This window comes from Ipomoea triloba, chromosome 3 (genome assembly GCF_003576645.1).
Source record: "Ipomoea triloba cultivar NCNSP0323 chromosome 3, ASM357664v1".
Lineage (NCBI taxonomy): Eukaryota > Viridiplantae > Streptophyta > Magnoliopsida > Solanales > Convolvulaceae > Ipomoea > Ipomoea triloba.
In genome coordinates, this window is record NC_044918.1 from 1,723,147 (window position 1) to 1,791,686 (window position 68,540).

The 68,540-nt window shown below is 35.1% G+C and overlaps 5 protein-coding genes across 5 annotated transcripts; 3 read left to right on the forward strand and 2 right to left on the reverse strand.

Annotated features, from left to right (window-relative positions):
* Positions 1-6,705: 6,705 nt before the first annotated feature.
* LOC116014193 (LOB domain-containing protein 36-like) lies at positions 6,706-9,484 on the reverse strand. Its single transcript, XM_031254193.1, has 3 exons — positions 9,373-9,484; positions 7,450-8,561; positions 6,706-6,803 (listed from the first exon to the last, which is right to left on the reverse strand). Exon 2 carries the CDS (start codon positions 8,495-8,497, stop codon positions 7,508-7,510), a length of 990 nt encoding a protein of 329 aa, XP_031110053.1. The 5' UTR covers positions 8,498-8,561; positions 9,373-9,484; the 3' UTR covers positions 6,706-6,803; positions 7,450-7,507.
* Positions 9,485-24,354: 14,870 nt separating this feature from the next.
* On the forward strand, positions 24,355-28,214 carry LOC116013953 (mitogen-activated protein kinase kinase kinase 5-like). Its single transcript, XM_031253922.1, has 10 exons — positions 24,355-25,024; positions 25,187-25,621; positions 25,856-25,943; positions 26,018-26,080; positions 26,158-26,321; positions 26,422-26,497; positions 26,619-26,678; positions 26,815-26,940; positions 27,108-27,317; positions 27,621-28,214. Exons 1-10 carry the CDS (start codon positions 24,522-24,524, stop codon positions 27,687-27,689), a joined length of 1,794 nt encoding a protein of 597 aa, XP_031109782.1. The 5' UTR covers positions 24,355-24,521; the 3' UTR covers positions 27,690-28,214.
* A 5,015-nt stretch (positions 28,215-33,229) lies between these two features.
* Positions 33,230-36,575, forward strand: LOC116014114 (peptidyl-prolyl cis-trans isomerase CYP40-like). Its single transcript, XM_031254113.1, has 9 exons — positions 33,230-33,400; positions 33,906-34,406; positions 34,644-34,731; positions 34,803-34,855; positions 34,971-35,075; positions 35,580-35,655; positions 35,731-35,768; positions 35,907-35,979; positions 36,435-36,575. The coding sequence occupies exons 1-8, from the start codon at positions 33,230-33,232 to the stop codon at positions 35,958-35,960; spliced, it is 1,086 nt and encodes a 361-aa protein (XP_031109973.1). The 3' UTR covers positions 35,961-35,979; positions 36,435-36,575.
* A 106-nt stretch (positions 36,576-36,681) lies between these two features.
* On the reverse strand, positions 36,682-38,625 carry LOC116014448 (patatin-like protein 2). Its single transcript, XM_031254508.1, has 6 exons — positions 38,497-38,625; positions 38,008-38,406; positions 37,754-37,925; positions 37,506-37,667; positions 37,117-37,419; positions 36,682-37,042 (listed from the first exon to the last, which is right to left on the reverse strand). Exons 2-6 carry the CDS (start codon positions 38,373-38,375, stop codon positions 36,818-36,820), a joined length of 1,230 nt encoding a protein of 409 aa, XP_031110368.1. The 5' UTR covers positions 38,376-38,406; positions 38,497-38,625; the 3' UTR covers positions 36,682-36,817.
* A 1,420-nt stretch (positions 38,626-40,045) lies between these two features.
* LOC116013886 lies at positions 40,046-52,477 on the forward strand. The gene is made up of 24 exons (XM_031253847.1): positions 40,046-40,417; positions 40,511-40,620; positions 40,894-41,059; positions 41,746-41,846; positions 41,955-42,027; positions 42,146-42,281; positions 42,466-42,626; positions 42,908-43,032; positions 43,107-43,206; positions 43,602-43,698; positions 44,044-44,095; positions 44,371-44,472; positions 44,558-44,704; positions 44,799-44,961; positions 45,094-45,327; positions 45,422-45,576; positions 47,720-47,848; positions 47,956-48,073; positions 48,215-48,410; positions 48,539-48,650; positions 48,758-48,912; positions 49,262-50,681; positions 51,306-51,500; positions 51,639-52,477. The coding sequence occupies exons 1-24, from the start codon at positions 40,285-40,287 to the stop codon at positions 52,107-52,109; spliced, it is 4,851 nt and encodes a 1,616-aa protein (XP_031109707.1). The 5' UTR covers positions 40,046-40,284; the 3' UTR covers positions 52,110-52,477.
* The last annotated feature ends 16,063 nt before the right edge of the window (positions 52,478-68,540 follow it).

The window sequence follows — 68,540 nt, forward strand, 5'->3', positions numbered from 1 at the left end:
GAAGATCCATTCCAAATTCAAGCAAAAATTCAGGCTGCTCATTGCTGAAAGAGTGCAAAATTGCAAAAACCCAGGAAAAATTAACCAAACAAGTATTGGCATACTGGTGGAGGTGGCAGCAGAGCAACAAGCAACAAAAATGGAAATAGTCGAATTTCATTACCCATCTAAATGCCAATGCTGATCTAAGCAGCGTGCCAAGACTTCCTGGATCCTGCATCAACATTCCCATGATTATATAAACTGAATATGGAATTCTAGAAAGATCATACTGAAACACAATCTATAGATATATATTGATGCTATCTTATTCTAAGTGTTCCAGAACATATAAAAAGGTTTTCAATTCTAACTTCACTGACACAACTAACAGAATGAACATAATTATTTGGGGACCTTTTTAGTTGGCTTCAGTGACCAAAACTGCATATGACAGCCAGCATCAAGACTGCACTAATGGAATTGTGTAACTATTTCACATGAAAGAAAATTTCCAAGCACTTCCAGTATGAAAATAGAACAATCTGAATACCATCAAGAACTATAATTCGATTCATAGATGGGAACCAGCCAGCAACTAAAATAATCTCTAAAGTCATCACCAACACCATGAAAAGTTGAGGGAATCGTGAATAGAGCACAATGAAAATTGGATTTGAGGGAATCCTGTAGTAGTGTATTATTTATCAAAAAAAATCAAGAATCAAGAACATTATAAAAAGTGGAGTTTGATACATAAAGCTACAGCTACCCCCATCTTTAATTCTTTTACCATTGCTCTTTTCTTCTTTTTCTTGTTCAAGCCTCCAAAATGCTTAGCTATTAAATTGGTAGACTAGACAAAATAAATTTGTATATATGATCATGAGGAGTTTGTTTTTTATTTCTCAAGAATTTGTATGTAGACCAAAATCAAATTTGTGCCAGACCATCCCATGACTTAGTGGTGAAAACAAGCAAGCAAACCCACATAAAGTATTAAGTTTCTTTAATGAGAGTAAAGGTATTAGATAATAGTTCAATAAAGAATTTCCTTTGAAAGCATAATAATGGCTGCAAAATTGATTACATAGAGATGTGTTGTATTCATACAACAATTATAGACAAAGATCTAATATAATCAAATGTAACTGCACCAAACTTACCTCACAAAAGTAAATTCCGATTTCAGCCACAGGGGCTAGGGAAATCTCACAGATTATGTAAGCATGAAATAAACTTGCGCAAAAGCCCCAAGTCCGTAATATATGAAGAAACACTGCAACAATTTTCAGCTTATGGATTGAAGCATTCCGCTCGAATATACAGCAAAAATATAAAAACCAAAGGAATCAGACAAATACATTCAACTGATTGCACAAAACAACAACAAATATCGGAGCTTATAGGCCAAGAGCGGCGGAGATGCAGGGAATATCACCGCCGTGAACGATTATAAGAACATAGGAGAGAAAAGCACAGACGGAGAAACGCAAACCTCGCCGGAGTACGACTTAAACCCCAAAAGCTCCTGTGAAGGCCGGGGTACCGGAGGACCACCCAAAGAGGACGAACACGCCATCTTCAGAGCAGCATAGCGGCATAGCAGCTTGATGTAGAAGAGGGCCCGGTGGCGACGAGAAAGAGAACGAACAAATATGCGGCTGAGAGAGAAGTAAGGAGAAGAACGCGCCATTTGAGAGAAAGAGAGAAGAAGAAAAATTGGGTATGGCGCCACTTAGTGAAATTTTGGGGCGAAATTTTGGGTATGGCGCCATTTGTTTTTTTTTTTGTAAAATATATACATACATACATAATGTATAAATAAACAAATATATATATATATATATATATATATATATATATATATATATATATTTATTTATTTATTTATTTATAATTTTTATCAATAAATATTTAATTTCAAATTTCAAGTATTTATAAATGTGTATTTTCTATAATTTTTATCAAGAAATTTGTTATTTTAATTATATACTAAATACTAATATGATCCATTACAGTATTTTTTTTTAATTTATAATTGCTATAAAAATATTATAACTTCAACCCTTAAAACTTTAATTCTAATTTAACAAAAGTTCATATTATATCCCTCACAATCTATTAAATACGTTCGAGAAAAAGTTTGCAGTGATAATACATTTCTCTAGCATATTTAATAAATTATGGGTAATATAGTATAAACTTTTGTTAAGTTAAAATGATGAATGTTTGGTCAATGACCTTGTGGTTCAGTGGCACCAAGTTCAAGCCTTATGATAGGTACTACATTGTAAAAACAGTACACAATGATATACAACACATTACGCCAGTTTGATAGAAATAGGCAAACAGCGGACGTCAGAAAAACCACAAGCTAAGAATAAAGGTTTTAAGGAGTTGAAATAATAAAAAAGATTTCATGTATCTATATGGGAAAGGCAACCGGTCTTATTTTTCATAACAGGAATGGTGAGATGGCTACTACGCTATGCTAATTTGGTTGCATTGTTTATATAGAACATCACAACATGTCAACATACCATTAGTAAACTCTATGCATCGTGATCGGTTGAAGAAATGCAAGTTGAAATTGAAGAAAAAAAAACGTATGACTAAAATAATCAAGGATAAAAAGATAAATCGCGTGGCATTCATACCAATGAACCACAACAATAACAACAACAACCAAAAAGAGAGGGAGAGAGAGAGATTTCCGACTACCTTTACTCTGACCACTATTCAAGAGTCGTCAGAAATTCCAACCACCAAGTAAATGTGGTAAAAAGATCAGTTTGAACAATTTTAATTGTCGGATAAAAAACACTTTCTAAATAGTACTTAGAAATACTGACCACTTAGTAAAAGTGGTTGGAATTTCTAACCACTGTAACCCTCCGTCGAGAAGAAATGAAAAAAAAAGGTTACTTTTTCTGACCAATATTTTAGGTGGCCGAAAAAATGCTAATTTCCAGCAGTGAGGCACCAAAAAAAAAAAATTTTAAAACCGTTATCGTAGAAGTGTTGTATATTTAAAGTGTGTTTAAAGACACACAAACAACAACGAATAAATAAAATTATTGTATTTAAGAAAAATACTAAAAAGTTGTACAAATACAAAGTTTAAAAAAAAAACTATTGTCTTTGAAGTATATTGTATATGCAACGTGTGTTTAAATACAACACGCCAAAGGAATTGCAACGGAATATTGTACGTCGCAAACTTTCCCGCCAAAAAAAAATTTCCCGCTAAGACATTTTTGTTGGACTTTTCAACAACATCTCAATTGCGTCGTACGTTTGTCGCAATATCGTCATAAATACCGTCGCAATAGCTCTAAATCCAATGTTTTATTAGCTTAAATACCTATATATATATATATATATATATATATATATATATTACTTTCTTTCTTTATACATTTATACATTTTGGATTAATTAATAATAATAGAAATTAAAATATATTAAAATTATTATTTATGCATGTCGCAAGTTCGTCGAAATGTTTGTCGTAATTACTCATCTACAAAATTTACTAAACTACATAATTCTTGCGTCGAAACAATTGCGACGAAACTAGTATGTCGCAAAGCTACCAATGAAAAATAATTTCTCACCAAAGTAATTACGACGGAATATTGTATGTCGCAAGTTTTCCCGCCAAAAATATATTTCCCGCCAAGACATTTTTGTTGGACTTTTCAACAACATCTCAATTGCGTCATACGTTTGTCGCAATATCGTCATAAATATCGTCGCAATAGCTCTAAATCTAATATTTTACAAGAGCGATATGCTTGTCGCAAGTTTGTCGTTATTTCTGTCGCAAAAAGTCATTTATTGCGACGGATTTGTCCATCGCAATGTTTGTCCGTCGCTATAAGGGTAGTTTTCTAGTAGTGACGGAATAGGCAGGGAATGGCATAGCATTCCCAGTAATAGCCTATTCCGTTGTTTGGTAGACATTTGTATTCCCAGGAACAATGTTCCTGGGAATGAGCTATTACCCCACCTGGTATTAGCCTATTACTGGCTTATCAGGAATAGAAATTTTATTTTATTTTCATTTTTACCCTTTTTGGTAACAAGATTTTCCTGACAATTTATTAAAAAGATTATTATCATTATTAAAATAAATAAATAAATCAGATATGCTCATCTAGCCTAATTATGTAGTAAAACTTGATAATTAATACAGTAGATTTTTTTCATCGTACTATACTACATTATTATTCAAAATATAATGATATGGATTGAAATTCAATGAATTTAAATAATTCTTGATTCTCAATCTATATTTCTATTGTAAATAAGATTGATTTATTTTGTCTTATTTTTTTGTTTATTCTTTTAAATTTTTTACCTTGTAAGTCTAATGGTTCATAGAATCTCCCTTCAATAATATGTGTGTAGAAATAATTATTCTTTTTTTATTCAAGAACACAAAATAGTACGATGAAAGACAATACAATATCTGAAATTCATGGTAAGCAGCTTACAACACAGAAACACTGCATCTTCCTTAGAAAGACAATACAAAATCTAAAATTCAGGGTGCTGCTGCTGGATTGTTATTATGCCAACTTCAACTTGTTACTTCAATTGACCTTCCTGATGAAGGTGTATTTTCTTTCTGATGAAGCATACAAATCTTTCTTTTCTTTTAATGCAGCAAGATCAAGTGCGTAATAGGAACACCTTTTCTTCTTTGAAAAGAGTTATGTGTTAAACAAAAAATAACCCAGGGAAGGGAAAACCGGCCTCAGGTACAATATATATAATGTCAAATAGATAAGGAGTTTATCTGCTGAACATTGAATATCAAAGTTTTTGAAGACATTCGCTCTAAAGAATGTGATTGCTTCATCAATTATATCCGTGCTATCTGCATGAACAATATAATATAAGCAGTTCTCACCATCTCAAGAACAAAAAAAAACATTGGAAGAGAGAAATCTTAGATTTTATAGTAATATTAGGACTCTTGAATATCTAATTATTTGTTGCAGGAAGACTCCTTGAAATAAGGAGAGACACACATCTCAAACCAACTTCTTGAATACTTAATAATTTTTTCTTCTGAATATTATTAAATGCTCTTTAAATTTGTTTGTTATTTATATGAATATTTTTTTTACATAATTTGTAGATCATTTTTTAATATTGTAATTTCTATAGAATAATATTATATAAAAATATTATGTATTAGTAGTAGTAGTAGTAATAATAATAATAATAATAATAATAATAATAATAATAATAATAATAATAATAATAATAATTTTGTACAAGGGCATTTATGTCTTTTAAATATATATTCCATTTCTATTCCTTCCGCGAACCAAACGATGGAATACAATTCCCAAGTCTATTCCTTCCGCGAACCAAAAGCTGGAATATAATTCATATTCTATTCCTTACCTATTCCATTCCTTATGGAATAGTATTCCTATTCCCTTAAAATTCATTCCGTGAACTAAACGTGCTGTAATAACAAGAGCCCTTATATTCATACCATGTGTAATAAAGGAGAGGAGACGCATGAAAGAAAAAAAATGTTACTTGAAAAAATAAAATAAAATTGATATAAGGTCTGGATCAAGTGATAGACAAGAGAGAGGGAAAATGCTGTTTGTGTTTATTGTTGTAGTTGACTGAGCAGTGACTAAGCATAGGTTTTGCCGATCCGAGACGTTAAAATACTATGCTGCATGCACACAGAAACCGGATACTATATCAGCCACTGTATATACATTCTTCCATTTTGTCTCTTTCTCAAAGATCAATCAATATCAAACCCAAAGGAGAAAGGACTGACTGCCATGGAACACTGTGGTCCTCCACCACCCACTCATTATGGCAAAAACAGTGCACCCAATCTTATTAGCTACTCCACGTACTAGCAACGTTAGTATATATATACTTCTTCAAGGTGTAGAGTAAATCTCTAATGCATGCATTGCAAATAACTTTGACCCAAAACCCAAATCCATTTCCTTCTTCCACCATGAAAGAGGGTCACGTGAGTATGACAAGGTTCTTAGATTTCAGTAAAAGGGATTTTAAATAGTCATCAACAGCACATGCTGAACAAAAGCCAACCTTGAAAAATCAATGAGCCCCGCTGTAATTGTTTCTCCTTTTTCTTTTTTTTTTTGCTTCTCTCTCTCTCTCTTTTAAAGGATACCATAATTAAAAATGTTATATTTGACAACACATAAATTTTTCCTTTTATACCAACTATAATGATTTTCTTTCTTTTTTTTTTTTTTGGGAGGGGGACAATTGTTATACCATGAACCAGGATTTATATTGTATTGTAAACTCGATACAAAAATTTTGTACCTTCAATTAACACATGTTGTATTTACAGTTACAAGTACAGAAACTGTCAACTGCATATACAATGTGTCAATTACAAATACATGGTCTATAATGGAAAGTAAATCCTGGTCCAGGGTATAATTTGTCGGGGAGGGGGATAAAGCCTTATCGTTATAGCGTAAGGAGCATCACATCCAGGAAAGAGAGACTATTGATGTATCACTCAAAGTAACAATAAGAGGAAAATGAAAGCTAGGCAGATATATTGGGAAGCTAAAATGAAGGTTGGAATAAAAGTATATACTATGATAACGGCATATAGAAGCAAGCTTTAGAATGTAAACAAAATATGTATCACTAACTTCGAGATCAATGCATCTCCTACATTCAAAATGTAGCTAGCTCCCCAAGATACAATTTTTTCTCCATATAGCAGAATCATGCGGTTCAATCAATTTCTCTCTCATTTACTTTACGCTTGTGTATGGCATAAATGGCTGCATTTAACAAACAAAAAAATATATACATAAGAACACTCACTTAAATATTTTAAAGTTTTTATTTAATAACTAATATATTCAAGACCAACATTAATCACTAATCACTAAAACTAAAATATAACTACAATTGAACTTAGTTAGCAGAAGTTTTGGGTTTTTTCTAAATTAGGTTTTCTATACTCCTACAAAGTACAGAAAGATAAAAATTCTAGTTGTTTCATGCAGACACAGCCATCAACTCCAAAATGAAAGAATTACCAGTTAATTGCTTTTAATTATCTTCTTTTGATGACTATATATTCTCTGGTATTTCTTCAACTTTTACCCCTTGGTAACATTTTTAAGGCATTTAATTCCTGTAAGTGAAGGCCTAGGGAAAATAGGTACGTTATGATTACTGAATGTGACATATCTGGGCAGTGAAAAGACAATAATTCTCTTTAACCACCCTGCTGTACTGTAGAACATAGAGTAAATTCTTGCTTTTTTCCACTGCCATGAAAAGGAATCAGTTTTTTCACCATTTCATCCTAAAGATCAGACATGCATAGGCTAAATCGACAGAAATAAATGCGAGCTACCAGCACAGAGAAGACATTAATTAAACTGAATGGAACTCGACCCAGGCTAGAGAGAGATTTACCTAGACTGGAATTCGGGAAAGAATAAAGCACGGAGGGGATGATAGCTTTGACAAGACATTAGCATAACGGGCCAACGCTCCTACCACCCCCCTCATCGCTTTTGGCTCTCTGTTGTTGTTGCTGAGGGGTCTCTGGTTGGGGAGGGGGTTGCTGTTGTTGAATCTGTAACTGCTGCGGTTGTTGTTGTTGTTGGAGTAAGAGTTGTGGCTGAAGCTGAATTTGGTGGTGGTCGTGGTGGTGGTGATGGTGAGGATGGCAATGCTCCGGTTGGGACGGTTGTTGGATTGGATAAGGATTGTCGTAGGCTCCTAAAGCCAACGACGGTGTTATAGCAGCCGGTGCAGCATTCATTTGATGGAATCCGGTAGCGGTAACGGGCCCGGGCCCGCCCCCGCCGGATTCAAATCCATTAAACCTCATGAGATCGAATTGCTGGGGATTTTGGTGTTGCTGCTCGTAACTCCCGATCAAATCTGCCTCCCCAATCATTAACTGATGAGACTCGATTAATTGCTGCTGCTGCTGCGGATGAGGATGAGGATGAATTTGCTGATGATCGCGGATTATCAACTGATTACTATGAGGAATCCCCGTCGGTAATCCCATCATCATCGGCTGCATATTATACTGCATCACACCTGAAGAAGACGGATGATTCGGATGCTGCATAAACCCTGCCTGCTGAATAAAAGGCGCGAGAGCAGCATTTGGACCAATGTAATTCGCCAATTCCCTCTTCGCAGTGTTCAAATCGCGCTGAACCTGTTTAAGCCTCTGTTGAAGAAGGGAAATAAGCCCTACGCAACCATACACAGGATCTCGAAGCCGGTACTCCGCCTCATATGCGAGTGAATTCACGGCATCTTCGCGCTGAGACGCATTCAGTTCGTTGAGCAGTTTCGAGACATTACTAGCGCCGAACACCTTGTGGATATTCGCAAATTTCTGCGGCTGATCCGGAGGGAAATAAGGCGCAAACACACACTCCTGAGTACACTTCCGCCGCTGCAACTTGCACGCCGCGCACGGAGAGCTTGACGATGACATTTCTTTAATTTCTTCCTATAAACTTCACCAATCAATCCAGTTCAACGGAACGAGCCTAGAAACCCTAAAAATTGACAGAAAGCTTAGACGTCAAATCTAAGAGAGAGAACTTGCTTTAGCAGATACATATATACAGTAAAAAACTCATTAACATATTTAAACATATTAAATTAAACTATATATGCCATTCAGCGAAGCAACGAATTCCGATTTCAGAGAAACAGCTTGCAATTAAATGGCTTAGCATATCGAAGCAAACATGGTAAGTCAATAACATTATTTCACATTAAAAAAGTGATTTTATATCACGAAAAGTCAGATGAAGAATATAATCAAAATAATACTCTATGCAAACTAATCCCCAGTACTTCATCAATTATTTTTCCAAAAAAAAAAAAATGAAATGGCAAGAAAAACCTCTTGAATGTAGAGACAAACTACTCTCCTATTACAGAAAAAATTCACTGTAATGACGGAGAGATTGAGTCAAAACAAAACCCAACTCTTTGATATATTGACAACTAAAAAATGCTTTCAATTTCATTTTTGTTTCTACTGTATTCCTATCATGCTTCCCCCTCATCTGTTTACATATACACAGAATCCGTCCCTCTCCAAACTTCATCAAGTCCCCTCATCTGTTTACATATACACAGAATCCATCCCTCTCCAAACTTTATCAACTTGATGAGCAAGAAACTCTACTCTTTCTAGGTCGATCTTTCTAGATCCATATCTTCTCCACAAAAATAAACAACAAAAAAAGAATAAATCAACATTTACTTTTTCTCACGAACCTCTTTTCTTGTTTAAAAAACTGAAAATATAAAAAACAAAACCCCAAAAAAAAGAAACTAAGATAATGAAAACCTCACCAGTTAATATTTGAGAACAGTGCAAATCACGTATCAACCTTTATCTCTCTCCACACAACTCATCATCTGCTGCAGCGCTAAAAGCAAGATGAATTCAAGCCGGAAAAACTAAGACGCACAAGGAACGCACAAGAGATACACGAAACAATAGTAGAAGAAGAAGAAATCTACGACGCCGGCGGCGGCGGCGGCGAGTGGTTGATGTACGACGGACGTACGCGTCGTTTGACCTTTGCGCATAGGGTAGAGTGGAGGTCTAGGGTTTGAGTGCAGGAGCGCTCGATCCGATCTTCAGGTGTAGCGATCCCAACAGAAGCAGAAAGAGAAGGGAAAAAGAAATACGCTTATATTTTATAGTCTCCTTTTCAGCGATTACAGAGAGAGAAAAGGCAGAGAGAGAGAGAGAGATTGAGAGCGTGCAGCGAAAATTTGAAAATGTGGAAAAAATCGGGAAATGGGTAACAGAAAATGATAAAAAGGTGGGGATGATTACCATGGTAGTGCCGAAGTGAGTCTACGTCATTATATAAATAGGAGACGATGGCCGAGTTTTGAGCGTGCTGACTCAGTGACACGCTTGACTATTCTTAGCCGTTGGATGAGGATAGAGAAAATGGGAGAGTGAGTTTTGACCAAATCTCCACGCCCCATACTGGGAGAGTGAGCAACACCTGATAATTCTTACTCCGGAGAGACTGGTCTCAGTTACTACTTTGTCCCTGTACTCATCTCTCAAATTCCTAAATTACCCTCTTCTAACAAACTACTCGCATCATTGTAGTATTACCAATATACCCTCTGTATAACCGTTTTAAAGGATTTTTTAAAATCTTTTTATTCAATTTCTTGTCGCTGAAAATTACACAAGAAAATTGTTTTAGGAGATCTTGTGTAAATGGATCTCCACTATAACGTAATTTTATGGAAGTTAGGGCTCCATATTATCACAATTAAATATGGAGTTGTTGTTTTTCTTTTTCCTTTTTTTTAATGTTTTTATTTTTAAAAATTTAAATAGTTATTAATTTAATTTTATTAAAATAATATTTTTAATTCCAATACTTTAAAAAAACTCTAACTCCAATACCTAATTTTTTTTGTGTAATTAAAATTATTAAAATTTGTAACCTTTTTAGAATTTCAAAGTTATTTACCGTACAAATAGCAACACCCAATTCAATATGTCAATGCAGGTAACAAGAGTGGTGTGAAGCACTTGAGTTAAATAGTGAAGTTAGATAAGTCAACTAAATTATACCAAACATAATTTTTACACATCTATCAATCAAATTTGAGAGCTAACGGATATTAATTACCAATTATAATATATTTATTTATTTCGCCTTTATATTGACTTTCCATTTTATTCCTTTTCTTTTCTTAATTATAATGTAATCTTCTTTCCATATTTTGATGCTAAAAAATCTTATTAAATAATTGAGAAATTAATTACTTTAATTTGGTCATCTAGGTGTTAATAAAAAATTTATTACAGTGTTAAAGTGTATAATAAAAAACATAATGTTCAATAAAAAAAATATACTTTTTTCCTTTCTACAAGTTGCTGGAAAATATATAGCATTTAATGCTATATGGATTAAAAAAATTGAATCTTTTAATATCATTTTACACAATTAATTTAATTAATAGAATGGTCTTATATATCTTGATAAAAAGAAATAAATGTTTTGAATTCTTAATCAATTTGGGACAAACTAGTGACTGAGATATTTTAATGTTGAATCAACCCCGAAAACTTTTAAATTTTTTTTAATCTACCAAAAGATTTTAATTTAATTACATTACAATAAAAATATATGAGAATGATTTGTTTATCAAGAACTTCGTATATTATAAACTTATCTTATTGAATCTGTTGTTATATGAAGATAAAGACAGCAATACAAAAGTTACTACTAATCTATAAATATCGCTACCTTCCATAACAACATACTATGTTATAAATATTCATATATTAAGATTTTAATGGTAGCATTAAAATACAAAATTAAAAAACGAAACATAAAAAAATGTTAGATTCAAAATGCAAAGGAAACTTGTGTGTGTGTGTATATGTATCACTAAATATACACAAATGTGCTTTCATGTATTCATAAATGTATCAGAATATGGTGCATTTTTGCATTTTACACTAGTTTATTTTTTAAAGAAAGAAATATTTATAAAATTAATTAAAGAAATTATCATGAAATGCTGTATGCATTTTTTGTAAGTTTATTGATAGAAACATTTACAAAATATAAAAACATTTAGAAGAACCCAATCAACGTAATCTTAATTAAACCAATCTTATTAACATGGAACCCTCACTTCACCTCGTGCAAAGATGATCCTTAGATTAAGTGTTTCGACACAAAGGGTAATAGGAGCCCTTGATGGTGTTTTTTAAAATTTTTTTAAAAAAAATCATTGGATAAAAAATTATTAATATTAAAATTTAAAATTTTAATGAATATTTTAAAGTAGTAAAGAGTATTCTAATCTACACAAACATTACTGTTCCTTCATTTATACTATGGAAAATATATCCCTCAATTATATTGCAAATAACATTTTAGGCTTACAAAATTGAATGTTTAATTTAATTGTAATTTTTATAAAAATATATGAACATTTTTTGTTTATACACACATTAGTATAATATAATATTATCTTATTGACTCCAAAAAATAATATTATCTTATTGAATCCAACTTACTACTAGAAAGAGTTATTAATATATTGAAATAGAAATAATTACTAAAATTGTTGTGAATGATAACATTATAATAATAATAAATTAAATAAATATGTAATAGAAAATATTTATTAAAAGATTATGGTAATTTGAGGTATATATAGTTTATCTTTAATAGGATGCGATAGGATGAAATGGTAAAGGGGGTTTCGCGGGCTAATCCAATTGGTACGATCAATAATTACCTTAAAATATTGGTTCATCGGTAATATGAAGGTTAAAATCCCATTAAGAACTCAGGATTCATTAAAAGAAATTGGCATATTAAAAGTGATAAAGATATTTTATATGCAAAATATATTGATAGAAATAAAAATATAAAATTGATATGATGACTAGCCATTTATCTCCTCCATCGGCTAATTTATGGAAAGAAATGGTAGCGTGAGTTTGCATTTTGCAAGCAAATGTGGCGTTATAGACTGGTGGGACCAACTTATGACGCTTGGGGCCAGTGGGAAGGGACAAAATGGAGGGAAGGGGTGAGTGGTGCATACAAATAGAGATTGTGATAGTTGTACCCTGCATTCTTTCACATGTTCAACTGTGCAATACTCTCTAATATTTAACATCAAGTCAACTTATTACAAATTTACAATGTGTTTTCTCTTCTCTTTAAAAAAAACAATAATAACAATTCAATCATATTAATACATACCAAGCACATTATGCTCAGATAACACATCTCTGACTCTGTGGCTCTCTTCGAGGAATACATTAAACGGCAACAAATTGAAATAGAAAAAGTGTATAGAACAGATATTACCTTGGATCAAACCCAAATCTAGTCCTAAAGATTGCATTTGAATTGAAGCCTTTGCTTTGTACAACCCTGAACTCATTTTTATCATAGTATACCCTAAACATGATTTGCATAGCCTTTTTCTGTCATTAATATATTTTCCTTTCTGGCCAACATTTGGCAGTAATTAAGATGGGATTTCGTGAGTAATATTATATTTACTCCCTGATTTAACAAATTTTACTGTGTGTCATTTATAAAAACACATTCAGAAAATCAGTACAGTATATTTTATGCATACAAATAATGAACTTTAGACATATAAATAAAAAAATATAGATTTATTGAATATTATAATTCTACGTAAATACCCTCCAAACTCTATTGCTCATTTGTTTTAATCTACCATTTGGTTTTGATTTTCAAAAAAAAAAAAAATTCTACGTAGGGTGTGGTGTGCTAAATAAGTCCAACTATTTTATACAAATAATAAACCTCATGTACAACATAATGAACCTTATGCATATAAATAATGAACCTTCAAGTTGTTTTCATACTAATTTGTACACATTCAAATAATGAACATAACTTACAAAAAATAACAAACCATATGAATTTTAAAAAAAATGTTACTTATGTATAGAAATAATGTACTCCATGCATGGTCCATCTAATAAGCATATATTGCATTGATTTGATGTCATGCTTTGATTGTTCTAATGAAAAAGTGAGTCACTGTTTGTAATCATTCACTTTTATTTACCTAAAATAAAATTTATACAGGTGGCGAAGAGTTATACTCAATGAGAGTACATCTATCAGTTTCCTTGGCATGAATGTGTATATAGGTGTCGCATGGTCAACATAGTTGATTCTTTGGTAGTAAATTGTGAGTAAGAACAATTGATAAGTCCTGGCTAGGTGTCGCAGTGGCTCCTTGAGCACCCGACACTGGTCCTCCCACCTAATTATTCCTTACCTTACCGTAATTTCAACCTTCCACTATTCTATCGAGTTAGGTGTAAGACATGATGGGCATTGAAAACAGGAACTAAACATGGAACAGCCAATTAGAAGAACAGAAAGAGCAGGTAGAGAGTTTGAATGGATTGACCAAAAAGGAGGTGATGACTGATGAGGGATTGTAAGATATCCCTAACCCAACCCCCCATCTCCCGCGGCACACACACTCCTACATAAAGAGAGAAACAAGTAGTAGATTACACACACAAGTCACCAGTGGGTTCATAGAATTGTCCCTGCAATTGCCACAGTGTCACAGGCAGGCCAGGCCGCGCAGTGTGTAGGTGAGCAATTGCGTGAAGGCCTCTCTCATTCCATTTAATGTATACCCTTCCAAAGCTCCCGTCACTGTCACCCGCAGGGTACAATTCTCATCCCCCTCGCCCCACTTCTTTCTTTCTTTGTTTCTCTCCTTTTTGTCTCCACCCCACCCCCCACTCTGTTCTTTTTTCCTTTTCGTACGTACCCCCCAACATCCCTGTCAACCTTAACTAGAATTCGGAGCCTCCCACTTTTCTGTCCTGCAATTTCCCCTCCCTTTTATTGGTATATATCATAGTATGCTCTTCACTTCACCGCTCCTACCACATTTCTGAATCATTAATTTTTCTTACTTGAAATACTTCTCACTTTCCCCCGCCTGCCTGCATGCAAAATTCTATTCTATTTTATACTATTCCTTTCACACTATCATAACACATCCGGATTGAACTAATTTTGAGATCAGCTTGTGTTAGACCTACACTTGTCAATTGTAAAATTATATATATATAAAATCAATCTAGTTGACTTATAATTGATTGATTTTGATGGATGCCCCGAATAGCATACCCAGTCTGGAGCGCTCCCCTATTTGCAGCCCGTCGATTGACCACCTTTACCAGTAGATGGGCCAGGTTCTATTGCCACTAGTCCAACTGATGAAAGTAATCTGGTCTCGACGTCACATCAATTTGATGGGATACTTTCATTTTTTGTTTTAGATAACATTTGTGGCGATTTTGGGTAGAAAACCTTTCTAACGTCAATTTTGTTAAGTTTCTCTTGATTTTCTTCTAGATGATCATTATTTTTGTATAAATATCTCAGGATCACATTATAAAAGGTTGAGATTTTTATAGAAGAGCAATTATTATGTCTCACGACTTTCAGCATTTTTTACTCTGTTAGTTTATTTATTTTACAGTTGTGTTGGCTCGCCGAGTAGCTGTAAAACCAACATATTCAAATTTTAAAAAAAAATCACTAAATAGCGTCAGTGTGAAATCAGGGTCAAGTGGGTATTCTCTGTTTCGTTTTGGGCAATATACTTTTCGGCTATTTGACCTTTCATAAGACCCGGGAGGTGAGGGATTGGCTGGGGAATACGAAAGACCATCACGTGCATGGATTTGACATTGTAAATGCCCAAATTATTTTTTTTTTCTTCTTAATCAATTCTACACTGCACAACACTATGCATTCTGCTGCTCATACCACCTGTAGGCTGTAGTGTTCAACATGTTTCGACTCTTTCTTGCTTCTTTAATTTTCACCCACCATTAATGCCTCTCCTCATCACCTCCCACGCACAGAAGAAAATGCAGAAATTTAAACATATTAATGGAGGGAAAGACTAGTAGGGTCTTGCTTTTATTCCGACTTTTTAACATGATGCATTATTTACAATTGTGAAATTTTTAAACACTTTGTATTCTGATCTACTTAATAACTGACTGTTGGGTTGAAATAGATTCTGGCTCTGTTTTGCACACTTAGTTAAAAGTTTGACAGTTGAAAAGCTGGCGGTTAATAAGCCCACTACTTGAAATTATAGTGTTTGGTAAAATACTAAAATTAATTGTTGATAAGTGTAAAAAGACATGAAATATAGACTGAGTTATTAGTATTTTGATTAATGAAGGGTATGTTTTAAAATAAGTTATTATTTTAAATTTTTTATGTTTTACACAACAGAGTTCATGGTTTATTTGTTGTTTAAAATAAGCTATATCAAACAAAATTGGTGTTAATTATGAATATATATACACACACACACATTAGTATTTTTTTTATATGCAATGCACAAAAATAGGTACTCAATATTAGTGCTTAATAATAATAATGATGATGATGTAAAACATTTTCATAATTTGATATTTATATTTTAACAAATAACTAACAAATAACTCTAATATATAATGTGTATATTATTATTATTATTGTTTTTTTTTAAACTATTATTATTATTGTTGAAGAAGATAATAAAATATATGGATGATGAATGTGCATGGTAATAATAGTGAAAAAGATAACGTAAGTTATGTTGGTAGGGATATATTTATTTAAAGGCAAAAACTTGTGTGAGACCGTCTCACCATGAGACGGGTCGGGTCGGGTCGGGTCAAGATGCAAATGTAGCACTTATATGCACAAATGTCATACTTATATGCTCAACTGTAATACTAATCAGGAATAAAATTTTTGTTACTTATAAGGGTAAATATAATACTTTTAAGGGAAAATACAATACTTTTACATTTCGATTTATAAGTATTACATTTCTCCACAAAAGTATTATATTTGCCCTTATAAGTGAGAGGCACTTGTCAACATTACTTATTATGAAAAATGTATTACTTTTTCTCTAATAAGTAACAAAAATTGTATTCTTGATTAGTGTTATATTTGAGCATATAAGCATGACATTTGCACATATAAGTGTGATATTTGCATGGTGCCTTGACCCGACCCGACCCGTCTCACGAATAAGGATCCGTGAGACGGTCTCACACAAGTGTGACCCTTATTTAAAATATTATTTAGTACAACTATTATAATATAATGTATTTAAAAAAATGTTATAAAAAAATTGACATAAATAAAGGGTATAACATTTAATCATATTTATTAGTTATGGAATATAATATATATATATATATATATATATATATATATATATATACCCCTCTTGCATAAATTATTAATCTCGAATAAAGAAGTCATTCAACTTCTTGGGATTGAGTTTTCAAAGCTGATGGTTTTACCATAATCCAGCCCATCACAGTCGACTGAACCAATAGAGTTCCATCAATGGTTTACTCTTTTAGACAAACTTCAAGATGATGAATTAGTTAAGTATTTTATTTGTTTTGAATGGATAGAGTTAATTAGTTACCTTAAGATGGTGCAAATTGAAGTCGATCCCATGAGTACAAAGTGCTTAGTTATATAATTATTATCTAAAAGTGTATTACGAGAATAGTTTTAATTGTGACTTGATGAATCAATTTCATTTATTTATAGTTATTCAGTTCAAATTGATAAGATTAATAGATAGATTACACTATTACATAAAATTTTATAATTATAAAAATTAATGGTCAGTCTCCATTGGATTTCAAAAAAAAATTAAAAAAATATGGGCCCTGTTTGGTAAATAATCAGTCTATCAGTCAATTTTGGCTTATTTGACCACTATTAGTTGTTTGACTTGGTTAAAAAATCAATATAAGTGTTTGGTTAATAAACCTTTTGTAACTCTAAAATGCTAAAATTCAAAAGGCTACTTATTTTAGAAATGAAATTATACCAAACAGCTATTACCTAACAACTAATTAATTTATCAAACAAATTTCTACAATCAGCTATTGTTATCAATAAATCATACCTTCTAACCTAAACAACCAGTCTAACCCGTCTAATCAGTCAACAGCCATTTACCAAACAGGGTCTATGGTCAACCTCCATTGAATTGAAAAAGCAAGATGGAGATCGGAGAGGAAGTGGCATGCAAAAGAGAGAGATGGGTAATTGTAAATAAATAAGGTCTGAGGCAAAACATGCTTTTTCCATCGCATCAAATGAAAGGCCATTAATTTTGTGCGAGCAATAAATGTAGAGCAGGGAGGGTGGCTGGCTGGCTGGCGTGCAGCAACGAAAACGAGAAGCTGCTTTCTCCGTTTGACAGAGACGAGAGATGAAGTAGGGAGGTCTTTTAACGTTGATGTGAAGTTTCGTTGAAACGTCAATCAACCACCCAGATACCACCGTATATAATTATTGGAAAATATTACATTTAATTTCAATGCTTACTCAGAATTTTTACTCTCTCTTACAAATCTTTAATATAAACACTTTTTCTCGAACTAGCGTGATGAAAATATTCTATCATTATTTGCCACACCATAGAGTAAAAGTGGATGAGAGAGTAGAATTTTAGAGTACATGTAGTAGAACTCATAATTATAAAAGGAAGATGGTCAAATAAGTCTCTATATTTTACCTGTAAATTAATTAGCCTCTAAACTTTTAAAAGTGCAATTACACCCTTTAACATGTTATATTGAGACATAAATGATATGCTATTACATGTCATTAGGTGTCCGAAATCAATTTTATCCATCTCCGATAGCAATCCAATGGCAACCGATGGTCGAACCGTTGTTGGTCGCCGTATACTAGAGAAGGCGACCAATTTGAAGGTCTATGGAGAAGGTGAATGGTTCGTCTTCTCCATGTAAGGCGACCATGGTTGCCTTTCGCCTAGGCATGTGACCAGTTGGTCGTCTTCTCTGCTAGACGGCGACCGCGATGGTGGCCATCGGATTATCGTTGGAGATGGATAAAATTGAAGGCGGAACCTTAATGACATGTAATAGCATGCCATTTATCATTTTTAGACTTCATCATTGTCTCAATATAACATGTTAAATAGTGAAATTGTTCGACCATGGATGCACGTGACAGTTGTAATGTGACGATATTTACACAAGTACATATATATATGGGACATATATACTGATGAGAGGAAGTGTGAAACGAAAAATTAATAATAAGCATGTTACTTATTAATACAAGCAAAGGCGACTAAAGGAGCTATAAACTTATAGTAACTATTAAGAATTGTTTAATATTATTCATATTATATTCAAGCATTATTATATTGTAATACCCTCCCTAAATAAGTACACTTTATAAGTATGTGCATGAGAAACCAAAAGGACACCAGCTATCTACCTCATATCTACCACCATTTCATGCATTTCTTTCTCCATCTGACCATCTCCCTAGTCATTTTCACTAAACAACAATAACAACAACTTAATTTGTACGTGTTGGGATTGGGACAAACAACAGCATTAATAAGATGATGATGATATTAGAGATCCCTATATATAATTGTCACTTACTATTATTCACTCATTGACGTGCTTAATTTGTAAATTTCTTATTAATTTAAGGCGGAATTATCGAATTCATCAATAATGTATGAATATAAATATTTTTTATACTATCAAGTAATATACATTTAATATATTTTAAATATATAAAAGATAAATATTTATTTATAATTCACAATATAATTTGTCAGGACTACGCATGCTATATGGAAACATATTGTAATGAGTAATGATGCGACGATGGTAATTAGGCCATCTACATCTGTGAATTATATTGGGATAATGTCAGATATTTTGTCAAATGGCAAGTGAGAGAAATAGAGAGAGAATTTGAGAGGTTCTTCTGCAAGAACAAAGATAATGGCAGAAAGTGGGGCCCATGGTCAGCAACCTACAGCCGCATCACGCGTGTGTGATAGGCAAGTAGTGCGCCTAGCGGGCGCGCCTGACTTCTTTTATTTTTTATTTTTAAATCTTATTTGTTTTATATTTTTTTCCTCCCACTCTATTTTCTATTTCCTAATCACACTTACAAAAACTCCTAAAATACAGTGAAATATTTTCATTGATAAAGATGCTCTTATACATTGATACGGATGGCCTTGATGATGTCTTGGATCTGTCATTCTGTCAACTCAAGCAAACATCGTAGATTGAATTTAACGTTCGGTCCTAATCAATTTGAACACTATGATAAGCCCAACAATACGAAGCTCTCAAATTAGTGTATTAAAAGTATATTAATTTTATATTGAACATATATTATTTATAGTATATAAAATATTATACTTTCAGTACTCTAATAATGTATGTTTAGTATATTAAAAATATATATTTTTATTTATGGTCCTTATAGTTATGTGGACCATGGTCCATGTAATAATATTTGTTGTATATCTAAAATGATCAAATGTTAGATATTTAAAAAGAAATACAGTGATATTTTCATAATTCTGACGATGCATTATTTGAAAATACTTGCTACAAGTTTCGTGGGTTATATATTATCAATGATCTCATTTAATTTATAATAGTGTGTATTCATGAGTTATCTCACTGTTTTTAAAATTCAATGTCGTAAATACAAATGTACCAATATTGTTTTTATTTTCTTTAGTTAGTTTTTAACTTTTGATCATTTTACATGAATAGATGAATTTAGTCTATCCTCTACAAGCCTCTCTCTCTCTCTATATATTGGAGTTTATATACTCCACTAGTATAGATGCTGGCATGTTGCGTTAAGGGTCACTTAAGGCAGAAAAAGTATTATAGCATCATGGTTGACTAGTCGAAGATAATAATGTGGGAAGGCAAGGGTTTTTGTAGAAAAGTTATTGAAACTAGACAAAAGTGTGGTTTTCCGAATTGGCACTGAATGCTAAATGATTTTGTTTTTTCCTATTTGTTGATTGTGTTAATTGCTGACTCATAATATTACAAAAAATAATGTTTAAAACAAAACACATTTTTAATCATTCAATCATATTGTTGTAGTTATTTTTATTCTTATCTATAAGTTGTTATACCAAAAAAATTATGATTTCGACCATGAAGTAACAAAATTTTGAATCTCTGTTGCGGTTTAGGTCACATTCTATGTCCAAACACCACATATGGATGCATTCCATTAGGATTTACAGTTTTGTTGTTGAAAAGTTGAAACTCTTGAATAATGGTTATCGTTATCCTTGCCTTTCCAAAAAAATTGGGAATTGATACATCATTGGAGACAAATTATTCTATGGACCTGAATCCATCTTGAAAGATGATCTTGGATCCAAAATACACAATTTATATACTGAATATTCACAATTCAAATTGTGAATATTCAGTATGTAAATAAACACTATAATGTGGATCCGGGTCTATGGTATAACTATTGATCATTGCATGGGTCACGTGTTCATTTGCCCCTAATCCTTCAATTGATAGTGTCTCACCCGGCCCATCACATCTCCATCTAACTACAAGAATATGGGCCATAGTCCAATTCCTTCATTTGGGCCCGTACTCGCGTCACCTGAGCCCATATAAACGACCGCCGTGCCGCGTCGTCGTAGCGGCAGCGCCTCGCCGCACATCATCGGAAAAGCGCACAAGTAGAGTCTCCTCAAAAAGGCCTCTCTATTGTCTACCCAAGGCCTATCAGTCAAAAATTTTCTAACATCGTTATCTCATCAATGTTTAAAAAAAAAACACAAATATCTTAATCAAAATCAACTAATAAACAGTTAATCTAAGACCAGATCTAAGGTTCTGAGAATCCCCAACATTTTTTTAACGTCGGCGAAAAAAGAAGAGTTTCCGAAGCTTACCCGGCCAAACCTGCTGAGTTGTGAGTTTGCGATATCCCATATTCACCATTATAATTGACTCTCTGTCCCCTTTGTTTATGTCATTCCAGCTGTCTCCTAAATATTTATATTCAATTCCAATTTGCAACAAACGACAATTCTTAGTCCGAGGAGTTCGCCGTACTTGTTGCAAAAGAACCTGCGTAGATATCATATGAACATAAAAAATTAAGAAATGGGAATGAGGTTTATACAGTCTGTCAATTTCATACTAAATAAGTACATAACATAAATTGATTATTAATTTGCAAACGTGTTGTGAAGACTCATTCATCACTCAATATGTTCACTATTTACCCAAGATATTGAGTATGAGTGAAAATCATACTCAAATAAGGACTTATTGTTGGACGGAGGTCGGTAAAGGCCTAAAGGGTCAAGTTTAACAATTGATAGCTAATGATATTGCTGGGCAAAGATCAGCCAAATTTAGCACCATGTATCTTGAAAAATGTGATTGCATATAAAGTAATAAAATTGCGCGTTTGATTAAAGCTATAACTTTTGGTATAATAGTAAGTGTTTGATTATAACACTTTTCATAATTTGTCTCGTATTATATCTTTAGCTGATTCTAGTGGAGGATAGGTCGGTAGTTACTTAGCCTAAAAGTCATTCTTGTCTTATGCGATGTGATCCTTTTCGGGGTATTTGTATTTCGTTAGTCTGATCGCTTAACTCGAGAGTCCGTCCTTAGTCTTTTAACTCATTAAGTACATTTGAAAAATTCTTAAAATCATATTGTAGTTGAGACAATGATGTAAAACCTAGTTTATTATCACTGAGTATTTGACAATACACTTTGTTCCTTCCAAATCTTTGTGTACAACTGTATGAGATTCTAAAGGTTCAAACCTTCTTTGTAAGCATACAATATTTTTGCAAGAGAAAATAGAAAAGTAATTGATAGATTCATATATATTTAATTGAGTTAATTCTATTTTTAGTCATTTTTCTCAAAGCATCTATTTTGGTCCTAGTATTATTGTGGCATGATTATTTTTTGTCATTCATCAACAAAACAGTTTAAATTTCGTAAAATACAATGACATATAGGTCTTCAATTGTGAATTTTTTCAAAAGAAAATAAAAATAAAAATATGGCAGGTCAACATACTTTGTACACAAAAAAAAAAGAGATCAAAATATCGAGAAAAAGAATGACTATCAGTCTGTTTTTGTACAGTCTGTCATCTATAAATATAAGTCCAAAAATAGAATTAACTACCGAAGATTTGATCCGGTGGCCTTTTCTCATGAAGAATTACAAAGGTGTCAACTAAGCACAATGTGCTTGGCATTTAATTTCAACTTAATTTCGACTTTCATCAAAGAATTAAACTTAATGCAGATCAAGGATCATTGCAATAGAAACATAGTCAAAAAATGCAGGAATGAATGGTTTGACAAAAGTTTCCTCCATCTTTCTTCTTCAAGACTTGAATTCGCTGCCAGATAGTGACGATTTCTTTTGACTTGTTCCTTAATGAATCTTCTCTTCTTTCCACAATCTACTTAAAATAGTGAACTTATACCTTCTTTGTTCCACACCTTCTTTCTATAATAGTATACTCCACATATAATATATAACTTCAAGCTTTTATTTTCATAACTTTGAGCATTCATGAGATGACAATCTTCAAATTCTTCTTTCCAACTTTCCAAATATTGACTCAAGATTTCAAAGTAAAATCATCTTATTTTAAAATAGTTTATAATTGTCAAAAAACCCCAACTAAATAGTATAACAAAAATATTCATACCAAATTTTGTAATATCAAATTTAAGAATATATTCACTCAATAAACTCTTGCTCATACGAGTTCAACTAAGCGGGTATTGACAAAATTTGAACTTATAACCATACAGATAGGATAATCATGTTTCACTCTATTACTCCTTTCGAAACATTTTAGAAACTACCTTGCTTAGGCTAAATAGTTACATAGTACAAATCAAAATGAATAGTTGACTATAATTAGTCTATTGTAAAAATTTGGTATCACATCTTTTCATAATACAATAATGTTTTTATGGTTTTGTTGACCAGATTCACCATAAATCGGGTATAGAGGTACATGAAGGAGTAGGAAAATAGTAACATTATTAGCTCAGGGCTCTAGGCCCAAAAGAATATGTACAAAGTCCAAGATACTTGGCGTGCTGGCATGAGAGAAGACTCAGTTCAATAGACCATAAGGGATTTGATGAGCCAATGGATGATTTTTAAGGGGAGAGAAAGCACCCTATTTATATTATTGAGTGACTCACGGATGGTTGACAAATGGACAACATCGGGCATCGTTCATTCTTGGTCACGTGTCCCCCTACTTTGCTTACAGAGTATAAGTAGAACTTCCTGCCCTTTAGTACATAAGATCTGACTTGATGATATAGAATTTGCGTTGTTATACTTAATACTGTGATTTTGAACCCCAGGGTAAACCTTACCCATTAAGATGGACACTCTCTCATTAGTTTTATTACATCATATGAAAGTAAATATCAATTAATCAGTTAAATTGGGTGGCACGAAATTTAGAGGCTCAAATTTACTACACATACGTATCATGCAGTATTAAATCATACTTAAATCGACACACATAAAGTCGTCAATGTTGCATAGCAGATGAGTCATTAACTTGTACAGTTGTAACTATTACCTTTTGACTATGCCTGAATCATACGAGATAGGTGTGTATGTGTGTGTCATCATATATGTGATAATATTTTATATTTCAATAACATATATAATTTGTCTTCAACAATCAGGAAAAGCGAAAGGGGACCTTTGGAATTTCAGGACTTAATTAGCCGCCGCAAATAAATAATGAGATAGATAGCGATAGATTAGGCGTGTAGGCGTACTTAGTCTACGAAGACGAACATATAAATACGAATTTGACTTTAGGTCTCGTTAATTAGAAATGCGACCTTTGGCCTGCGATTGTGACAACTCCACTACCCTAATCATGTTCTCGCCGTCATCTTAGTCGTTGCGGATTCATCCTCCATTTTTTCCGGTGGATTTAACCGCCGCGAAAAGCATGGTATATTGATGATTGCTCATTCATAACGTAAGTACTAACCAGTAACTTTCGCTACAAATGCATACGATAAATAGCAGAAAATCTCCGGCGACGCCGTGGTGGCAGAGATCGTCGTCCTTGCCGGTGGTGAATTCCGGTGACGTGATTGTAGAGAGTGGAAGAAAAGGCGGCGGCGGCAAGTACGCCTCCTTCGGCATCTCTTTTTTGTTCCGCCGGCGGCGGCTGAGCGGCCGTGGCAGGAAGCTCCGCCACGTGACCGATCACGAAGGCGATGAGTTTGTTCCGAGTAAATATAATTCGTTGGATCATTCGCTAGCTAGGTCTTCCTCCGACGGAACACACAGTTCATCGGATCTCTCTCCAGGCAGGTCCTCCTCCTCCGGATTCCAGCCGTCTCCTCTGCCGCTCCCCCCGCCGGAAGTGCACGCTCTCCTCCGTCGAGATGCCAATTCGTCGCCGTATTTCGGTAAAGCACATCTCCCTTCGCCGACGAAGTCGCATCCTCACCATTCTCATTCTCATTCTGATTCCCACGCCGACGAAGCTCATTTACTACAGAGGTACAAATTTAAAGAAGAAAATCATGCTTAATTTCTTGGATCAATTGATTCTCATTGTTGAGCGTATCATATATAAACATAAATTGGAATTGAAATGAACACATGTTACAATTTGGTATCAGAGCTTCAATTCTCATTCTCTTTCTGGTATGGTATGTGTAGATTTTTTAACCAGGCTGCTCGAAGAACAAGAGAGAATCAAGCAAGTAACTCCAGAACCAGGAAGTCGCCGACGCGGGAGCCAAACGGCGGCACTGAGAAACTCTCCGGTCCGAGTTTAGATGCAAGCTTCTGTTACTGGTTATCACCGGAGAAGAAGACCGCATCCAGCATTGACAATTCTCCGACTCAAAGTCCTAATCGGAGCACAAGAAACGCAACTGGCTCTGCGTCGCCTTTAACAAGGCGTGGAAACAATGCTCAGGCCAACAACGTTCATCCCCTGCCACTTCCTCCCGGCGCCGCCCTTTCGCAGCCTTCCTCCCCGGCTTTCCCCATCTCTTCTAAAGCAGACCAGATGCCATTAAAAGGGCAGTGGCAAAAGGGAAAGCTCATTGGCCGTGGGACATTTGGAAGCGTTTACATAGCCTCCAACAGGTACACAATCTTCTTTTATTTATAAGAAATCTCACAGCTTAGAATGAAACCCGCCTTATAACCTTAGCCGGATCGCAATATAACTTACAGGTTCAAACAAGAAGGCCAATATACAGCTCTCAGCCCTACCTGTCTGACCAACTTGGCTGGGTTTGCCTGGCCTGCTATAATATACCTTTTGAATCAAGCTTTATACATATGTCACTGAATCCTTGATTTGTTCTTGGTTAAAAGGAAAACTGGAGCATTGTGTGCAATGAAAGAAGTTGAAATATTCCCGGATGATCCAAAATCTGCAGAATGTATAAGGCAATTAGAGCAGGTTAGTTGCATTCAATTCAATTCCTTAATGCAGGTCTTAATGGACTTAGCTAATTAATTATAGTGTTTATGCAGGAAATTAAAGTTCTTAGCAACCTTAAACACCCCAACATTGTGCAGTATTATGGCAGTGAAATAGTAAGTGATCCTGCAGAATTATATGTATATAGTTGGAAATGCATGAATGTTGTCCTTAATGAAGTGTTTACCTTCAGGTTGGTGACAGGTTTTTCATATATCTTGAATATGTTCATCCTGGTTCTATCAACAAGTTCATTCGTGATCATTGTGGAGCAATTACAGAATCTGTTGTTCGTAGCTTCACCCGTCATATTCTTTGTGGTTTGGCTTACTTGCATAGCAAAAAAACCATCCACAGGTAAAAATCAGAGGACAGAACTATGTGTGTTGTTTGAGAAGTTTTTAGTAAGAGCATTGTTTTCGGGCTGTCGAGTCTGAACGGTGACAAAATTTCGCAGGGATATCAAGGGGGCTAATCTGCTTGTTGATGCGTATGGTGTAGTCAAGCTTGCTGATTTCGGGATGGCTAAACATGTAAGTACGGAAGAAACGGTATCCAATGTGAAGATACACTCTCACAAAAATCTTGTCACTAAAATCAACTTTTCAGTGTCCTATATACTGTTTTCATATACCCTTTGTTCTTGTGGTTCAGCTTTCTGGGCAAGCAGGGCCACTTTCTTTGAAGGGAAGTCCATACTGGATGGCCCCAGAGGTGTGTATCCATCTTTTTCTTCTTTTTATATATACATTAAATTTCTCAGTTTATATTAGACTAATCTTATGCCCCAGAACCTGCCTAGGTCACATTCCCATAAGCATATTAACATCTGATCTGTTGTTACCTGCAGCTTTTGCAGTCAGTTCCAGCTAGGGATCCTAATGGTGATCATGCTTTAGGTGTTGACATATGGAGTTTGGGTTGCACTATAATCGAAATGATGGATGGGAAACCGCCATGGAGCGAGAGCGAAGGGGTAAGCGTTGTCTTTTTCACGGGTGGTATTATTAGAAACCAGTCGAACCATAACACATTAATGTTTCTGACGGGTGGCACTATTAGTCACCAGTCCGGGCATAATGCATTGGCCCTTGTCAGGACAAAGTTGCATTAACCCTTATACTGTTATTATGTATACTACAGCCTGCAGCCATGTTCAAGGCTCTGAAGGAATCTCCACCAATACCTGATTCACTCTCACCTGAAGGGAAAGATTTCTTGCGGTGCTGTTTCTGTAGAAACCCGGCAGACCGGCCGACGGCTAGCATGTTGTTAGAGCACCAGTTCGTAAAGAACTCGCACCAGCTAGATATTCCTCACTGTGTCCGCTCACCAAACAGCCTCAAACTAACTGTAAGTCATGCTCACTTTCACCAAAAGGCAAAAGAAAACTTTTTATAGTTTCGGGCTGTGACACAGTTAGAGCCTACCCATAATACCTCTTGGCCTGACCAAAAAATAAAGAAAGAAAACTTTGTATAGTTATTGTCTTGAGGTTTTTTTTTTTTTAAATAACTTTTGGTCTCACTATGAGACCATTTCCACGTTTGGTTTCTAACTGTTCATTTTTTCATGTTTAGTCCCATAGTTGTGGGATCATAAAATACGTATTTAACTCTCCTCGTCTCATTTTAAGTGTTGTGATATGATGAACAGGATAATCTGCAGATTAAGAAAGAGCATCGGTATCAGAAACATGAGAAAGGGAAACTGTTCCGTCCCTAACACATTGCCCTCAAAGGAACTGCGAGCATGACAGAACATTTCTTTGCCCACAAAATGCGAAATCTCATCTCGATCTTCGTTTTTTGACTGTAAAGGTTTACATACATGAACAGAATCTTAAGTGGAAGACTTCCAGTTCTGCAGCCACTTGAGCCTCGTGTGTGCACGATTCTTTTTCTCAGTCAGGCTGCCCAAGCTCAGCCATGCTTGGCTTGCTTAGCTTGCTGATAATTCCATTACTTCTTCATGGCTGTGCAAAAGCTACAGCTCATTTTTCGCCGTGGATCGTTTTTATTTGTCCAGACTCAACACAAACCGGGTAGAGTTGCAATAAAAGTGTAAAGGGATGACAATTTTTACGTGGGAACCGAATAGGTTAAAACCATGGAATTTCTCCTCTTCTTCTTTTTTTTTTTTTTTTTTTTTGCCCAAAAGAGTCAAATCTCCGTTGGAGTAGTGGGCAATTGTAACTTGTAAGAAATTAAATTATTTGTGAGTCAGTTATGGTAGGAACCTACCACATGTGATTGATTTTTTTTTTTTTTAAATACTATTGACTATGTTACAAGGTAGTATCTATTCATAATTACTTTCTTTAAATCTACTCAAACAAAAAGAGTTAATACGCTTTTACGATGGCTCGAATCCATGACTCCTATGTGATGAAATTTTATTATTCTGTAATTCATAAACAATTATATTTATTAAGATATTGATGGGTCTTCCTTCTCTCAATAATTAAAAACACTTATAACTTTGATGGTATTTCAATTTGTTTGTTGAATAATTCGGGTTGATTATTAATTGTATTAACACCCTAAGTTCATTGTTAGAGAACGAGCATTTTTGAAATATTTATATACGACAGAATACTGAATGATACTTTGAAAATTTAAAATCATGAAACACTAATTTAAAAATAGACTATCATGCAATGCGCATGTAGTAATTAGTGTGTATGTGTGTGTGACCCATTCACGCGCGTTCACACAATCACACCAAGTAATTTATAAGATTTTATTCGTCTCCTTCAATTATCTTACATACCCTTATTCACACATTCACATAACAACACTAAGTAATTTATAAGATTTAATTCCTCTCCATCAATTCTCTTACAAAATCCAAATCACCATCGCCGTAAAACTTCGCCCCTAGTGAAGATCTCTCTCGTAGATATATTTTGCTTTCAACCGGAGAAAGATATAGTAGTAAAAACGATTTGTTTACATAAGGAATGCTCTTATGATTTATTTGATATTTTGTTAGATTTACAAATCATTGTTTGCAATTTGTTCATAAAAAGTTAAATAGATCCTTGAATTATTTGGTATGAATGAAGACACTTGTTTTCGTCCTTGCTCAGTGAAACGTTTTTGTCTCTGAGATTGAATGAATATGAAGTTGTCTTTGTCAATCCATGCGAAGACTATCTAGATCTGTGCTAAGATTAAGGTTTTTGCCTACACTTGGACTTAGCGATTGCAAATTTCCGGTCTCCAACAGCGATCCCCAATCCCTGTCCTAACTGGGATGGGGACTGAAAAAAATGTTGGGGAACAGGGATACCACCCGACCCGACCCGACCCGACCCGAATATATATATATATATATATATATATATACACACACACACATATAAAATTTGCTTTTAGTTATTATTAAGTAATTAACAATTCTAAGTTCTAACATTTCACATTTTTTTTATTTGATTATTAAAAACTGTGCTAATTAGACACTTTGACTAGGGAGGTTGACTAGGGATGGGGAATCTAACTTGTCCCTGCCTAATTCTTGGTGAGAGTAGAAACGTAAAATTTTTATATTCCTTGGTCGGGACGGGAAGTATACTCCCCGCTCTGCCCTGCGCAATTGTCATCCTTCCTTAGACAAGTTAAGAATAGAGGGCACTTGATTGTTGCTACTGGAAAGGGTTAAAGAATTTAATTTTTTTTCTTTATTTATACTTGATCTAAAAAAAAGAAAAGGTATCTTTTTTACTCTCCATCAATTCTCTTACAAAATCCAGATCGCCATCGCCGGAATTTCGGAAAACTTTGCCACTAGTGAAGATCTCTCTCGTAGATCTATTTTGCTTTCAGTCGGAGAAAGATATAGTAGTAAAAACGATTTGTTTACATAAGGTATGTTCTTATGATTTATTTGATATTTTGTTAGATTTACAAACCATTGTTTGCAATTTGTTCATAAAAAGTTAAATATATCCTTGAATTATTTGGTATGAATGAAGACGCTTGTTTTCGTCCTTGCTCAATGAAATGTTTTTGTCTCTGAGATTGAATGAATATGAAGTTGTCTTGGTTAATCCATGTGAAAACTATCTAGATCTGTGCTACGACTAAGGTTTTTGCCTACACTTGGACCTAGGGATTGCAAATTTCCGGTCTCCAACATCGATCCCCAATCCCTGTCCTAACTAGGATGGGGATTGAAAAAAAATTTGGGGGACGGAGATACCATTTCCCAACCCGACCCGATTATATATATATATATATATATATATAATTTGCTTTTAGTTATTATTAAGTAATTAACAATTTTAACATTTTACATTTTTTTTATTATTAAAAACTATACTAATTAGACACTTTGACTAGGGAGGTTGACTAGGGTTGGGGAATTTAACTTGTCTCCGCCTAATTCTCGGTGAGAGTAGAAACGTAAAATTTTTCTATTCCCTGGCCGGGACGAGGAGTATACTCCCTGCTCCGCCCCTGTGCAATTGTCATCCTTGCTTAGACCAAGTTAAGCAAGTTAAGAATAGAGGGCACTCAATTGTTGTTACAGGAAAGGGATAAAGAATTTAATTTTTTTTCTTTATTTATATTTGATCTAAAAAAACAAAAGGTATATTTTTTCAAAAATAAGAAACTTGTAGTTATTACCTGAGGATGTACAATGGTAAACTCCACATTGTAACCTTAGCCGGCAATGGACAAGAAGGAGATAAACTAACCATGGAGGCTAATAGCTCAGCTTCCTCTTGGAGTCAAATTTATAACCTAATGGTTGCCAAGTGAATGACCTAACCAACGTTTTTAGGTTGCCCACATTGTATCTTTTGATATCCAATAATAATAATAATAATTTTATTATAAAGAGAAATGCGGACACTAATGTGAAATAAGTCTGAAATTTAATTAAAAATATTTTAAGTAAAAAAAATAATCAATTTGCGTTTTTTTAGTACTTTGTCAAAATGTTCAGTCCCTACTGAAGTACAACGAGTCAATATCACCCCTACTAAGGTTCAAACTCATAACCTCTCATTTGAAAGAGTCCGTTCGTACTATTAGACTATAAGGTCATTGATTTTTGCGAGGAGGAGAGATGAAAGGGAGGATAGTGGTTACCATGTGAATGACCTAACCAATTTGTAGGTTCGAATCCATGACCCCCAAATTGCATTAAAAAAATTAATATGAGTTTAATATCTAAAAACATAATAAGTCTCAATCAAGGTTATATCATTGATTTATGTCTCTTTTTTAGATGCTAATAAATGTGTACATTTTACTTTAAATGTTGTACACTTTAATGTTATTAGACAAAATTGTCTCTACTACATTTTTGTTATATAAAACTACCCTTACACCGTTATAACACCGTTAGTTTTAACTCCATCATTATTACTCTACACCTATATCTATCATATCTTTTTCCTATTCTTTAATTGTCATTTTATTAAATTTATTATATAATTAATTTAATGGTTGATTATATTTTAATTCAATTTTTATGAATGGTAAATCATATATGTGTGTATAAAATACATATATTATTTGTGTATATATAATTTGTATTATACATTTTAATTATTTGTATTTATTAATATTTTAATATTGGGCATAAGTTTTCGCGCATCGCGCGTACAAAATACTAGTTTATATTATAAATGTCATTGATTTTGCTCTTAGACATAAAAGTCACGAATCTGATTCTTGTTAAGATTTTTTTTTTTTTCTGAATTCATCATTCATAAAATTTAAGAACTATTACACAAATTTATCTTGTGCATACTATACTATCGAATAGAATAATAACTACTACGTCCTTTCAAAAAAAAAAAGAAGAGCAAATTGCCATTTTGGTCTACTGACTATAGGGGTCCTATTAATTTCCATCAACGACTTTCAAACGTGTTAATTGCATACCACGACTTTTCAATTTGTATCAATTTTGGTCACTCCGGCCAAATTACCGGCGAAATTTTGCCGAAAAATCATAAACCCTAAAATAATGAGGGTATTTTAGACATTTCACATCTACTTTCTTCTTCTCCGGCGAACCCTTCTTCTCCGGCAAACCCTTCTTCGCCAGCGAACCGTAAACCCTAAACACACAAACATAAATAAAAACAAAGTGTCAAATCTAAACGTACCATGATAATGATGATGAGCTCATGCTCAGAAAGTGTTTGGGGTTCATCTTTTCCGTTGCCTTCAAAGTTCAACAGAACTTCAAGAAAATCTTTCTTCCTGCTGCTTTATGCTCCCTCTGCTTCCCTTTCCTTCATTCTCTCTTTGAGACCTTGAGGATCAAGCCAGCGCAGACATGGAAACACTTTGAGACCTTGAGGATCAAGCCAGCGCAGACATGGAAACAAGTCGACGATGTTGGGGTGGCTGCCCCAGTCCATCAGCCCCATCATCGCCGTGAAAAACTCCGACCCCATTCGAGATTCCGGATCCACCAGATCGCGGGACAGAATTAGATTCCCCAGCATGTTGAACAGCGACAGGAACACGAATCTAGCGACGGCGACGGAGGATCCGCCAGCTGTCGTCTCGTTCTCGATCCAGGTCAGCAGGACGTCGGCGCATTTTCGCCCGACGGGGACCGTCTCGTTGATCCGTTTGGTGACCAGCATCTCGACGGCGAACCCTTCTTCGCCGGAGAAGAAGAAAGTAGATGTGAAATGTCTAAAATACCCTCATTATTTTAGGGTTTATGATTTTCCGACGAAATTTGGCCGGAGTGACCAAAATTGATACAAATTGAAAAGTCGTGGTATGCAATTAACACGTTTGAAAGTCGTGGATGGAAATTAATAGGACCCCTATAGTCAGTAGACCAAAATGACAATTTGAATAATAACTACTACGGACAAGTTATCATCGATATCCACAATATTTAAAAATAATAACCAATTCCTATAAGTCAAAGTTTAGTGGGGGGTAATAAGACGTAGAGGAGTCTGAATGTCTGATATTGTTTCCGTATAAAAAATTTGTTCATTTATTACCTACCTAAAATGGGCTGTCTGTAAGAGAGCAGGTTCATCCAACGGGTAGGGCGATTGCAGTTGTCGCTAAAAGATAAAATTGACGGTTGTGGTTTCCGCGAAGTGGTGCACGCGATCATAGCTCCACTACGCGCAGACCATACTGTAGCCTCAGCCGGTTTTTTCGCATTCCCGTATCGCCAGTTCGTTTCGCTGTCTCCTTCCTCTTTTGGGTTTTGGGTTTTAGCCTTCTCTGCAAACTGCAATCTGCAATCCTTTGGCACAGAGAGAGAAGATGGCGAACCCGAGGTGCTTCCTGGACATAAGCATAGACGGAGAGATGGAAGGGAGGATAGTGGTGGAGCTGTTCGCGAATGTCGTGCCGAAAACCGCCGAGAACTTCAGGGCGCTCTGTACTGGAGAGCGCGGCGTTAGCTCTGAAACTGGCGTTAAGCTCCATTACAAGGTCTGCTTCCTTCTTCTCCATACGTGCATTTGCATATGTTACGTGAATCTATCTGGTTTGGTTTGTTATATTACTGTTTCAACTGTTTGTGAGCTTTGAAGAGGCACTCCGGAACATTGATCATAGTTGGACTAAGTTTGTCGTAATACTTCGCAACGGAATGAGACGTAGTAATGAATAATAAAGGAAATTGGTGCTTGGGGGATTACTATTTACTATTTACTATTTACTATTTAGTATTTACATTTATCGAAATTATTAATCTGATTATGATAAAATATATTTACCGTTTCCGCCGTACTGTGAATCTGTGATGGATGTGGATTTCTAAGTTTTCGGATTCCGATGAAATGTATATGCCTATTGCAATAATAAAATAATGATCACGGTTGTGAGTTCTGTTGCCTATCATGGCAACATGACGATGTCTTGTTTACAATAATTCTGCTCGTATTCATATTTTAATCTGCTTTGGTGTTCTGAGTAGAGCTAATGATATTTGCAGGGAACTTGCTTTCACCGTATTGTCAGGGGATTTATGATACAAGGTGGTGATGTGGCAGCTGGAAATGGAACTGGTGGAGAATCCATTTATGGATCTAAATTTGATGATGAGAACTTTGAGATGAAGCATGAAAGAAAAGGAATGCTGTCAATGGCCAATGTTGGTCCTAATACGAATGGCTCTCAGTTTTTCATTACTATATCTCAACTGACTCATCTGAATGGAAAGAATGTGGTATTTGGAAAGGTCATCAAAGGATTAGGGTTGGTTCGGACGATTGAACGTGTACCTACAGGGGAAAATGATTATCCTGATGTCAATGTTCTTATAGAAGATTGTGGGGAAATTCCAGAAGGAGAGGACGATGGAACATGCAATTTCTTTAAAGATGGTGACACTTTTCCTGACTGGACACTTGATCTTGATGTGAAACCGGATGAGGTTTCATGGTGGATTAATGCTACAAACAGTATCAAAGCTGTTGGAAATGAACACTACAAGGTAATTTGTCAGATAGCAAATTGAACTTTTATTGTTTCCTAATTTTTTTGTTGATGACAATAAGTTATGTGCTATGAATGTGCAACTTGAGAGCACTTTGGTTGGGCCACATTGTGTTTAGTTTTCTTTAATGACAGATGTTTAAATGAACAAAATGTTCTTGTGGAAGATAGTAGCCTGCTCTTACTATTCATTAGCCTTATGATTATTTGTTATCTTTATGTTTTCCACATGTAGAAGCAAGATTACAAAATGGCTATAAGAAAGTATACCAAAGCTGTTCAGTACTTGGACTTCTGCTGGGAGAAGAACAACATTGATGATGGTAAGCTACTTGTTTTGGCTCATGACAAACTGTGCAGTCTGATTCTCAGATTACATCTTCTGATTGGACAGTGAATATAAAGATTTTGATGAAGATGAGGTCTCAGATCTTTTCAAATTGTTCTGTAAGTTATTTCACACTTCTCTTACTCTTCCTCTTGTTTGTTCAGAATATTTTACTTCTCAGAGGTCATTGATAACTGATAACAAATGAAATGATACTGAACATGCTTGTTCCAGGCCTGTAAATTGAAGTTAGGAGATTTTGAAGGAGCACTGTTGGATACTGAGTATGCCATTCGGGATGCTAAAGATGATGCAAAAGTTTTTTATCGCCAAGGACAGGTAGCTATTCTGCAGCAACACCTCTAAATGAAATTGATTTCCATCTTTGATCTATGCAATCTGGCTAGAGCTCTCTTCGTACTCAGTTCATTTATTGCCTTCCATGCAACATATGCTCTTGTATTTCTTAGTACTAATTCGCTGCACATCCATCCTGCTTATTGTAATGTTTGTTATTTCCTTGCAACTTGTGATACATCCTTTATACTCATCTGAAAATACCTAGCACTCTGGGTTCTATTGTCACAATCAAATGTTAAAACCTTGTTAACCATGAAATCTACATTGAAAGGAAGAAGCAGTCAATGCGTTTCCAATCTATATTCTTTTTAGTAGCCACAATTTCATAGTGTTTATTACTGTATATGTTATTGTTTTGTTATAGGTATTATTATTGTTATTATTAAGGGGTCCAAACCTTCATATCTTTACAACTTTAATACTGTAATGTGCTATTTCTCTGTACATGCCAAGATATTTGGATTACATATTACTAATTTTCAGGCATACATGGGACTGAATGCCATTGATAAGGCAGCTGAAAGTTTCAAGAAAGCTTTTGAATTGGATCCAAGTGATGGTGAGTGACATTTGATATAGTACGTCAATCTAGTAAGCAACGGGTTATTTTAGTTGATTTTTATGTTTATTTCAGGTGGTATAAAAAAGGAGCTTGCTGTAGCAAGGAAGAAGGTCAGTGCTTTCCAACTTGATAAAAATTGTTTAATGAAACATTTACCATATCCTTTCTTTCATTGTATTGGAAAATTATATATATCCCGGTATGTTATCTTCTGTGCATGTTTTATAATTAAATTAACTACTTTGCAGATTGCTGATAGACAAAATCAGGAGAAGAAGGCATACTCCAGAATGTTCCAGTAGCTTCCTCAACAGCAATATGGTAAGTGAATTTTTACAGGAAGCATTCTGAATCTCACTGGAAAATGAGGCTAGAGTTTGTCAGTTTGATGTTGAAAGGCGGACTGCAGGTTGCTAATAGTATTGGTTCAGTTTAATTCTTGCAAAACTGGTTCAGGTGTTCCAGTATACAATATTTGTAATTATATGAACTAGTTTTTATAATCTAATTAAATAAATATTTGGAGTAAAACTTCTTAGTTAAGTTTGTATGTAGAATAATATTTAATTATTTACCAATTCAGTTTGAATGCTGAACATAATAATACACTTGAATTTTATCACATTCTAATGCGTGCAACGTATGTGCATTTTACTAGTATTATTAAAAGAGTTTCAAGATGTTAGGATGGATGATTTTCTTAATCTCCCTCTAGCTTTTTGTTTCATTTCCAACTGATTTCATACTCATTGTTTCTTTTATTTACCTTTGTGCAGGCTTTTTCTTGCTGAATTTCACACACATTTCAGCCTGCATATGTTGAACACAGGCTTGAACTGAATTTTGTCTGAACTTGTAGAGCTACAGGCTAGTTAATTGATTACAACCCTCTTGCCTTTAGCATTTATACTCTGTTCCAATTTAGACATGCTTATATACTCTTTTGCAATTTAGACATGCTTTCTGAATTGATATCGTTACCCTGTGGGCAATTTCTTGATTGCAAATACTTGTGCACTCATGTTCGACCGTGGCATTTTCTGGAAAATTGAAGTATTGTGAAAAAATTGTGTTACACAAGTCCCTTCTAGTTTAGAGACTTAGAACTGAAGATAAAATGGTGAGATTACAGAAGTTCCGGCAAATGATATCTATCCTTTTAGTGGGTTTTTCGACTCTTCCTTTCATCTGAAAGCATCTTTGCAAAGCGGGTAAGAGCTTCTCCATTGGTTCCCTCCCCTTGAACTGCCTCATATCTCCCTGTATCCAGATTTACCCGAGAAACTGATTTCTTCAATAGATTAAGTCCTATCTGTTCAAGCATTTCCATGTTTTCTGAGGTTGCAATATCAACAAATGATGATGCCCCTGTCAGCATATCATCCTGCCAAGTTTAAAAAAAGTCAGTGTCCATGGAACATAGATGATAGACACTTTTTTGGGTGATTTTATTAGTACCTGAATCCTGAGATAATTTCTCTCAGCTTGTATGGATTGAAAGAGGGTTGAAATATGAATGTCCACCATATCAGCACCGGCAGCTCCATAGATATCTATCAATGGAGAGTTGCCATTGTAGAATACCCAACTAAGCACACCCCATGATGAGGCCTTGGCACAGTCATACTTCTCTTCGTTCTTAGCCGCCCCCGTGCCCAATGACAAAATCAGCATTCTCTTGGTGTCCAATGGCTCCATCTTCTTAAACTGAACACTTCCCGTCAAGATTTCCTTGGAGACGTGGGTTAAGGCAATCATAGTCTGTATATAGTATATATAGATGTATAAAAATAAAAAACAGGTTGCAGAAACGTTAAAAAAAATTTGATAGTATTCTAAGTTGTTACTGGATTGTTAGCTGCAACTCCCCCATCAATGAGATTATATCTCCATATATTTCCCACTTCGTCTTTGGTCTCAAAATAGTAAGGTGGCAAATAGGTTGGGGCTGCAGATGTACCCAGACACACATCTGACAACAGAGCATTCTTGCTGGCATTTGCTTTTGCCTGCACATACACAACATAAGCTGATCAACATTCATTTAGAGTGAGAAGAAAACAATTTTTTTTAGTTGGTTTGAGGATGGTCATACGTCAGTTGTAGTGAACATAACAGGCTGAAGGCGTTTGATGTCGAAAGTGGGTATGATAGTACATGTTAGCGTTTGGTTCATAGTTTTGTTTCCTAGTAATCTCTTCACCAGCCCTCTCAGGTACCTCCCGTCGTACTTGGGCCCGCCTAAATTCTTGAGGAAGTTGTTTCGGCTTAATGACACAAAACACATAAATGCAATTTGAGAATAGAATCCATGAAAGCCAATTAAGTTGGTAGCCAGAGTTTTGTAACCTGAATGCCGGGAAGATTCTTGGGCCATGTTCCCTGTAAAATGGGTTAATGTCCTTTGCAGCATACAAGGGACGGTTCTCTTTGTTAGAAGCTGTAAGCATGGCGGTCATTAACCCGCCCGTGCTTGTCCCTGCCATTACATCAAAGTAGTCTGCAATTCTCGCATCTGGTCCGTCTAGCTCCTGAAGCTTGGCTTCAAGATGGGCCAGAATGGTGGCCGGAATAATACCTCTAATACCTCCTCCGTCAATGCTCAAAATCGTAACCATATTGGCTCTTTTTTCTGCCGCCATAGCAGTCCGATGTCCCAACATCTGGGCCATTGTTAGCAACGCTACAAAACTCAACATTATTGCCCCCTTCCCCATCGTTGTTAAGTTTGCTGTGCAATTTTCCTATCTTCAAAATATAAAAATCCAAAACAAATTTATAATAAAACCCGGAATCATGCATATTGTCTCTATATCATAACCTTAGCCTTATACGTACCCGCAAAAAAATTTATTGTTTATGAATGCGAAGTAGGAAGATAGCTTCCTCGTCACCCACGACTCGGAAGGGCGGATTGTGAATCAAGTTTGACAAAAGTTGACAAACGACTAAGTTGACAGATCAAGGAAGAGCTTCCAAAATAAGGTTTGGGAAATGAGGTGTTTGACCGGATATCCTTTAACGTTTTCAATTGATGATTCACACGAATAATCGGGTCCTATTATTTTGCATGCTCCTGCGTTTTGGTTAAGGGCTGTAATTGTTTTGTATAAACATATAATTCAAACCAAGCATTTGTAAAATTATGAAAAATGTTATCTGTATCAAGTTTAAACCTAATAAAAAAATAATGATAAATTTGAATTTTAGAACGTAATAAAATAATAATAATAATAGCGTTGGTTGTTGCAAAACGACTTTTTAAAGGTTGTTTAGATGAATTGCAATTAGAGTGGTTGGAGTGACATATCTCTTTCCATCCTTCAAAACTTTTAAGTTCAGAGATAAGAGTTTATAAGTTTATTGGAGCAATTTAAGTACTCCGTATTATATTTCTAATTTCTAATTGATTTAATGGTCGAATCTTACAATTGTTATATCGTGGACCCTGGTCCGAAATGACGTCGTTTCGATGTTAGTAGACGCGGAGTCGAATGACTTCAAGAAATTTATTTCCTAAAATACACAAAATCCTTGTTTAGAATACACATAATGACTTGAGTGAATACACAAAATATTGAAACGACACAGAAATCATCATCCTAACATTCGAATACACAAAATACGTCACAACCTATGTTTAAGTACCTCTAACATGAATACACAGAATCATAGTCTACAATACACAAAATGCCTTCAAAGAATACATAGAATATGAAAACACCCAATACACAAACACATCACCTCTGTATTTAAGTACCACTAACATGAATACACATAATCTTTTTCTGGAATACAATAATGACTTGAGGGAATACACAAAATATTGACACAACTACACATAAATCATCTTCTTAATATTCGGATACACAAAACACGTCACAACTTATGTTTAAGTACTCTAACATGAATACACAGAATCGTAGTTTACAATACACATAATATCTTCAAAGAATACACAGAATATTAACACAAATACACAGATCGACCGAAACGGGAAACGTGATTGCCAAAAAAACAAACTATTAATTAAAATGACCAAAACAACGTCGTTTTGGTACGGGGTGCACAATGCATTGTGTACCCTGGTCCAGGATATAAATTGCCCGAATCTTACCGTTCTCCCGAATAGAGTCGGGAACAAGGAGACTTTGCAGCCCATAATTATGGGCCAGTCCATCAAGGAATTGGGGTGAAAAGTCCGCAAAATGAAGCCCGTTAGTTAAATACAGGCGGGCCTGAGGCCCAGAGTTGAAAGCAAACTTTCTTCTTGTTTTCATTTTAAAACTTCAGGGGCTAATTAGGTATTTCACCACGTTGTCTGCTGTCCCTTTATTTTATTTTTGTTTTATTTATTTTTTTAAAGCTCTCTTCATTTATTTTCCTGCGAATTTCGCCCCAAAATTTTTCGGTTCCATTGTCGTTGAATCATTTCTGATTTCTCCACAGGTAGATTAGTTGTTGAAGAGGTGAAGATACTACGGTAATCTTCTCAGATTTTTTGACGGACGTCTTTGAGGTTCTGAGATCTGAATTGCTACTAATTTTCGTTCCTCGAACTGGTCTTCTGGTCGTTTCTCGATTTCCATGATCTGGAACTGAGAGCTCAATTGTGGGAAGAGATCGATGGAGTGGACCACACTTCAGCATTTAGATCTCCGGCACGTCGGCCGGAGCTCAAAACCCTTGCAGCCTCACGCTGCCGCTTTCCACCCCCTTCAGGCACTCGTATCGGTCGCCGTTGGCACTTACGTCATCGGTAAATCCTGCACTTCCACGATTTTTCCTTCTCGTGAATACTGTGCTATGTTTTCATTATACTATTGTGTGATTATGCTGTTGGAATCTTCAGAATTTGATGCATACACTGGATGTAAGATCGCTGCCATAGATATTGGATCGCCGGTTGTTCGAATGGCTTATAGTCCGACTAGTGGGAATGCTGTTATTGCTATACTTGAGGTTAGTTCCTTAAGCGGCTCTGACTTCAGATTTTGTATTTTCAGAAGCCACGTATGTACAGTATGAGTTAATATTTATGATTTTTCACATGGTGCTGAATATTGAAGCTCCAAATATTGTTTTGCTTACCAAGATGAATTAGTTTTTCTGTGTTTTCTTTATCATTGTTTTTGGTGCTTCTATTCTTATTTTTGCTGGTAAAAATTGTGGACATGCTTGTTATTATTAGCTGGCATTTTGTATGTGTGTGATGGTTGCCCCTCTGCTCTGCAGGACTGTACAATTCGATCATGTGATTTTGATACTGAGCAAACCTGTGTTCTGCATTCACCTGAAAAAAGGATGGAACGCATTTCTTCTGACACTGAAGTCCATCTTGCCTTGACTCCCCTTCAACCTGTAGTATTTTTTGGTTTCCATCGCAGGATGAGTGTCACAGGTTGGTAGATTATCAAATGTGGGTTGTCTAGTCTTGATCCTTTCTGTTATTGTACTCTAGTTTTTCCTGGGTAGAACTAGACATATCTTAATTTTTGGGCAATTTGTTTCTCCTGCCATAAAGGTGAACAGAAAATCTGTATTTCATTATTATTCTTTATTATCAACTGTATCTTCAATTCATGGTGAGATTAATTTTTTTAAAATTATTTTATTTTATCTGATTTTTGTTTTGGGGCTGGTCCTCCCTCTTAATTGCTGAAGAGAGGTATTAAAAAGGAGAGGAATCAAAACTTAAAAGTGTTGTACAGAATATTATTGTGCAGTTGTTTCAGCCTCTATAAAGTTGGTGGGAATCAGGAAGTAACTTAAACCCTCTTCTGTCTATCAAGAAATAAAAAGGGGGTGAAGGCATTTACTTTCTTAGGGAATGTTGTTGAGCAGTTCCTCATCCCTCCCTCTGCTTGTGGTTGCACATCTTCTCCTTATACTAACGCTCCGATGTTTATGTAAATCAGAAAAAAAGATTATTCAACCTTGTCCTCTCTTAATATTTTTTCATTTCACTTTGAAGAAAACCTGCATTATACCTTAAGTTGCTGTCAAAAGTAAATAGCACTCAAGGTAATTTTATTGTTGAATGTGTTGTTAAATGTTCTAAAATGATTAGCATTTTGTTGGGTGAAGTTGTTGGAACTGTTGAAGGCGGGAAAGCGCCTACAAAAATAAAGACAGACTTGAAGAAACCTATTGTCAATCTGGCTTGCCATCCTCGGCTTCCTGTTTTGGTAACTAAACGACTTTGATTTTGATATACATCTATTATTGCCATATTTGACATCCTGAATTTCCTGTAACCGTCATCTGACATTCTTTAATCTTTTTCTTGATTCCAGTATGTAGCTTATGCAGAAGGTCTAATTCGAGCTTACAATATCCATACATATGCTGTGCATTACACTTTACAACGTACCACTATGAACCTTCTGCCCTTGAATATATATATATTTTTATCATTCATTGAACTGGAAAAGGATCTCACTTGATATTCTAGCTTCATGAATACATTATTTTTGTATTTTTGTAGTTGATAATACTATTAAGCTGATTGGTGCTGGTGCTTTTGCATTTCACCCAACACTGGAATGGCTATTCATTGGTGATAGGCGTGGGACACTTATTGCATGGGATGTATCCACAGAGAGGCCTATGATGATTGGAATGTAAGTAGTGTCTGTTAGTGTTTGGGAAAGTTGTGGGCTGTTTTTGACTTGTTCATAAAGTTGTAGTGGAACCGTATTTTGACTTACAATATTCATATCTATCAACTATGACAGTTAATTTCATTTCTCTAGTTGAGTTGGTTCCTGAGAATCCTGACCGTTCATTATTCCAATGCCATTCCAGCACACAGGTTGGTTCTCAGCCCATTACGTCACTTTCTTGGCTACCAGTGTTGCGATTACTTGTCACTCTGTCCAAAGATGGAAGTATCCAAGTGTGGAAAACAAGAGTGATGCTGAATCCTAACAGGCCTCCTATGCAAGCAAATTTTTTCGAACCTGCTGGTTTGTGCAATTTTTTTTTTGAAATACCTATTTAATACGTAGTATATAGTTGTAACAGTAATGATTTCAGATAACGAAGTTATCCAAGTGTAAGATTCTCATTCTTGTTTGGGAAGGAAAAATTTACAATTTCAAAAATCATTAACAATGCATGTGAAATGCCACAAGACATAAAAAACCATGCTTTTTAAAAGAAGATTTGTCCTTAATTTATTAATGGTTTTGCCTGACCTTTACTTGCAGTAATTTTCTGATTCATATTGTTATATGTTTTTTTGCAGCAATTGAATCAATTGATATCCCTCGGATTCTTTCACAGCAAGGGGGAGAAACAGTTTACCCACTTCCACGAGTTAAGGCTTTAGAAGCTCACCCGAAATTGAATCTATCCGTGTTGCTTTTTGCGGTGGGTATTAGTTTTGTTGTATAGATAGATTACTTTCAGTGACATCTAATAGATATGCTGGTGCTTCTCAACAGAATATGACTGGTGGTGACAATCAAAAAAATAAATCTGCATACACTAGAGATGGAAGGAAACAACTGTTTGCAGTTTTACAGAGTGCACGGGGATCGTCAGGTGACTGTTTAAGTCATACTTAGATATTTCAGCTCTTATATTGATGGCACCAACCTTTTTATTTTGGAGTTCCGGTTTGTATGTTTGTGAACTTTTGATGAGCTGAGAAGGGTTTAGGGTGTTTTGTTAGTTAATTGTATTATCTTTGGGAAAAGAATTGCAAAACTCTTATCAACCTTCTAGAGTTCTAGGACATTAGATCTAGTGATGCGATCTTGATATCTTTAAGCAATAAACAGTTACATAGGTCAAAAGAAAATAAATGTAGATCCTTAAATTTCTTCAGAACTATCATCTTCCTTTTTGCCTCAAGAAATGGAATTATATGGGATTCAAGTGGATTATTGTTTGGGTGTTCATGCTAACTTTTCTTATATCCATATTGTGCCATGCAGCGTCTGTATTGAAGGAGAAACTTTCAGCACTTGGTTCATCTGGAATTCTAGCTGATCATCAGCTTCAAGCAAAGCTGCAAGAGCATCATCTGAAGGGGTGAGTTGGGAATTATCTTTGTTAGTTTTGTTAGAGCTTGTGAAGATAAAAGAAAATCGATTATCAAAATTGCCATCCTTGAAGGGTTGAGTTGTTAGTTATCTTCCTGTAAATTTTTTCTTTATCCTGTAATAATTGCAGGGTTGAATTTGTAACCAAGTGCTCCAATGTGTAATGCTTTACTTAGTTAGTGGCAACAGTTTTTGGATAAAACATCTATTCCCGCTCTATTTTCTATCTACTACATGGACTACCAATCTACCATGCCTGATATTTTCATATTCATTGCAAACAAGGGTAATTATAGCATGCACTAATATTGACTATTTGTTGACTTCACATCAGGCAAAGCCAGCTTACAATATCAGACATAGCACGGAAAGCTTTTCTTTACAGTGTATGCATTTCTGGACTGACCTCTCTTTATGCTTTGCTTGAAGATTACATATGGCTAATAACAATTGCTGTTCTTTACTAGTACATTTGTTACACTCACGTTTATCATTTCATTCATACCCTCAATTAGTATGGGTAGCTGCATATATACTTGGTTGATTGTATTGAACAGATGAATTGTTGCTTGCTACCCTATATTTTGTTTTGTTGATTTTTCTCAATTTGAAATTGTTGCCTTAGCTCTATTTTTCATACTTTTTTCTTTCTTTTCCATAGCATTTTATGGAAGGTCATGCCAAGAGTGCTCCAATATCTCGATTGCCTCTTATTACTATTTTGGATACTAAACATTATTTGAGACACGTTCCTGTCTGCCAGGTATGTAGGAAGTTGATGTTATAAGCTTTTTCTTTCACATTTGACAATTGGTTAAAATTTTCTCTAATCACCATACTTCACACAGGCATTCCATCTGGAGTTAAACTTTTTTAGTAAAGAGAACCGAATTCTCCACTATCCTGTCAGAGCTTTCTATGTGGAAGGAGTGAACCTTATGGCTTATAATCTCTCTTCTGGAGCAGACACTATATATAAGAAGCTTTATACCTCGGTAATTTTGATTATCTTTGCTATGAAAAGTTCAAGGCAGTTTACTTCTACATCATCAGAGTGTCTTGAGCTCAACTTCTGCTCTGTTTCCTCAGATTCCTGGAAATGTGGAATTTCATCCAAAGAATGTTGTTTATAGCAAACTGCAGCACCTGTTTCTCATAGTTTATGAGTTCAGTGGTTCAACACATGAAGTGGTTCTTTATTGGGAAAACACAGATTCTCAACTTGCAAATAGTAAAGCCACCACAGTTAAAGGTCTTTCCTGGTTTTTGAAACTTTTCTAGTGCTGCCATATATATAATGTTGTGTCATGACTCTCAACAAATATATAAAGTTTTCTGCTATAAATTAAAGTACTGAATATCTGTTTTTCTTTCTATTCTCAAGGTCGGGATGCTGCCTTTATTGGTCGTAATGAAAATCATTTTGCAATTCTTGACGAGGATAGGACTGGGCTTTCTTTATATACATTGCCGGGAGCAGCTAAACAAGAGTCCAATGAGAAGAATGGGGCAGCAATTGATCTAGAACAGACTGCAGATACGGAGGTTGCCAAAGTTAAGGGACCACAACAGTTTATGTTTGAAAGTGAAGTTGATCGGATCTTCTCTACTCCAATAGGTAACTTCGGTAGAATATTCATGTTATTAACATCTTGTATTAACTACTGTAATGATTCTGATTCCAACTTTTTTTTTTGGGGGTGGGGGTGTAGAGTCAACTGTGATGTTTGCTTCCTATGGCATCCAGATTGGTTTGGCAAAACTTTTCCAAGGTTACCGCCTCTCAAATACAGATGGCCATCTTATACCAACGAAAACTGAAGGGAAAAAAGTTATTAAATTGAAAGTCAATGAAATTGTGCTCCAGGTAAATACTTTGCATGAGTAGAACCGAGTATTTTCTATAGTGCATCTCTTTCCATGCCATTCTTCTTTTGTAAGCATGAAAGTGCTTGTAAAACGACTTTTCACTATAATTGCAAAGGGAAGAAGAGACATGGCACTGACCTTCTATATTTAGCTCATTGAAGCATTTTTCTGTTTACTCTTATCAATTGAATTTATAAAGAGTTCAGAACTGATTTGTCAGTAAAGTAGTAGTGTGCAGTAGTGTTGTGTAGTATATTAGTGTTATAGGCAGCAGTAAAGTTAGCAGAAAAGTGCAGCAGCAAAATTAGACTTGGGCAGCAGGCCAGCAGCAATGTTAGCAGAAAAGTGCAACAGCAAAGTTAGACTTTGGCAGCAGCAAAGTTAGGCAGCAGAAAAGTGTAGTTAGGCAGCATAAAAATAGTGCAGAATTTGAGGAAGCTTGTCTTCTCTCATGTATATATAAAGATGTATCAGCTAGCTAATGTAGAGACAGAAATAGAGAACACAGAAATATAAGTCTTTTAGCTACTGCCCACACTTAAGCTTTTCTCCCCATTTTAGTTATTAACATGGTATCAGAGCCTACTGGGCATTGATCGGAACAAAGAGGCGAGCAACCGGCAGAAGTTTCGCAGCGAACGGAGCCTCCACGCGCCACCGTCGGCCGGAGCTCCGGCGACCGCTCGCCGGTGCGTGAGGCCATTTCTGGCATAAATTTGTCTCGTTCGTCTCGTTTTGATGAGCCCATTTCCTGATGGTGTCACTTGGGCGAGTCTTCATCAGCTTTAGAAGCTTCGTCTCTCTTTCTCTCCCTGTTCTTCTACGGCGAACCAGCAAACCTGGATCAGCAGTGACGAACCAGCTTGTCGAGCAGTGGTGCAGCTGGGTCATTTCCAGTGACCTTGGAATCCTCTTCTCCGGCGACCTCCTCTCCGATGCTTCATCTCTCTCTTTCATTTCCTGCGCAGCAGAACGCTCCTGGCAGCAGAGCTCCCGGCAGCAGATGCAGTAGTGGCTTTCCGGCTGCTATGGTTGTAGATGAGGAAGTAATAGGTGTTTTTGATGTTGGAAGTGTTATAAGGAGGGAGGAACTATTTGCAGTAGGTTTGTTGGGCAGCATGTTTTGGGTTTTGTGTTGTTTTTAGTTAATGTAAAAAAAAAAAAAAGGGAGGGGCAGTAGATTGTTTTGTTTGGTTTAATTTGTGGGATTATTTTAATTTGGTCTTAAGTTTAGTTTGTGTTGTTTGAGTCATGGGATCCGTCTCATATTTAGAGTCATGCTATGGAGTAAGTGAGAGGTGCGTTGTGGTGTTTAATTGGGATGGCGAAAATGGCAATCCGTCATCGGAGAAGAAAAATAGCATAAAGTTTTGGCCGAATGATAGTAGGCTTCGTGGTCGAGTTGACAATCTTGGTAGCCGAATGATAGTAGGCTTCGTGGACAATCTTGGTGGCCGAATGATAGTAGGCTTCGTGGTCGTGTTAACAATCTTGGTGGCCGAATGATAGTAGGCTTCGTGGTCGTGTTGACAATCTTGGTGACCGAATGATAGTAGGCTTCGTGGTAAACTAGAAAGACATTGACATGTTTGGTGACGAGGAGGCGTTTATTCGAGGTGTTATCACTCTACCTCATCTTACTACTGATCTACAAGTAGCTGATGTCTTTACAAAAGATTTAATACGCCAAAGACACAAGTTTCTCAATAGCAAATTGATGCTGATAGACTTACCCGCATCAATTTGAGGGGGGATGTCAGTAAAGTAGTAGTGTGCAGTAGTGTTGTGTAGTATATTAGTGTTATAGGCAGCAGTAAAGTTAGCAGAAAAGTGCAGCAGCAAAATTAGACTTGGGCAGCAGGCCAGCAGCAATGTTAGCAGAAAAGTGCAACAGCAAAGTTAGACTTTGGCAGCAGCAAAGTTAGGCAGCAGAAAAGTGTAGTTAGGCAGCATAAAAATAGTGCAGAATTTGAGGAAGCTTGTCTTCTCTCATGTATATATAAAGATGTATCAGCTAGCTAATGTAGAGACAGAAATCAGAGAACACAGAAATATAAGTCTTTTAGCTACTGCCCACACTTAAGCTTTTCTCCCCATTTTAGTTATTAACATGATTGACTTTTAAAAATTCTCTTTTGCAGGTACAATGGCAAGAAACTCTCAGAGGTTATGTTGCTGGCATATTAACTACACACAGGGTTCTTATTGTTTCGGCAGATTTAGATATTATTTCATCCAGTTCTAGAAAATTTGACAATGGGCTTCCTTCAATATCCTTGGATACACTAGTTTTCTTACCTTCATTTAATTCTTTCTTGTACTTCTTTAAGTCTTCTTTATTGCTTTACATTTATTTGGACTCTTAACTTGTGATTACTATAGATCCCTTCTATGGGTTGGCCCTACACTTCTGTTTTCTACTACTACTGCTGTAAGTGTTCTTGGCTGGGATGGAAAAGTGAGAACTATTCTTTCCATTAGCATGCCTAATGCAGGTGGATGCCCAACTTTCCCACTTTTTGCAATAAAATATAGATCAAAAGATGTTGTTCTATTATTTTTCCAATATGTCATTTGATATTACTTGTGGATGAATGTTAACTTTTTTGAGCCTTCATTGTGATCTCTTCCTGCAGTGCTGATTGGAGTTTTGAATGATCGTTTGCTGTTTGCTAACCCTACCGATATAAATCCTAGACAGAAAAAAGGAATTGAAATTAAGAATTGTCTGGTTGGTCTTCTTGAACCGCTTCTAATTGGTTTTGCGACAATGCAACAATACTTTGAGCAGAAGCTTGATCTTTCAGAAGTACTATATCAGATAACGACCAGGTTTAATTTTTCTCTCCATTGAGATACTATTAGTGGTGTGATTAATGCATCTAGTACTCTTGTAACAAAGGTCATAGATGTAAATACTTGTGGCACTTACATTTTTGTTATTTGTTATTTAAATGAAGGTTTGACAGCTTGAGGATCACTCCAAGGTCACTTGATATACTTGCCAGTGGCCCACCCGTTTGTGGTGATCTTGCTGTATCGTTATCCCAATCTGGCCCACAATTCACTCAGGTGAAGGAAATTTGATTATTTTGAGGTTTTGTCTTGGTGAAAGTGTGATTGTTTGGTTTTTCTTTTGCCATGCATTAGACTTTTGTTTATTTCTGTTTATGAGTCAGGTGTTGCGAGGGATATATGCAATCAAAGCACTGCGGTTTTCTACTGCTTTATCTGTTTTGAAGGATGAATTTTTACGATCTAGAGATTATCCACGATGCCCCTCAACGTCTCATCTGTTCCACCAATTTCGACAGTTGGGATATTCTTGTATCAAGTATGTATCATGACTAATATTCTGTTTGATAAATTTATGAGCTCTGATTAATATATTAGAGTAAATCCATTCACTGTTCGACACTTTCAAAGACTTCTGTTGAACCCTCTGACTTCATGCACTTTTCTCCCTTTCGTTTTTTTTTTTTTTTTTTTTTTAAATTTAAAATTTTTTTTTTTTTACATGTTTTATCCCATATCCTTTGCGCTGATTATTGATTTTGTTGAACAATATTCAAATTACAGCTTCCTGTTTCTCTCATGACAATGCTTGATCCGAATTTACAGTTGTGACTTCAGTTTTGAAAATTTACTTCATAGCTCTTCTATTTGCTTTGCTCCCATCACAGGTATGCTCAGTTTGATAGTGCAAAAGAAACTTTTGAAGTCATATCAGACTATGAAAGCTTGCTAGACCTATTTATATGCCACCTTAACCCTAGTGCTATGCGGCGACTCGCCCAGAAGTTGGAAGAAGAGGGTGCAGATCCAGAGCTGCGCCGATATTGTGAACGGATTTTGAGGGTACGCTCTACTGGTTGGACACAAGGTATATTTGCTAACTTTGCTGCTGAAAGTATGGTTCCCAAGGGACCTGAATGGGGTGGTGGTAATTGGGAGATTAAGACGCCAACCAACTTGAAGAGCATACCACAGTGGGAGCTGGCTGCTGAGGTGATGCCATATATGAGAACTGATGATGGTACAATTCCATCCATCGTAACTGATCATATTGGTGTTTATCTGGGCTTAATCAAAGGAAGAGGCAATATTGTTGAAGTGAGAGAAGATAGTCTGGTGAAAGCATTTAAAGCTGATGGTGCTGATACCAAGGCAAATGGGCTGCAATCATCTACAGTGGCATTAACGTCCAACCAGTCTAAAGGAGTGCCTGGGAGTGAACCTATGGGTGGTAATTTGATGGGTCTTGAGAGTCTTACTGAACAGTTTTCAGGTTCTAATGTAGTAGATGAGCAGACAAAAGCTGAGGAAGAATTCAAGAAATCACTGTATGGCACTGCTGATGGTAGCAGCAGTGATGAAGAAGAAACTTCAAAAAAGAAAAAGTTGCTCATTAAAATCAGGGACAAGCCAGTTTCTTCTGCCACGGTGGATGTAGACAAGATTAAAGAAGCCACAAAACAATTGGGCCTGCCAATGCCTAGAGCCAAGTCACTAACTGGTCCAACCCCGGATCTTGGCCTTCTTGTACCTCAACCTGCCTCTGCTATACCAGGAACTGTGACCACCTCTCCTGCTGTTTCTGCTCCTGCAGATCTATTTGGAACAGATTCACTGACACAACCTGCTCCTCCGGTTAAGGGAGTTGGAATGACAGCAGGGCCCATCCCTGAGGATTTCTTCCAGAATACTATATCATCTATTCAGGTTGCGGCTTCATTGCCTCCACCCGGGTCATTCCTTTCAAAACTTGATCAAAGTTCTCAGGCATTTGAAAGCAATAAAGTTGAACCAAACCAGGCCAGTGTGATTCCAGCTGATGTTGGTCTTCCTGGTGGAGGGGTTCCTCCCCAACCAACTCAATCAATTGCCTCAAATGAGTCATTTGGACTTCCAGACGGTGGTGTACCACCACAAGCCATTGCTCCTCAAGCGATGCATCCTACTGCCCTACAACAGTCTCAGTTTCAGACTGTCCATGTCCCAACCTCCACACAACCCCTTGATCTCAGTGCTCTTGAAACTCCAGGAGCTTCAGCACCACCTCCTGCACGTCCGGCTTCTCCAAAAGCTGTGCGTCCTGGACAGGTGAAAATTATTTTACAGTTTTCATGTGTTATATAGGTTAGATTTTATTCCCCTGCATGATATGAGAGCTTTATACTCTGGGAGCTAGTAAGAATTATATTGAAATATATGGCTTACAAGTTGGGTCATGAACTCATGATAGATTTATGTGCTCTTCTGCAGTCGTGCAACTTTTTTTTTTTTTTTTTTAATTTTTTTTTCAACTCCTTGGTTATAGCTTATAAAATATTATGCAGTCTCTCTACAGATATTACTGCTTTCTATGTTTGTGTCTTATGTGATGGTGTGCCATTATTTGAAAAGCAACCAATAACATGAGGTGCCAAAGTTGGTCATTCTTCATAATAACAGGGTGTGAAGCAGCTGCCCCCAGCTTTGGCTATCTGATATTTCCTAAACATGTATAATGCAACCAGAGAAGCTTTTAAACTCATAAATGTAGGATTAGGATTTGACTCCATAACACATCTCAACATTGTGAATAAAGAATTGAGAAGACTCAAAATACTTAAAATATGAAACAACCTCTGGTTAAAATTGTTGTTGCTCTTTTCTCATTCATTTGTTTATCTTTCTTTTTGTTTTCCATTTACTATAACACTATGGGGCTTTCTCCCTTGACAGGTTCCTCGTGGAGCTGCTGCTTCAGTTTGCTTTAAGACTGGGCTTGCCCATCTTGAGCAGAATCAGCTTCCAGATGCATTATCTTGCTTTGATGAAGCTTTCTTGGCTCTGGCTAAGGATCAATCTCGTGGAGCTGACATCAAAGCTCAAGGCACAATATGTGCTCAATACAAAATTGCTGTCACTCTTCTTCAGGTACTGTGTTTAGGATTTTAGTTTGACTTTGATGATGCCAACCCCTCCAGGAAATCAAACATGATTTTTCCATTTTGGCTTATAGATGTTAGTTTGTACTAGCCTGGCTTATAGATGTTAGTTTGTGTTCCACAACAGGAAATCAACCGACTGCAGAAGGTCCAAGGCCCTAGTGCAATCAGTGCGAAAGATGAAATGGCAAGATTAGCACGACATTTAGGTTCATTGCCACTTCTTGCTAAGCACAGGATAAACTGCATTCGGACAGCCATCAAAAGGAATATGGATGTGCAGAATTATGGTTATGCCAAGCAGATGCTTGAACTATTGCTGTCTAAGGCACCTCCAGGCAAGCAAGATGAACTCAGAAGCTTGATTGATATTTGTGTACAAAGAGGCTTGTCCAACAAGTCCATTGATCCATTAGAAGATCCTTCTCAATTTTGTGCTGCTACACTTGGCCGCTTATCAACAATTGGGTATGATGTCTGTGACCTTTGTGGGGCCAAATTCTCTGCTCTATCAACACCTGGCTGCATTATCTGTGGTATGGGAAGTATAAAACGATCGGATGCACTTGTTGTGGCTGTTCCTTCCCCATTCGGCTAGAGTGCATGCTTTGTTATACAATGCCGTCTCTCTTCCTCATTGAAACACTGCAGATAAAAAATTCTCTTGAAATATGGAAGGGTTTGTTTGTTTGTTTTTATTTTTTATTGTTTTTGTACTTTATAGAAAAAGGGAAAGTGGGAAAGAATGCTGATGGGAATTGGAAAGGGTGGCAATGTTGTATAGCATAGATTAATTGGAGTGTGAATGTTTTGTTGTATTGTTTAGAGTGATTGTCCTTCATTCCTCCACCCCTCCCCCCTCTCCACGCAGGGCTAGCTTAGTTAACCTTAACATTTGTTTGTGCTTTTTGCCTAATTTTTGAAATTGAGATTGTTCTAGTAAATACGGATTATTAACGATATGCATCACCAATCTTCCCATATCTATTCATGTGAACAATTACATATAGAAATAGACTAGTTTGCTTCAACAGTACAGGTAACAATGATGTGGAGGTTTTGATAAAGCCCATATATGAAAGCTTGCCCTTGCAATATTCAATAGTTATACCATGGACCTGAGTCCACATTGTACAGTGAACCTATCACAGTGTTCACATTGTATAGTGAATCTATCACAATTTATATATTGAATGTTTACAATTTAAATTGTAAATATTTAGTATATAAATTATGAACATTCAGTATGCAAATTGTGTATTTTAGATTTGAGTTTACTTTGCAAAGTGAACTCAATCTACAGAATAATTTGCACTGCTTGCTGGTAGGTATATATTGATGTCATGATGACATAATTTTGAAAACTTAAAATGAAATGTGCTTCGTGAAGTATAAGCTATACTGCCATTTATTCTAAGGCTCTTACAGCTCTTACCTTAACCTGTGGTGGAACTGTGGAAGAGATAAATTGCCTGTTAACAAATCTATGAGCTGTTAATTACTGTGGATTGGTCAACTAATTAAATAGTCTGGGATGTGTTATAAAGTGTGAAGTCATTATCAAGGAGCAATGGCCTAACCACAATAATCAACTGATGATTAGAAGATAATATTAATGGTTAGGACAATAAACAAGTCATGTGCCGTACACCTACGCATGCTCCAACTTGTAAATTTTATATTGAACCCACAAGTCATTGTCTCCATGCGAGCGGGGACCATACCTAAAATTAGAAACAATAATAATGAATAAATATAGCATCTAGCTAGGGAAAACCCTATTTAATTAAACACCCTATATATAATATATAATATGATGATTAATTTAGGTTTGGTTAAATATCTTTCTAGTTAATTATAAAGTAATCTGAGTATCAATGTGGGGTACTTTTCAGGTCTCATGCTTAAGGCATATATAAACTAACTTAACTACCATTATGCTCATATTTAATTAGTCCTATTGCCCTAGAGGTCCCATTAATTATTAGCTAGCCCTAATGCGTGAGAGGCCCCATTCCAAATCTTTTAATTTACGTACCTAGCTCTAGACCCTTTCTCTCTGCTTTTGTTGCTTTCCTTAGTAAAATTCCTAGTTACTTTTGTGACATATTCCATAACGTAATGTTACATTTACTAATTTTTACATTATTTGATTAGACTTTAGTTGAGATTTGGGATGAATTGGTCAATTAGATGATGTTATTGCTATTTTCAAAAAAAAAAAAAAAAAAGATGATGTTATTGCTTTATACATAAGACACAAATTTCATATGATAAGTTATGGTGACACTTTTAGAATTCATACTGATACATTTTATACTAAGTACAACTCTGTATAATATGTCTAGTTATATGAAATATTATAAAAGTATGAAAGCAAGTGTTGATTATAACACTCGATTCAATATAACCCAAATACCTTGCATACATAGTTATATTTATTTATTTTTTTAACAAAAAAATATCAAACATTCATCATTGCAGAAATTCCCGGCTTATTCCATAACTGAACCAGCCAGGTAACAGGAAAACCGTCCAGGTACACTAAGATAGCTGTACTACTGGGCAGATACATTTGGAAGATGTATAATGCATAGTAGACAGTAGTAGCAGTCACATGCTTCTCTTATTTAACCACCTCACCTGGCTGCCATGTACAAATTAACGTTGTTTAATTTTGCCATGTTATAAAAATTTTAATGTACTTTACACATAATATTTAGTATTTGTTTTATTTGGTAGTGAGGGAAATGTGCAACCTCTATTGAGAGTGTGCATTGACCCATAAATCACACGAGAGATATTAACTGCATTAGGAAGATTCCATACAAAGAGTTTAGCATACAAGAATCGAATTCTTGACCTTTAAGAATGAAAATCGTGCTTCACCCGTTAGGCCACCAATTCGAACCATGTTTAGTAATATTTTAACCTAAAAAAGGTTTGTTTATTAAGTATAGCAAACATATACTACAATTTCAAGTCATATTTGATTTTTTAATCAAGTTAAAAAAATTGATTAGAATTATAATTAAATTTCAAAATTTGATGTGGCAGGCGTGACAAACTTTAAAAGATTAGATTAAAATTATTAGCCGGTGATTTGTTTATTACCAATAAACTTATACTACATACTCTTATAAATAAAAAAAAATTAAATTCGAAATAAAAAGAAAAACAATTATTCATTCCTGTGGGCAACACAAGGCAATTGGCAACTTTTTTAGGAGTATTAGCAAAACCTTAATAAGAGCGCGTGCATGCTAAAAAGTTAACGAAGGACCAAGAGAGGAGGGAGGGGAAACAAACAATATTTGATATATTTTCTCATTAGAGTGATGACTCTAATACCATGTAGGAAAGTAATCTTCAGTCATTTATTCGCTGTAAACAAAATACTCATTCAGGGTCAAGAAGAAATGAATAGTTACACCTGAACCTTAAGACTAAGAAAAACAAATAAACATAAATGATAAACCAAGAAAAATAAGAAGCCTAGACTAAATCTTAACATGATTTAAGTAAAAGATGTGGTTTAATCTCATCCCTTGACCTAATCAAAATCAACAGTCCAGATTGTACACATTAAAAAAGCGCGGTGACAATTTGGTCTTTTTGCATCTAGGTCAAATTTAAGGTATGTGCGTGGTTTTTGTGTTTAAGTTGTATCAGTTGAAATTTAAGGTGCGTCGTTCTAAACCTTTAGGTGTGTGGTTTTCCTTCTTAAAGTGCGTGATCTGTGTGCTTAAGGTGTGTCAATTGTTAAAACTTAAGGTGTGTCGGCCTAAAGCTTAAGGTGCGTGATTTTTCTTCTTAAGGTGCATTATTTTCTTTCTTAAGGTGCGTAGATCTAAAGTTTTAGGTGTGTGGTTTTCCTTCTTAAGGCGTGTCAGTCTAAAGCTTTAGGTGCGTGGTTTTCCTTATTAAGGTGCACCATTTTCTACAGTTTAATTCTTTAATTGAGGATGCCAAAGTATCCTTTTCCAATCATGTTTTAGCAATCAGTTAATGGACATTGCCAAAGTAACATAGAAGAGAAGAGATGAGGGCCAGTAGCATATCTTGGGGGTTTTTTTTTTTTTTTTTAATCTTCATTAATTTGAGCTATTGATCTAGATTTGATCAACGATTCAAATTTAACCTATCTTTCACTTGAGAGATCCTTTGCACCAAAACACACCATTGATCTAGATTTGCTCCCTAAGAGAAAAATAAAAATCAATCAAAAAAAATAGCATAGTTATGGTGATTTTTTCTTTAAAACGCGGTAACATTTTTGTAAATTTCATCAACTTTAAAGTAACTTAATCAATACTATAAAATGCAATTTTAATACTATCTAATGCGCTTTTTAACAATATAATGTGCAATTAATACACGATTATGATGAAATGAAAAAAAAATTACAGTGACATTTTTTAAAAATATTATCAACTTTAAATTAAAGTACACTTTTTAATACTATGGAGTGCACTTTTTTGACAATATAATACTCCGTATATATTTTTGGATAATCCTAAGAACTTTGCAAAGTGCACTTATATTTTATTTGAAGTTCTGGTTTTACGTTTGGTTTAGGGCGGTTCACTTTTATTGAGAGTTTAGTATTTACGATTTAGGTTTAAACTTTAAGTTTTCATTGATATTTTTAAAAATTATCTAGAAATGTATTATCTATTGTTAAAAAAATGCATCCTATAGTACGTGTTAAAAATTGCACTGTAAAATTAGCTATAATAACAATAATATCCATCACATTTTTTTTTTAAATTTGATATGATTTATTTGATGTTTACAAATGTAAGACTGAGATTGATTTTTAGTTTGTTCGTGTGGACATGTTGATGTTCCAATGAGAATGAACACAGTTGTCTACATAAATGCACACAATCTATCATGGAATAGTTTATGTGTAATCGTATAGTAGATCGATTGGTGCATTGGTTCGTGCAGGTTTTTATGGGGTGAGGTGTTTCTGATCATTTGATCTCTCTCTCGTACACACATATATAAACCTTAACCGATATCATAGAGTGTACGGCCAAAACTCCGCTCATGTGTAATATATAGTTCACAAATTACACTAACATGTAAACCACATTAGAAAGATCTTTTACCTGAAATAAGAAGATATTGATAAGAATCAAACTTGTTGTATTTACTCCGCATGTTTTTTTATTTTCACAAAGAAAGCCATTGATGAAAGAGTTTCTTTTAGATACAGTTGGGATACAGCTCGATCGAAATCCAAAATCACAGGACTATCGGATGCACGTACGAGTCATAGATAATGCTAAAAAAATATTATGTACATGTACCGAAGCAGAACGTACAGCATGCTTCATGCACATATGCATACTCGAAACTTGAAAGTAAAAGATCGAATTTACATTACTAACAGCAACCTAATTATGAACGGAATGGCCTACGCCGGGACTGTGCCCCGGCGCCGTGGGTCGAAAAGCATCCACACGCGCCACCCTACTCGCCGCCACCGCCGGAGACGACTGAAACCCAACCTCGCCCACATTCCGTTCTGACCTTAAACGCCGCCCCTCCACTCCTCCAAGTTCATGCGACGACATGAAAAGCACCAACAGAAACAAGAAACAGAAACGGCCGACAACCTTAGTGTTTGATGATGATGATGCCATATATATGTGATTAAGTTAAGAATTGAAGAAGCTAAAGCTAGCTAGAAGATATATATATATTTGGATCAGATGATGGGTTTGTGTGTTAGGTTTTTAGGTTGTAGGTACGATGAAATCCTTTTACAACTGTAGTATATATAATGGTTGTGAAGGAGCTAGCGAGCTAGAATAATATTATGACCCTGTTTGCTAAATGACGGTTAGTTCATAGCTTTTAGCTAATTGGGTTAAATGGAATAACTAGTTGGTATTATTAGTTCAGAAAAGTGTTTGGTTAATTAGTTGTTAGCTGATAGCTGTTTGGTATAATTTCTTTTCTTAAAACGTTAATTGAAAAAGTTGTTTTAAGCAGTTTTTTGAATTTTAGCATTTTGGAGTAACCTTAATTTGAGGATGAGAATTGTGAATTGTGATCAATTTTAGGGCTTAAATCACTTTGTTCATGTTCAAATTGGAATCTTGATTTGGAAAGGATGAAAATACCCTTAAAATTTTTAAATTTTGACCCGTTTTAAACGGATGGGTGACCGTCGTAAGGAATTTTGGCACTAAAACAATAGTCGTGGATGAATATTGGTACTAATAAAACAATAGTCGGGAATGAAAATTGGTAGAAATTAAACATGTGGACCAAAATTGTCATTTTCCTAATACTCGTGGGACTAAAATTGGTATTTGCTCATTGACTTTTTAACCAAGTCAAAAAACTAATAGTAGTCAAATAAGTCAAAATTGACTAATAAACTAACTATTTGACCAGGGCATTTATTTCTTTATTATTAAATTTTGCTTTTTTGTGTTCATATATTCGTTCCCTTGCAGAGATGGACATGAATGACACAGTGGCATGTGAGCTTGCCTGGGTTCCTCAGCAGTGGGAAAACTTTCTTTGTCTATATTCTAAAAGTTGAAATGGATGGTTGGCTTTGAAGTTGAAGTCAGGCCGGTACTCTACTGATCGAACACAATTAAAAGTACTTCAATTCCACTTTATTCATCCAACTCGCCATGCTACTTGTACGTGCTCCCTATCTCTTTAATTCTATCATATCTCTGCCAATTGCCTATCTCATCCATCTTCATTAATCAATGATGGACTGATTGGTAATTAACGAATTTGTGTGAGTTTAAGCTGGTGGTTGTATTGCACATTTATGTTTATATATTATTTATGTTTGCGGGCCAATTGCGGGGCATGTGATTGACTCTTATAACAAATTGAAGTATGTATTCTATCTCAACTAAAAACTTAAGCTGATAGTTGGGTTGCACATTTATATATATATATATTCGAAATTAAAAATCAACTTATTCCCCTACATCTGGTCATGTGTTGTATTTAGCGAGTTTGTGTTAGATCTGCAGTCCTCTCATCCGACGTAGATTTGAAATGAGATACTGGTTGTTACAAAAGTATAATGAAATAAAGTTGTGTCGTCTATACTACTAATTATAGTTTTTAATGTAATAGTAAGGGTTTGATTTGATAATTGGTATGGGATACCGGTGTAGATTTGAAATGTGACATTAACTGTTATACGAACATTACAAAAAGTACACATTCATTATTAGTTATAACTTTTGATGTAATATTAAGCATTTGATCTTAATATGTTAAAAATAATAGTGTTTTTGTTAAGCGGCGGGTTGGAAGACCGAGTTTAACATCTTGCCATTGAAACGTGCCAGTGATTGATATGCAACAATGCAAATATAAGAAAGTAAAGTTGTGACCTCGCTACTAATTATAACTTTTGACGTAGTGGTAACTGGTAAGTAGTACGTGCTACACTTGAGAATTAGTATTAGCGCAGATTGGTGTTTATCACAATACCAAATCTATGACATGTTGTAATGAATACACAACTTTATTTCCTTATAATTGTGTAATAACTAGTGCTATAAATTAATAGCTGGATGCTATACTTTAGCCTCTAAAGTCTAAACCTCTACTAACATGTACCACATTTCCTAGTATGGAAAGAGCAAGATATTTTGATGCTATCGAGTGGTTGAGCAAAAACATAATTGAGAAAAAAAAGTGATTAATATTCCCTTATTTCTGTCTTAGACATGCCTACATTCAAATAGGAGGCATCAAAATCTATTCATATATATAGTAGGTTATATATATGTATATATATTGATGAAGATAGCTTAAGCCAAATTTATTAGATACTCCGTAATTAATAGTAAAAGGTCCAAACACTGCTCAAAAAGTGAAAGGAAAAAGTATATATTACATTGATCGAAAAGCCTAGATAGAGATAAGTATGTGTTAATGGATTTTTTTTAACATAAAAATCTTTTTATCCTTTAAATGAACTAAAACTCGAGTCTCAACATACTAAAAGGCTACTTTTTTTTTTGAGGGGGGATGGGGGGAAGGGGGGGGGGGGGGTGGGTTAATATTATATTATATTGAATTAGAGGAATTAATAAGAGCAAAATATAAGGTTGAGTAAAGTTAGGAGAGCTAAAAATATCATCATGCATTTGCGGTGTTATATGCTTTGCGTAAGAATGTTAGATTTTGCTTATATTCCTCACATAAAGAAAGCCTCCACTTTTGGTGTTTATAAGGTAAACACATATCTTTGCAATATTGCCTTCACATATTTGGCTTTAAACACTTATGATATCCATCCCCCTAAACTATATCATATGTTTACATTTGATGTTATAAATACAACCAAACAAAAAACACTTTGTATATTTAATTAAGTTTGTTTGTTTGTTTGTTTGTTTTTTTTAATAGACGAAACTCGCAATTACTACTCGAGGATATTGTCAGGACCACTTTCAATGAGACTCAAGCATGTTCTGATACCAATTGTTAGATCATATGCTTACCACTACCCCAAAAGGCATAGCTAGTAGCAAAGACATAAATTTATTTCTTTATATATACTTGCATAGCAATCTGCACCACGTACTTTGCCTTTCAAGCTTCCACCCACCAAGTATGCGCTAAGTAAATCCAATCTTGTATAATAGCATGCTATCCGCACAGAAAAAATAAATTACACTAGAAAAATCCTATGCGACGAGCTTAATCGAGAATGTGTACGTTAACAAGAAATTAAGTTGAATCTAAATAAGCTAGAAGTTATAGAAATTTGCATAGGATGCAACCCTTATGGCACATGCTGCTAGTAAATTCCTAAAATCCTTTAGAGGGTTGTCAAAAATATCTATTCAGAGAGATTGAGGATCATGTACTGTGGCTAGCTAGCCTACATACTTATTTGATTCTTTAGGAATAATTGCTAATAGATTTTGATGATGCAAATGATATATTGTATAGGCACATAAGACCCCTGATCATTCTTCTTTGCAAAAGAAGCAGTAGTTTCAAAAGGAAGCGGAAGGGACCGGAAGGGCATTATTCAATGTTATGATTCAAGATTATATGAGTTTTATTGAAAGTTTTTTAAGGAAGATCATCCTCGGGAAAAGAACAAAAAGAATTGTTGGAGAATGCAACTCCAAAATCTGTTCATAACTACTTTCTCAATCTACTGAAACACTGAGGCTCGAACGTACAACCTTCCATATGAGAGTGCAACTTAGTGCCACTAAACCACAATGTCTTGGCTTAAAAGATCAACCTAGCAAGCTGACTTAGCTTGGTGTGTGACCCTTGGGCCTTGGCTAGCTAGCTCTGATCAAGCTTTAAAGGACAAGGGGACATGGTCATCCCAAGGATTGTCAACTGGTAGAAGATGAAGGCTTTGTGTCACTTAATTAGTATTTGTGTGCAAAAATACTTAGTGTAATCCTCATTAGAGTTAAGGAAAAGAGTGGAGTAGGAAAGTTCTTCCGAACCATTATAAAACTCTCTCACACATTTTACATTCATTTTCATTATTTCTACTAATAACTAACCACATACTTTACGCACACTACCATGTCAAAATTGCAAAACTTAGCTACATCGTTTCAACGACAAGACTACTTAAGACTTCCGCTGCAAAGAAACAAATTTCCTAGCTTTGATTTTATAAATTCAAGCTTATTTAGAGCTATTTCGAAAAAGGATTTTAAAATTGTTAAAAAAATAATCTATTAAACCTTCTTCTAGACTTTTTGTTTGTCATGGAACATAAGTTACATAAACAACTACAAGTTAACCCAATGTCCCAATGGTATAGCTCAAGTGGCAAGTGAGCTAGCGACGATTCCCCCTGGGACCCGATGAATTACAAAAAAAAAAAAAAAAAAAAAAAAAAAAAAAAAAACTACAAGTTAAACACAAAAATTTTATTGATAAGAAGATTAACCAGCTCTTATATAAGGGATTTGCCCCTTATCCGATACAATCATAGGTCTTATACTAAGAGGCAGACCACAAAAATAAAAAGAAAAATAACATATGCAAAGCAATAACTATGTCACAAAACTTAGTCCGGCAATAACTATGTTAAAGAGATACATTCAATTTCAAAATATTACTCTTAGAAGTGTCACTAGTTATGACTTATGATGACTCCACTAACATGTGTGAATATTCACTCTTTACGCGCCAATGCAACGCAAAAGCCAACACCTCTACCTCTACCTCTACATGCAAACTCATTTCACTAAATAATGGACCAAACAATTCAAAAAAAAAAAAAAGAAAAGTAACAAAAGAAAAGGAATCAAACCCAATGAAAGTGAAGCATCAACGTTAAGTTTATAATAAACAACAATAAAAGATGTCTCTACCAAATTACTAGACGACATGATTTTCTTTAAGGAGGCAAAAGAACAGGAATCAAACCCAATTTAATCGTAATTTACCCTTCAGCTATTCTGTCAGGCCAGGACGCGGGCTCTTGGGGTGAAAATTTTCGCTTTTGTGGAGAAAAAAAAAAAAAAGAATCAAACCAACAATAAACAATAAATAAATGTAGAAGATAATCACATCAACAGTAGAATATACATCCTCAATCATTCATAAATAATGTATATTGATTATTGAATGAAATACAAAATTTGTTTTGTTATTAAATGGTGACCAACCATATGAAACGTAGAGATCGACAGACGTGATGTTCCAACTTAGAATCTGTTTCTTTGTTAGTAAGTCGATCCGTCGTAGAATTCGGACCTAACAGCCTGTCGTGTACTTCGATTTTTAAGCAGCTGGCTAGCTAGCTAGCCGCCTCCAGGCATTTATACTCCTTCAATTCTTTGATTTAATTTCCCCAACATATACTACATGAAATGACATTTATATCATTGCCTTTTCAAACATACACAAACAAATATTGTTGGTGTTAATGTCTAGTACCAACTCAATTAATATATTACTCGTAGCTAGGTCGACTACACATACCAAGTGACTAACGCAACTAGAAAATTACATATAATCTTCGTTTTTCGATCAGCAGAAAATGATTAAGAAATGAAGGTTATAGTTACAAACGATTTTTCTAACCACTTCTGAAATCTGAAAAATCATGACAACCACCACCTATTATTATTATCCCAATAAATATAAATAAATTTAGCCCGTATATATAGACAGCTTAGTTGGTCACAGAGCTGAAGTTTGAGAACAATGACCTAAGAAGGTAGGGGATTCAATTCAACCTTTTGAGTACAACAATAAATATATACAACACACAAATAATTATATAACGTTCAATTATCTCCATTTTATAAATTATAACAAAGGTCAACCTTACATTACCTTTCAAGAACTCAAGGGTTAAGCACCTTTAAAATATGTGTACAATTAACCTGGCCAGAACTTGTTGCTTTCACAAAGTTTCAAGAAAAACAGCTCTACCAGCAATCATGAAGCCAAACAATTAAGTTGACCCATCATGGAGGCCTCATCTTCTGAGCGTGCACTGAGTAAACTCCACATCGTGATTCTTTACCAACAAAAGACAATAAGAAAATCAGATAAACTATCTAACATCTGGAAGTCAAACATAAAATCTTATTAGTTATCAAGTCAACTGTTTGACCAACTTGGCTGATTTTCCGCCTAACCATTAATCTCTTTGGACTCTTGCTAGCTGCATATATATGGTAAGGCCTGCATGCACTATATATTCCAATTTTTGTGAGATGGTTAGTAGAGTATATGAGGCAGATATATTCCCCAATTTGCAGCTAAAAGAAAAACAAAAGAATATATCAAAAGGGTGGCTCCATGATGGAGGGCTGGCCTGGTCTCCATAGCCCTAGGAGCTAAGGGGTAACCTATAAGTATAGTGATAATATATTAAATGTGTGTAGAGAGCAGACAAAAGAGGAGTGGACCCTAGTTAGCTTAGTACCAGCCAGTGAAGTCCACTGTGATTCCTTAGTGATATGTTATAATTTTGAAAGGGGGGGTGGCCAAAGATTTCTTCAGATTTGGTTGAATTGCTGGTTTGATGCCTGTGGATTTCCCAAATCTCTGCTGGTTTCTCACTGCCGTTTGGGGATTGATAAAAGACCACTTCAATTCATGCCTACTATTATTTTGATTCTTATTCAATAAATTCCACTTTCGGTTGTGTTATCTCTCGCACTTTTCCACACAAAAATTCCTTTCAAAAACGTTTGTTTCCTCATATTTTGCATACTTTTTTTGTTCCTTGATGAGACTGGTTTTGTGAGGATGATAATTAATCACCTTAAACATTAAATACTTATTAGTTCTCTAGAAGATAGATCAAGACCTTGAATTATTAGTTGTTGTTTGCAGGCAGAGGTTTAGAGGGTCAATTCCATCCATGCTGCCCTGTCACCAAAGGCTGTTACGCAAGTATACGAAACTAAAGTTAGGTTTTTAATTTGCTACTAGTTATAATTTTTTTTGTAATGTGGCTTTGGTTCCTATGCAGGTATAAGGAAAGAATAGTGAGCGTGAAATTAGTGTTACAAATATAAGATACAATTGAGTATAGTGGCATAACATATTGGTGTATAGCTCTAATCTTTTAGTCTTTAGTCTACATCCAACTTTAAGTCTTGTCTTTATACTTTATAAGTCATGTTGTACTTCATCCCAAAAGAAAAAGAAAACAACATTCAAAATAGTATAAAGGGCAAGCTTTTTATGGGCTTAATAATGCAGAATTTCCATGTTTTTATGAAGTTTAACATGATATATACTCTCTCATTACTCGACAAAACTATTATAATTCAGTCCAGCCCGTCTCATAAGGTCTTTCCAGTGTAGTTTGTTTTTTCTACGTGGTTTGCGAGCTATTACATAGGAGTTAGGTTTACTCAGCTCATCAATGTACACTCTTGGAGTCCTGGGTAGTGAGTGCATGCGCATTTCAATCTTCATTCAAAAAAAAACTAGTATAATTCAAATAAGTTGGATTAACATATAGATATAGGAAAAAAACAAAAAACAAAAAAAGGAGCCTAAACTATAAAGGCTTTATTGATTACATAGTATAATTCAATTTGTGCATCTGTGGACTTTATTTTGGCTTTTGGGCTAATGTATTTGGTATTGGGTATTCTAATTAAGGCTTATGAAATAAGTTTATATTTTTCTTTAAATGTTTTTATTAAATTTTTTACGATACTTTAGTATATAATTTATAGATATTTCACCACCACTAGACTGACTACCAGCCCCCAGTACTCCTAAGGAGCATAAACTTGAGAATGTATTGATTACACTTTTTTTTTTTGAAAACATATTGATTACACTTTCATCGTGTACAAATAATATAATATATATTTTAAGAAATATGAAAAAAATATATATATGACCTTATTAAAAATTTGGATTAAGGTAGAAATTCAAAGACTTGCGTTATCTAACTCACCCTCCATTAATTGGTAAGTAATGAGTTAATTAATCTTCTATTATTGCATGCATGCATGAGATTATGCTTTTTCTTTCTGTATAATTAGCCATGCAAGTTGACGCAACAAATTAATTGAAAAAAGTACGTCAACAACATACGTAACAGATACATTTGACAAACAAACCTCTACGTACGCTACATACAATCTTGGTAGTTGTTGTCTAAATTAATAAATGCGAAAACAATAGAAACCCTAGCTAGAATCATAACAAAACAAAGGAAATGAAAGATCAGGCTAGTCCAATAACCAAACAACAACTAAACTACTGGGAAATTGAATACATTTTGCAATTTCCTAGTCGTTTTTGGAATGACCCATGCCTGGACTATGACCCGGAGTAGTAGGCCGAAAAGAGTCCACCTCCCCTTGCAGAATTCTCGATAAATGTTTGGCCCTTCTGACCTCATGCTCGTTTAAGATTGGTTTCTTGAAACCCTTCAAAGGTATCAACCCGCTGCCCTTTGGCGCAGCCAAATTTCTACATTCACTAGAAAGAAGTTGGTTCGAGAGTACGAGGAACGACAAGAACAACAAACAAGAAAGCTTGGCCGCCATTAATGGGGTAAATAATTAAGGTATAGTAGAGGTCAGGAAGTGAAACTAAGTGCTTAGATCGACAACGAACATAGAGTTGAGTCGTGTAGGTGAGTATTTAAGGAGTTAGAAAGTGAAATAAACATGTGACATGCAATGTCCCTAACATCGAGGAAGATTCCATACAAGGAGGAGATCTAATTAAGAGCATGCTAGCTATTGCTGATCGTGCAGTGATTGATTGTACATTTTAGCCAAGTAAGCTAGGAGGGGTAACTAGCTAGCTACAGTTAAAACATATATAAAAATAAAAACATGGGAATCGAGAAGAATGATACTCCGTATATATTATGCTTTTGAAGATCGAAAGTGGTTGACAGCTTCATATAGCTCCAATTCAAGGACATCATATGTATACCAACTACAATTTGTTCATCTGATGATCTATGTCATTCGAAAAATTCTTGATTAGTTATGATTATATTAAGTATGATAAACCATTGCTATGTATATTCAAATATTTATGTATTACTATTGTACTAATTATAATTGTACATACTTTATATTGAAATTTCTTATATTGAATGAACTTGTGTGTGTGTGTGTGTATATATATATATATATTTTAGTTCTCGTGTGGTGGGGCATTTCCGTGCGGTTGTGATGTGACTTTAGGTGCGTAATTTTATTCTTAAGGTGCATGATTTTCTTTCTTAAGATGCGTGTGGTTTGTATGCTCAAGGTGCGGGAGCGTTAAGACTTAAGGTAAGTGAACCTAAAGCTTAAGGTGCGTGGTTCACCTTCTTAAAGTGCGTTGTTTTTCTTCTTAAGGTGCGTGGTTTATGTTTTTAAGGCCGGTGTGTGACTGGAGCATTTAAGGTGCGTGGTTTGTGTACTTAAGATGCGCAGTGTGTTCTCAATTGAAGGTGCACCATTTAAAAAACTTTAGGTGCATGATTTGTGTTCTTAGTTTAAGATGCGTGGTTTGTGTATTTAAGGTGCATCGTTTTAACGCTTAAGGTAAGTACCGCACAATCGCACAAGAAGATATAAGTATATAACCACACCTGAACCCTTCTCTCTCTCTCTACATATATATATATATTGAAGAATTTGTTCACATGCCATCAAACTAATAATCTATCAATTGGAGGTCAAATGTCAACATTTAGAGAACATGCATAACACACATAATCACATATGACGCCACCTATCATTGGTTAGGTCCTCAATCGGGTCAGGCCCTTTACATCATGTACCCATTCTTGACAAAGGCGTAAGTGCTAAATGTTAAGTTCTCTAGCAAGATAGGTCTTCATACGTAGAATGTGTTCTAATTAAGTTGATTTTATAATATTTTACCTATATATATACTTACTCTTTTAATTTATACGTAAAAGAGATTAGACCTTACACCATTCTTTTGAGAATTTATGTTGAACTGGTGATCCGTAAAAAAAAAAAAAAAAAAAAGATATATATTGTGCACATTGCACTTTACCTCACCACCCATACGTACCCATGCAAGTTACATTCTATTCCACTACATTATGTCATCTAAATTAGTATTCCAAAGGTAGTAAAATGACGACATAATTGATAATTCATCACTTATGATCTGCAAAGTACGAAAACTCCTGTTAATTACTAAAATATTCTTACAAGTATATTTTCTCTCCCTGACGGCCCAGACAAACATACAATTAACAGTTTCATAAATAATAACCCGTTAAGTTTTTATTAATAAAATTACTTTTTTAAAAATACAACTTGATATTATTGAAAATTAAATTACTGCACATGACCCATGACCCGAGACCCGAGATGTTGGCTGAGGGTGGGAGAATCTTTTGGCATTAATGCACGGCCAGCGTTTAAAGATGTTTTTGTTTTAATAAAAATTATTAAACTGTATTAGCTGTAAGAGTTTAACTGTTTATATTTATATGCTTTAAAGTTAAGCATATATAGCAAGCTGTATGTAGGGTGCACGTGGGCGGGAAGTGAACAACAACTTTAATTCTCGAACGTCGATTCGTACGTTGGCATCAGAGAGTAACATGGGGGGTATGCTTAACTACTGTAATTAAATAATTAATCATGTTGATAAGTATTTGTTTAATAATTTAATTAGTGCAATATAATTAAAGAAACATATTTGTTGAGGAATCTACCCAATGTCCTCCGGAGATTCTTGGAGATCCTCTTTCAACATTGCGGCTTAAACTGCAAGTGAGTGGTCAACCCACTGGCTTACGCCGCCTTTGGACTTTTATTTTCATTTGGACCATTCCACGACAGCCGACAAATCCTGGTGACATTGACAGGTAGTGACGCTCTATTTTTTCTTCTTTTAATTTTTTAAAATTATTCCCTCTTTTATTCTGAGACTACATTAATCATCCGTCTAAGTCTTAAGAAGAGGTCACCTGATCACATTAAGTAAAATTTATCACAAGAAATTAATGATCGAGATTTACTAATAGAAGTGTGAAGCAATCCCTCAAAATGAAGGGCTCAACTCCTTACACGCAGTGAGCAAAAGTCTTACATCTGTTGATTAGTTGAGTCACTATGAGACACTTGGGAACGATTATATCTTTTGTCACAAGAGAAATTAATGGAATGATTACTTTTGTTGGTGGTGTAGTGTGGTGCACAATGATGGTTTATAGACCTAAAACCGCGAGGGAATGAATGACAGTGGTATTGGCTACTGACTAGTGATAATTTAGAAAAATTGATGAGTGAATCCTTAACATAATTAACTATAAGATCGGAAGATATTGGAAACATGGAATGATACTAACATCCATAATATACCATAATCTACTATTCATCACATAATTCATTCTTGTAATAAATAGACTGCATTTTAAGCATAACTCAAATGTTACAAATTAGGGATTATATATATATATATATATATATATATATATATATATATATATATATATATATATATATATATATATATATATATATATATATATATATATATATATATATATATATATATATAT

Coding starts and splice junctions, on each gene's coding strand:
- LOC116014193 (XM_031254193.1), bottom strand. CDS start 8,497: ATGTCATCGTCAAGCTCTCCGTGCGCGGCGTGCAAGTTGCAGCGGCGG.
- LOC116013953 (XM_031253922.1), top strand. CDS start 24,522: ATGCATACGATAAATAGCAGAAAATCTCCGGCGACGCCGTGGTGGCAG. Junction 26,081..26,157: donor AGTATTATGGCAGTGAAATA/GTAAGTGATCCT, acceptor GTTTACCTTCAG/GTTGGTGACAGGTTTTTCAT. Junction 27,318..27,620: donor CAAACAGCCTCAAACTAACT/GTAAGTCATGCT, acceptor TATGATGAACAG/GATAATCTGCAGATTAAGAA.
- LOC116014114 (XM_031254113.1), top strand. CDS start 33,230: ATGGCGAACCCGAGGTGCTTCCTGGACATAAGCATAGACGGAGAGATG. Junction 33,401..33,905: donor GCGTTAAGCTCCATTACAAG/GTCTGCTTCCTT, acceptor TGATATTTGCAG/GGAACTTGCTTTCACCGTAT. Junction 34,732..34,802: donor GAAGAACAACATTGATGATG/GTAAGCTACTTG, acceptor CTGATTGGACAG/TGAATATAAAGATTTTGATG.
- LOC116014448 (XM_031254508.1), bottom strand. CDS start 38,375: ATGGGGAAGGGGGCAATAATGTTGAGTTTTGTAGCGTTGCTAACAATG. Junction 37,926..38,007: donor AGAATCTTCCCGGCATTCAG/GTTACAAAACTC, acceptor TGTGTCATTAAG/CCGAAACAACTTCCTCAAGA. Junction 37,420..37,505: donor GAGTTGCAGCTAACAATCCA/GTAACAACTTAG, acceptor TACTATATACAG/ACTATGATTGCCTTAACCCA.
- LOC116013886 (XM_031253847.1), top strand. CDS start 40,285: ATGGAGTGGACCACACTTCAGCATTTAGATCTCCGGCACGTCGGCCGG. Junction 44,473..44,557: donor GACACGTTCCTGTCTGCCAG/GTATGTAGGAAG, acceptor TACTTCACACAG/GCATTCCATCTGGAGTTAAA. Junction 48,651..48,757: donor CTGGCCCACAATTCACTCAG/GTGAAGGAAATT, acceptor TTTATGAGTCAG/GTGTTGCGAGGGATATATGC.